This window comes from Phragmites australis, chromosome 15 (assembly GCF_958298935.1).
Source record: "Phragmites australis chromosome 15, lpPhrAust1.1, whole genome shotgun sequence".
NCBI classification, from domain to species: domain Eukaryota; kingdom Viridiplantae; phylum Streptophyta; class Magnoliopsida; order Poales; family Poaceae; genus Phragmites; species Phragmites australis.
In genome coordinates, this window is record NC_084935.1 from 2,474,120 (window position 1) to 2,537,883 (window position 63,764).

At 46.6% G+C, this 63,764-nt stretch overlaps 8 protein-coding genes across 10 annotated transcripts; 3 read left to right on the top strand and 5 right to left on the bottom strand.

Moving 5' to 3' along the window:
* Window positions 1-5,875: 5,875 nt before the first annotated feature.
* LOC133892834 (thymidylate kinase-like) lies at window positions 5,876-8,231 on the top strand. 2 transcript variants are annotated; one of them, XM_062333799.1, is made up of 7 exons: window positions 5,876-6,032; window positions 6,111-6,203; window positions 6,294-6,620; window positions 6,764-6,875; window positions 6,969-7,028; window positions 7,457-7,561; window positions 7,903-8,231. In XM_062333799.1, the coding sequence occupies exons 2-7, from the start codon at window positions 6,157-6,159 to the stop codon at window positions 8,011-8,013; spliced, it is 762 nt and encodes a 253-aa protein (XP_062189783.1). In that variant the 5' UTR covers window positions 5,876-6,032; window positions 6,111-6,156; the 3' UTR covers window positions 8,014-8,231. The 2 variants fall into 2 exon arrangements, with proteins under 2 accessions (XP_062189783.1, XP_062189784.1); XM_062333800.1 differs by lacking the exon at window positions 5,876-6,032 and having other exon boundaries at window positions 6,273-6,620.
* Window positions 8,232-8,415: 184 nt separating this feature from the next.
* LOC133892836 (eukaryotic translation initiation factor 6-2-like) lies at window positions 8,416-11,034 on the bottom strand. Its single transcript, XM_062333801.1, has 8 exons — window positions 10,847-11,034; window positions 10,664-10,726; window positions 10,324-10,420; window positions 10,148-10,233; window positions 10,011-10,055; window positions 9,131-9,261; window positions 8,924-9,034; window positions 8,416-8,826 (listed from the first exon to the last, which is right to left on the bottom strand). The coding sequence occupies exons 2-8, from the start codon at window positions 10,671-10,673 to the stop codon at window positions 8,569-8,571; spliced, it is 738 nt and encodes a 245-aa protein (XP_062189785.1). The 5' UTR covers window positions 10,674-10,726; window positions 10,847-11,034; the 3' UTR covers window positions 8,416-8,568.
* Window positions 11,035-16,081: 5,047 nt separating this feature from the next.
* Window positions 16,082-19,912, top strand: LOC133892392 (uncharacterized). 2 transcript variants are annotated; one of them, XM_062333133.1, is made up of 6 exons: window positions 16,082-16,247; window positions 17,493-17,807; window positions 18,379-18,495; window positions 18,588-18,635; window positions 19,293-19,548; window positions 19,639-19,912. In XM_062333133.1, exons 2-5 carry the CDS (start codon window positions 17,541-17,543, stop codon window positions 19,530-19,532), a joined length of 672 nt encoding a protein of 223 aa, XP_062189117.1. In that variant the 5' UTR covers window positions 16,082-16,247; window positions 17,493-17,540; the 3' UTR covers window positions 19,533-19,548; window positions 19,639-19,912. The 2 variants fall into 2 exon arrangements, with proteins under 2 accessions (XP_062189117.1, XP_062189118.1); XM_062333134.1 differs by having other exon boundaries at window positions 16,085-16,247; window positions 18,391-18,495.
* A 1,097-nt stretch (window positions 19,913-21,009) lies between these two features.
* Window positions 21,010-22,598, bottom strand: LOC133892391 (peroxidase 2-like). The gene is made up of 2 exons (XM_062333132.1): window positions 22,082-22,598; window positions 21,010-21,906 (listed from the first exon to the last, which is right to left on the bottom strand). The coding sequence occupies exons 1-2, from the start codon at window positions 22,370-22,372 to the stop codon at window positions 21,139-21,141; spliced, it is 1,059 nt and encodes a 352-aa protein (XP_062189116.1). The 5' UTR covers window positions 22,373-22,598; the 3' UTR covers window positions 21,010-21,138.
* Window positions 22,599-24,704: 2,106 nt separating this feature from the next.
* On the bottom strand, window positions 24,705-26,374 carry LOC133892389 (peroxidase 2-like). The gene is made up of 2 exons (XM_062333131.1): window positions 25,787-26,374; window positions 24,705-25,671 (listed from the first exon to the last, which is right to left on the bottom strand). Exons 1-2 carry the CDS (start codon window positions 26,312-26,314, stop codon window positions 24,910-24,912), a joined length of 1,290 nt encoding a protein of 429 aa, XP_062189115.1. The 5' UTR covers window positions 26,315-26,374; the 3' UTR covers window positions 24,705-24,909.
* A 2,408-nt stretch (window positions 26,375-28,782) lies between these two features.
* LOC133892958 (peroxidase 2-like) lies at window positions 28,783-30,331 on the bottom strand. Its single transcript, XM_062333944.1, has 2 exons — window positions 29,934-30,331; window positions 28,783-29,773 (listed from the first exon to the last, which is right to left on the bottom strand). The coding sequence occupies exons 1-2, from the start codon at window positions 30,300-30,302 to the stop codon at window positions 29,009-29,011; spliced, it is 1,134 nt and encodes a 377-aa protein (XP_062189928.1). The 5' UTR covers window positions 30,303-30,331; the 3' UTR covers window positions 28,783-29,008.
* Window positions 30,332-35,703: 5,372 nt separating this feature from the next.
* LOC133892912 (peroxidase 2-like) lies at window positions 35,704-37,035 on the bottom strand. The gene is made up of 2 exons (XM_062333903.1): window positions 36,764-37,035; window positions 35,704-36,684 (listed from the first exon to the last, which is right to left on the bottom strand). The coding sequence occupies exons 1-2, from the start codon at window positions 36,959-36,961 to the stop codon at window positions 35,920-35,922; spliced, it is 963 nt and encodes a 320-aa protein (XP_062189887.1). The 5' UTR covers window positions 36,962-37,035; the 3' UTR covers window positions 35,704-35,919.
* An 8,590-nt stretch (window positions 37,036-45,625) lies between these two features.
* On the top strand, window positions 45,626-48,608 carry LOC133891956 (proline-rich extensin-like protein EPR1). The gene is made up of 2 exons (XM_062332678.1): window positions 45,626-47,534; window positions 47,638-48,608. Exons 1-2 carry the CDS (start codon window positions 45,660-45,662, stop codon window positions 48,394-48,396), a joined length of 2,634 nt encoding a protein of 877 aa, XP_062188662.1. The 5' UTR covers window positions 45,626-45,659; the 3' UTR covers window positions 48,397-48,608.
* Window positions 48,609-63,764: the final 15,156 nt, after the last annotated feature.

Sequence of the window (63,764 nt, forward strand, 5' to 3'; positions counted from 1 at the left end):
ACTAAATGCTTCCGGGCGAGCCAAGTGGTCTGACCACATTTTCTAATGGTCTAACCACCATTCCAGGAGTCAGACCACCCTCTGGGCCAGTCCGATCGTCAGACCCCAAACTCCTCTGCACGTCGACGGTCTGACCATGTTTCCCCCTAGTCTGACCGCCACTCCCGAAGGTCTGATAGCCCATGTTGATGGTCTGACCGCGGTCAACGCAGACAAAACTGTTTCAGTGCAGTTCACTATTTGTTAAAACTTGTAAAATTCATAATAAATTCTTTGTAACTCCAAAAATTATGAAACTAATTTTGTTGGTTTCATAATAACCTACTCTACCTATTAAAAATATCCACAACCATAAAATAATTAATTAAAATTCTGAGATAAATTAATTAAATTAAGAACTCATTAATTCACCGTTAATTCTTTACGAGTCCAAAATTGGTGAAACCAATTTTGCTAGTTTTCTTTTGAATCGTTATAACTAAGAAAGTTGTTTTCAAGCATTATAAAGCATATTTTATAGCATTTCATCGTGCTTATCACAATGCATTATTTTCTTTAGCGATCATCGAACCAGAGAGTAGCGAGTTATCACGAGGAGGTTTGTCATTGATTCTGAATTGAAGAAAAGAATCAAGGCAAGCATCTAAGCATATTACACACTTTGTTCACCCCTTAGCGCAACGGTCCCCTGCTCTTGCTGCTTCCTCCGTCGTTCGTCCTGATGTTGCTCATACTCGCGGCGTTCGTAATCTTCCCTCCTTTACCGCATCTCTATGTCGACCCACTACTTTTGATGCTCATTTTTCTCCATATCTAATCATTCTATGAAGTTACAGATAGGTGGAGGAGACTGTACAAATGAAACAAGAGGGGAGAATAGTAAGACAGTTCATGAAATCATATGAAAAAGTGTTATATAAGTAATCTATATCGTTATACCGGTGGGTACTCGTACGATCCATGTCGAGGTAGGTCATACTGATAGTTAGCACACATAAAAAAGGGTAGGCTATAGGTGTAGGATATGTCCTAGAACTCGTGAAGCCTACAAGGGTCGTCACAGAAGCACATCGGCGGTTCAACCCCCTATGGGATGAAAATCCCTTAATATTTCTTGGGTGGGCTTGGTGGAGCTGAGGAAGATATTACAAGTGAGAGAGTTGTGGGAGAAATGATGTATCAATGGATTAGGGTGTGGTTATTTATGGTGGCTACGGGTTGGTCCATGGACTGAGTACATAGGCTTGACTACGGGCTGGAGCATAGGATTTTCTATAAAAGTTGAAAAAGTTGTGGCACTGATACTCTTTCGTGTGGTCACTTCATGTCTAAAGCATGATTCACAACGTGCATTAGTCAATAATGCAGTGCATTATATTGATGTGGTCACTTCATGTCTAAAGCATGATTCACAACGTGCATTAGTCAATAATGAAGTGCATTATATTGATGGAGGGGCATCGAATACTCTAGTAAGATCATTAGCGTGCGTTACTGAAAGTGCATCTAGCCCTTATATGTGGTTTTGGTAATTAATGATAATGCCTATAGACTAACAATATTGTTGAGTTTGTTAGTAAGTTATTTCATAGGTGATGTGGAGGAGACATATGCATCGAAATGAATGAGCTCTTAGTGATGCCCATAAGAAAAAAGAAAAGCGCATATAAGATTGACGATAATCGTGAATACTAAGTTACTTGTGGAGATCAGGTAATTAAAGATATGCTATTATTGTGACAGCCCAAATGGATTAAGCATGTCACAAGCATCATTAGCATCATGTTTAATTGTTTTGAGCAATTATTAACTTGCAATTTCAATTAAACATAAATTGTAAAAATTGATGTTAATTGGTGCATTGTTAAGTAACTCACAATATTGATAGATAACATAGGGTTGGAAACCATTTTATAAATTATTCCATATTAAATGAGGAATATTAGTGAATTTTTCCAAATTTTTGGGGATAATTTTGAAGGCATAAAAATTACCAAAAGTTAGAAAAGGTTGCATGTTTGAAGAATTTTAGTTTCAAATTGACTTAGGCATTATGGTTCAAACAAGTTAAAATGGGTTGCTCATGAATTATAGTTTCACACAAAATTTATTCCACAAATTTTAGACTACAGGAAGACCTCCAAATGAATTATAAAAGAGGTGGGATATTTTCTTCGGTCGGCTACTGTTCATCCACCGACCTCGCTCCTCTGTGCTCTCTGGTCTGACCCCGTTGTGGACTTTTGCAGCCATCGGCCGGCCACCCATGATGTCAGTGCAGTCTTTGTTGACCTAAGTTTGGCTACCATCCTTATCTCACCTCCCCTTGCTTTCTCTGCTCTCCTCTCTCTCGCTCGGCCGCCTAGCACAAAGCAGCAGAGCAGAGCGCACAGCAGCGCCGCCGCCCAAAATCCTCCACGCCAAGCTTGATTTCACCCCGGCCAAGCTCACCGGAGCACTAAAGGGTGGCGCTAGGACCCTCACCGAGCTCATCCACTGCTTTCCCCGGCTTTTCCCGCGCTAATCGACCTCGGCAGGTGCTTCTTCCTCGGCGCCGGTGCCCTTCCTCCCACCGTTCGTCGTCGATCCGCCGTGTTACCGCTTCTTCGGCCGAATCAATTCAGCAGTAAGTTTCCCTACGACCTATTGAATCCTTTGCACGTGTCCATTCTTGTTTGGCGCGTTGCCAGCGCACTTCTCTGCGTCAGCCGCCTGCCGCCACCACCTCGGCGCACGCTGCCGGGCGGGCCGCCGTTGGGCCCGTCAAAAACTAGCCACGCCATTGAATCCACATGCATGTGTAGATGTTGTTGGGGTGCTCGTCCGACTCGATTGCGTCGTCGTTTAGCCACCGGTGAGCCGAGCCGTGCCGCCGCCGCTCGCCGCCTTTCGGCCATCGTCATCGACGACGTGTACCCTAGTCGAGTTTACGCGCCTCCACTGATCGCACTGCTGTCCTCCCCGGCCACCGGTGTTGCGCTGTTCACCGCCAGCGAACCGCTCCAGCGCCACCTGCCATGGCTGGCCTGGGCGCGGGTCGATTTTGGCCCGTGGTCAAACTCGTCGGGCCCGCTGTCAGCCACAGTGGCTAGCCAGCCGGGTGTGCAAAAAGGATTCCGGGCTATTTTTAATTTTGATATTCCAGAAAATACGAAATTGAATTTTGGTTCAACACATAATTCGGCTGAAACTTGTAAAATACATAAAAAATTGTATATAGCTCCAAAAATCATGAAACCAATTTTGTTAGGTTTATATGATCATTATCTACATGTTAAAAATAGGAGTTATGAAATGTGTATTTAAATTGCATGGTTAATAAAATAGGTTTGAGCTTCATTAATCCATAATTAAATATTGGTAACTCCAAAATTGATGAAATCAATTTTGTAAATCTTATTAATTGATTCCCGGCTCACTAAAAATAATCACTCTCATGTTAGATATGATTAATATTCCTATTTAGGGTTAAGCTTTGTGTTAAACTTAATTAATCCAAAAAATGATTAGATGCTTAACATTAATCCAAATTAAGAAAATCTTGAGGCTTTAAAACTCATGTCATGATGCATTACATCTCCGCCTTGTTATGCACTGTGGAGCATCCGTCATTGCATGTCATTCGTGCTTATCATTGCACGCGTTCTTCATTAGTGAACGAAGAACCGGAGCGTGACGCGAGTGTGATCGAGGGTGACACCGAGGCACACCACTTCTGCGAGTTTTGTTCGAAAAGTATCGGGCAAACCCCAGAGCAGAAAGGCAAGCATCTAAGCATACTGCACCCTTTGTTCAATTTAAATGGAGTCTAAAATTGATAAATTAAGCTTTATGTATGTTTGCACTTGTTAAGTTCAGCGTCGGGCTGATATGGGTAGAACCTATGTTGATGTATTATTTCTACCTTGACTTATTGATGAATCCTTATCCTTGTAGCCTTGATGATATAGTTGTTGTCTAGCTCTAAGGTTTATTCACAATGCTTAGCAATGCTTAGGTTCTCGGTAGAAGTCGAGCGACGGTGCTGCCGTTGTTCGCGAGCCTAGGGCTTAATCATTGTTCACAGATATAAATATGAAGTTGAGATGTGAGATTGAGGTGAGATATGGGCGGTGTTAGGGGTATCTTCTGTCCAGGAGGAGTCCTCTGGGTAGTTCGGAAGAGGAGCCCGGATGCCATAGATCGCTTGCATCGTTTAAGGCCGTCCGTCGGCACAGTTGGCTCTAGCACTTACCATACTCACAACATCCTGATCTAATGGTAAGGTAAGTCGATTATCTTATACCGTGCCGACACTTGCCTTGCAGCTCTATGATGCATAAGAGAAAAAGAAAAGGAGAAGCAAGGTGGCGGGGAGCCGGAGGTGTCCGGGACACGCTTGCGGTAACCCTGGTGCCATAGGAGCATTGCAAGTGGGTGGTTCTGGGTATGAGAAAGGTTGACACGAGTACCCTCTTGTGTGTACTTTCACGAGTAGCACAAGCCGAATGGTCCTCGAGTCGTGTGGGTAAAGTTCTACCTCTGCAGGGTATAAAAACATTTCAAAATACCGCGCTCTCGGTCATGAGCATGCTATTATTTCATTTGTATTGGTCGTAGAGTTTATGAATGTGAGATAAGGTTATGGTATGATGGAATTGGTTGATGATTTGTTGAGGAGATACTATAGTTACTATACATACATATTCAAGTTGTGGTTTACAGGGTAGAAAGGTAGTTGTCTTTGAGTTAAATATAGATGCTCACGCATATGTGTCTAGATTACTTACCGCATATGTTTTACTTAACTTTGTAGCCTACTCTTACTAATAGCTCAATGCATAATCCTTAGATTCGAGCTACGTATATGTGCTCTATATGGATTAAGTCTTGCGAATACCTTCATACTCATGCATGCGTTTTCAGGTTATGCTGATGAGGGTGATGCGATGTTTAGCTACTTCGTAACCACCGATGCAGGCGTAGCTTTTGGGTGGAGCCTAAGGGCATATGGTTCCACTCTCCTTTTGTTGTTGTTAAGGTTTTAATCTTTCGATGTGTAGTTTTTTTAAAACTATTAAAAATGGTTGCATGCTTAATAACTTGTAATATATTTTTAATTACTCGCTTTTTCTTAAGCTTTATTATGATGTACATATTGGAAAAGCACGTGTTCTGATCTTGGGCATAAAACACGTGCCAGGGGTACAACTTTGAAATTGGCTCAGGCATTATAAAAATTATTTTTTTTTAATTTTATTATTCTAGCTATTATTTTTACTATTTTTAAATAAAATAATATTATTAAAAAAATTCACTACTACGTTGGCTACTTCAATCTAGGACCTTCTATGAAAGTTGGTAATGTTTAGGTTAAACGACTTTGGCAGTACAAGAACTCAGAAACTAATGCTCCGTCGACCACTCTTCGCTAGGCTACTTCAAACTTCGCTGCACTTAAATATAGTAATTACTCTCTTCATCTTAAATACATATTGTTTTAGAAGAGATTCAGTCAAAATTTTAATTCCTTGACTAATAATTATTTTTAAAATATTTAGTTTAAAAATTTTAAGATCATATAGGTAAATTTATCTTTAAAAATACTTTTATAATATCATAAATTTAATAAATTTAATAAATATATTTTTTTTAAAAACTATACATTAAAAATTATACCTTATCTAAAACGACGTGTATAACCAGAGACTATGTTTGCAGACTCCACACACAAAATTTTACCACAAGAGCCTCTGACTGTATTCCCTATTCCCTGTATTTTTAGTATTCATGAAAAAAAAACAGTGAAACTGTGAAAGGTCTCTTTTGCCCTAGTCAACTAGCATTTGACCAGACCGGACCGTGCACCTTGCTTACCTAACCTGGTGCAGCCGGACCCGATCACTCCCTGCGCCACCGCCACCCAAAGCCTTCTCCTGTGTCCTCTCGCTCCGGACCCGGCGGCGCTCGTCGTCTCCAGGCGGCGCGTGGAGTGACGGCCACATCGACGGCGGCGGCGCCACCAACAGCAGGAAGTCGCCGGCGGCGTACAGGTGAGCACTTGAGTCACATCTGATCTGGCCTACCCGCACCGAGCTAGACCTAAACCCCAACCCGATCCCATCCCCCAGTTGTGGCCGGCGGCGGCGTTCAAGGCACGCGGTACAGTAGCTGTGCATGACTACGTTGGTTCGGTTCGTCGGAAGAGAAGCTTCTTTGAGCAGGTGAAGCGTCTCTGGTCTCTCCCGCCGTCTTCGTTAACTAGAACCTATCTATAAACCCTGGGATGTCAGTGTGTTCAATCTTTGTTGAAGGAGTGGCAAAGCGGCGGCTCCGAGCGGTCTCGGTCTGTTTGCACAGCGTTGGAGAGCGTTTCAGGGTGCGAGAATGGAGAATGGGGGCGGCAAGAGTGGGCGTGGTGCTCTGGTGGTCTTGGAAGGGCTGGATCGGAGTGGGAAATCCTCGCAGTGTGCTCGACTGCTCTCCTTTTTGGAAGGCAAAGGTTGCCGTGCTGAAGGGTGTCGGTTCCCTGATAGAGGCACTAGTGTCGGGCAGATGATCTCCACATACCTCGCAAATGAGTCGCAGCTTGATGACAGAACGATTCATCTGCTCTTCAGCGCGAATCGCTGGGAGAAAAGGTTTGTTCGTTTCACATTGTTGCACAGCTGTATGTCTACCTGCTAGTGTGCTAGGTGGGAAATTTTTCTTGGGTAATACACTGTATACATTGATTCAAGATTATTATAACTGTGGAGCTATTGATCCGGTTTGTCATTGACAGATGTTTGATGGAAAGCAAGCTACTCAGTGGAACTACACTCATTGTTGACCGCTATTCTTATTCTGGAGTGGCATTTTCAGCAGCTAAGGGACTCGACATCGAGTGGTGCAAGGTGTGCTGGGTACCTTTTGGCTGTATAATGATTTGCTGTCTTTCGCATAAATAGCTGGAAGTTGAGAAGTAGTGGCAACTTTTCCTATTTCAGGCTCCAGAAGTTGGACTTATAGCTCCAGATCTTGTAATTTATCTTGATGTACAACCAGAGGTATCCTATATGCACTCATTCGGCCTATGGTGTTCCAAGATGACAGTTTTCTAGATTTTTCATTGTTTGTTATTCTTATGGCGTGCTTCATGCATTTGACTTGTTTCATACTCTACAGTTTACACGCTGTAGTGACGATGGCCACTGTTCGGCCTTAACCCGATCAAAATAACCCCATATATAGAACTCCGTGATGACAATGCATTTAAGGTGGTCCTCCATTGATTTCTGTTTTGAAATACTAAAAACAACCTGCTTCTATTGTACAGTATTATGCCTAAGACAGAAAATATGGGGGGAGAAATTTTTTTGCCTTCCCGCCAATAATGCTAAGTTGTTGTTTGATGTTATCTATCTACCTTTACTTCAATAGTTTACATGGATTATCCTCTTGCTCATTAATGGTAATTATGAATATTTTATTCCAGAAAGCGGCTGAAAGAGGAGGCTACGGGGGTGAGCGATATGAAAAGATAGAGTTCCAAAAGAGAGTTGCAGAGCATTACCATTCACTCTGTGATTCAACATGGAAGGTAACTCAGTTTCTGCAAGAATCAGTAATATAGGGTCCTTATATTTGCTTTGCCTCTTGTGTTAGTGACTGAAGGTCTTGCTATGTGTCAACTCAAGGAGCTGGAGTTGCAAGTGAAGCAATTTTAATACCTTTTTTGTTCAATTATCCATGATATTTGTGATCTATTTTGTGACTGCTTTTATTATGTGCGAAACAGAACTCCCTAACTGATAAGAAATAGTAACGTATATAAAATTTATTATTTCTTTTGACAGTGCCCCAGACCACAATACTTAGTGCTTTTGTTAACCAGTTCTTTAATGGATCTGGATAATTTACTTCACTCTTTTGTTTCTGAAGGTTGTCGACGGTTCCCTTCCCATGGAGACTGTTGAAGAACAGCTGAGAGAACTAGCTACGAGCTGCATTCGGGAGTGCCAAGGGAAGCCACTTACCAATCTGGCCTGGTAAAGTGCCACTATCGCACGAAGAAATGGAACATCACAGTCCGATACATCTGCAGATGAGAATCAGGCTTCTGGCAGCACATTCTGTAGCCCATTTCTGTATCCCGGCCTTGTGCAGCACATTTATGAATTGGTGTTTTCAGAGAGTTTATATGCTGGTGTTAAGCGTTCTGATACTTTTTAGTGTTCTTTATATATGCGTTGCGATGTTTAAAATGTGCACTTGAGACTACAGAATGAGCTGGACTGAACAAACATCCTGATAAGTCTAACTATCGCTCAAAATGAATAATACAGTGTCACTTCAATCAGATTTATGCACGGACTGTGAAACTTAAATAAGGAACATCAGGACAACCATCTTCTTATACTAACTTAACATACCATGAGCATTAGCGGAACAAAATAACGCATCAAGTCTACGATTCATTCAGAAGCCCAGGATACACCACCAAGTTTACGGTGTAGCCGTGTAGGTTTTAGTACTCATAGCACAAGTATAATTTGAAGCAGCTCTTAACACAGTTAATAGTAGAGACCCACATTTGCAGGATCTCAGTTACACGTAACTGTCTATCAGAGACTTCCTCATGTCGGCGACAATGGCGGTGGGTTGCCCTTCTCTCAGCTTGAAGACGCTTTCGATGACAGAGAGCTCGGTGGCTGTTGTGTCTGAGCCGCAAAACGCAGTCCAGTCATTCACTGTCATGCCTGCAGCAATGACTTCGCTGCCTCTGTTCACGGTTCCAGCAACGAGAGGGACTTGTAGGAGCGTGGACAGCTCATCGAGGTCTTCAATGGATGTATGAGGATGCACCTGTTTCACCGATGTATGCCACATTACTGATGGAACATTTGTGAGCAGAATAGAGCCAATGAAATTGCAAATGCAGTTATAATAATTAACTCCATACCAAGCCACCCCTGTTAGAGAATGCACAGTAACTCCCAACTAGGATATTTCCCGCAACAGTCTGCCGGAAAACCTCAACACCAAGCACATCTGCAATAAGCTCCTCAGTTGCCTGGAGAATTGATGAGGACAAAGTTCAGGATTCAGGTTGAGATAACCGAGAGAAAGCATAGGTTCAGGGAGTACCATCAGAAATACATAGGTGTACCTTGTCGAGATCAGGGTGGGTAAGCGCAACATGGTCATTGCAGGCTACACAATTGCCAAGGGCAGAAAGCCTTTCGTCAATACGCTGAACAACCACTTGATCAGGCAGGCAGTTCCTAAGATGCTGAAGCTCTAGAACAATTCCAAAGCACAGGAAAACATAAGTACAGAAAACTCGTGACGATTTGTGTATCCTATGGTATAAGGATATGAGAATATCTCAATATAGGCCAACAAAGCCACCAAGATAATAGATCCTATCCCCCACCTTCCTTTTATTTCTTAAATAGGTACAGTGAAACAAATCTAAAATTTGACATGATGAAAGTAGGAATCTAGTCATTAAAAAAATTGCAACTCAACAACAAAATCATGCAATGTTTTGCCAAACAGGAATGACTAATCTGCACTAGCGGTTAGGTACAACCTCCACAAGACCAGAAAGCCCCAGGAATAACATGACAACTTATTTCAACTGCAGGTATACACTATAAATCTGGGCCCCACGAAAAAGATGCTGCACCGGACACCATAATTGCCTAAAAGACCTGCCTCTCTAGATGTAATACCTCTCCAAGTGGTTTATATATTAGTTTCAGCAGTAACTACAATCCACATGTATTAAAATCATCTTACAAGTCAATGCTGGTAGAAAAAAAATCCTAGTACTGCATATGCAGTATCAAACAAATTGTTTATGAAAACAAAGGTGGCTAAAGAATATAACAAGAAAAGAACACGTGTATCTGAAAACAAAACCTGGACAAAAAACTTAAACATCATACAAAGTCATACTGAAAAGTGGTAAGTAAGCAATAGCATGGAGCTAGCAGAAGAAATGCACTCGTTTACAGCATAAAGCAAATACTTCAATGAAGTACCTTGGTCCGTAGTAGTGTGTGGCAAGAGAAGTCCATTCTTGTTTCCTAGGCCATCAAAGTGGGGGATAAGTTGAAGGCAGGTAAACAAGGCAAATGGACGGTAACTCAGGTTAGCGAAGCCAAGCTCAAATACCAACCAACACAGAGCCGACCGATTATTCTAGTGCCACCTATTGATGTCTTGACCACAGGAATGACATCTGCAAGCTCAGCCTCAAATGCACTGGAGAATATGTAAAAGAACAAGCTGTTAGAGTTAGATATTCCTCTACTCCCACCAAAAGTAGCCTTCAAAAGAAATATGTTCACTAACCTGTAGAAATTTTCGGACCCTCCGATTGCTACCAGACAGTAGGCATTTGTCAGCTTGGAGAAAACACCAACCTCGCAATTGTTCTCAAACTGAATACCTACATGACAGCAAGCAGATTAAAACACAAAACATAAACTTTAAGGAGCATCGAAGTCAAAATTCTCCCAACAATTCAGACTTAAATAGAACTCATATCGAAAATGATGTTGACCCATCCAATTAAATACCAATGAATACACAGCACAAGAACATTAGAGCATCGCCAACGCCATTCGCGAAGATGCCTAGCTTCCACGCACGGAGCCCGCACCGAGAAATATACTGAAAAATTGAAACTTACGGGTTGCCATGGTCGATTGGTCTTAGCCGCCGAAGCTCCTCGACTACTACTACAAGCACGTACCTGCAGATCAAACGCCGAGGCGATTCACCCTTAAAAAGCTGCTCGAAAAAAAAAAAGCCGAGGAACCCGGCAGGGAATAGCGATCTACAGGAAAGCGAACAAGCGAGCGACGAGACGAACCGGCGGAGGGGGCGGCGGTGGGCGTGAAGGTTTCGGGGGCGCAGCTCCGCGAGGGCAGCGAGGCTGAATGGAACAGGGAGGACCCGCAAAATGGCGTGGCGCCGCGGCGCATGAGCGCGCCGCCGCCCTCGCGGTCCGTACGGCGCGTCGGGCCGGCGTTGATGCTTGGGCCTGGGCTCAGCTCGACCGGGGCAACGGGTCGCTGTTGGATCAAACTTTAGCGGCCCGGATGCACCCCAACGGAGAGGCGAGGGGTGTTTTGCGAAAGGCACCCTCACACGGTTCCGGATTCCCGTTATAGTCCCCCGACATTTGGATTCCGATTAATAATCGCGGTCCGTAACACCGTTCGATCTTGTTTAAGCAGCCAAGATTCGCCCTGGTGGAGCACGTGGAGGGTAGTTTTTCGAAAGAAGCCACTTACAGAGTCAAAATTCTGTTGGAGCCCCGAGATTTGGAGCGAACGAGAGCGACCGCTGCGGAGGTGGCGATGAGAGGCTAGTCTGAACTCTGAAGGCTGCACTCCCCGTCTCGCGATTCCAAGTTCGAACTTGAAAATTCTGGAGGGACACGTAGACGTATTCGTCGGCGGAGATAAGTTACGTAACTGATGGATTGATTTTATAAATCAGAAGAGATTACACATATATTTAATTAGCTATGGCTAATAAGAATTATGATTAATGTGAATATTAGACTAACGTGAACACTAATGAGAATACATGACTAATGTGAAAACTAAGCCGGTGTGAACATAAGTTATGAACATGAGGTGTGAATACAATATCTATCTAACAGTATTACTTATCAAAATCATTTATTTATATTGGAATTCATGTTTGAAAAATAATTATAAAAATTATAAAATAGATTAAAAAAATAATAGATAGATAAGTATCATACGAAAAAGTAAACAATATATATACGCAAAGATATACGGAGCCAGTCCATATTTTCCCTTCTCTCTTCTGAGGAAAGAACTGAACTCTGGCCTTTACAAGTCCAACGTTGGCAACGTGCAAACAACTTTGCAGGCTGCACAAGACATCCACTCCGGTTGACGATTCCGCTGCCGCCATCGGATGGATGCAATGCAACGTTTCACGTTCGGATAAGACAGCGACACCAAAACAAAGGCAACTCCGCCGGAGAAACGGCTGCCGTTGGTCTGCAGCTTTTCTGTCCCGGTTTACTTCTCTGCTGCTGGGTTTCCAACGAGGATGTGGCACAGTGGCTCACAACTCCGCTGGAGTGCCTTCCAGGTGAAATCGATGATCCCAGTCTATGATGCTCCAGATCTCTAGAACAATCCATGTGCGTATGCATCTCATCAGGTCATGCAAAATATTTAGTAGTTGATTCTTGAAGCCTGGAACCCAATCCATCCATCATATACTATATCCTTGCTTCAGGTACTGCAAATTGGAAGTAAAAGCAGCAGCCTGCCTCCCTATTACTTACCTGCATCTGATTCAGGCTTAGCCGCATATATGAGTGATCTGATCCTGAAAGGATTAGTTTAATAGCGCATCCTAATATAGTGGACACTTGTTAATTTCATTGTGTGGGTATATTTTTTTTCAGAATGGGGTCTCCCCGAATTTCATTACCAGACAGTAACGAAATTACACATAGTTTTCACCGATAAAACAAAACATAGGCTGCAAGCTAAAAAAAATACACAGCTCCAAAAACTACCAACGCAACAAAACATTGTGTGGGTACATAGCTCTTGGCACCAACCATTTGCCTCTAATCTATTACCAAATGGTTTATAAAACTGGGAGGGTTGGCATTACAAACTAGTTGGAGCAAATGACGCAGCTTGAATGGTTGGCATTAGCAGGTACTACCAAAAGAATTATGGGCTCCTGCAGTGAATTTACACGAGGGTTCGATCACCTCATGACATGCACTAGTGGGGATTAAACATTCGTAAACATGATAAATTTTAAAGTTGAGATTTTACATGAGGGTTCAGTCACCTCATGGCACACACTAGTGGTTGTATGCACCGTATAGTTATACATAGACAGGGGATAAATTATTGTACGTTTGTCTTGATATAACGATAAAAAAACTCTACTTTTAAAAAAAAATACACTAGTGAGAATGCAACAGGGTAAAGGTTGATGAACTAATGGGAGAATATGATACCTACCATTGTTCACGCGATCCATTAGTAATTTTAAATGATTGAACTTTTATAAAAAATATCATTGATTAGTGGCTAACGAGTCGATAATCAGCACTTCACCGAAGAGCCAACTAAGCAAGGAATCTCCCATTTTGTGATCGTTAGAGCTACCTTTTATGACTTTTTTTTTCCTCATTTCAGAACAGAAATCTTATTACATAAGTGGTTATAGTACTACTAACTCGGTGGTCATCACTTGATGAGGACCAAACTATAAATGTCTACAGTGATAAGTGCCAAACTAAGCACAACTTTACGGGTCTTCTTGAGCTTTCCTTTTCCATTCTACCACCAAAAAGGACCATTATTTGGCTGAAAGTTAGTACCATGCCATCAGTTGTCGCGATCTTTGCACAGAAACTTTTCTTTTTTGCGAGGTGTAGTGTAACTGTAGTAGTAACTTGTTAGACAACATTTTGACCAGAATTCATTCACAAAGAAATTTTTATTCTCTTCAGCGCTCCAACAGCTTCTCTTTACGGTTCCTATTACGAATGGATTTTCAAGACCATTTCCTATAGAATGAGATTATCTTTTCTTTCACTTTACGAATCTCTTTGAAAGAAAACTGTTGAAGATGGAAGAAAATAAAAGGAATAAGAATAGAGAGGAGAATCAGAAATGGAATGAAATGAAGGAAATATGATTAGGTTTATCGTTTTGAATAAAGTAGGATATGAGCCTCTATATTACCACTCGGAATTAAGATTTTTTGCCAAATGCTTTATAATAAACTCTCTATCGCTTCCACCCTTAAGAAGAGGGGCAGGAAGGGGAGTCAGTACTGCTGCCTATGTGGTGAAATTGAGAATATCAATCATATCTTTTTTTGGGTGCGTGCTCGCACAATTTTCATGGAGTGCTCTGAGAGAAGCCTTTTGTTGGAATAGCTTTCCTACCTCGACAGCCGATTTATGGGTGAGCTAGCTTCCAAAGTTATTTAACGTCTCTCAAAATCTAGGGATTTTGAGATATCCTCCTACATGTTGATGATAAATTGAAGGTGGACGACGCTCACCTCTAGGAATGGCTGCGGGGCTTCACGTCTAATCCTAGCTCTGTTTGTGATATTAGCGAGCTGTGATAGTTGTTATTAGAATTTGATGTAATTAGACGATAACTTATGGCCTCGGTCTAGAAATGTTGGTGTATATGTACAGATCGCTAGTATCCTTAGCTCTTTTTTTTCTTGTTCTGGTGATTGTATTCCATACTTATATAGATATGAATTTGTTTATTGGCTTTCAATACAAACTGAGGTAATCTCTAATAAAAAAATGGCTAAACCTTTGGTCACAAAAACAAAGCTTGTCAAAAACGAGGAAACTTTTGGTCAAGAAAACAAAGCTTGGCACAGAGATTCATAATAGCTGTCCCTAATTGGAATTTCATAATTTGTTTGACTTGAGAATAACCATGCAGATCCTTGTATTGAAATTTTCCAGCTCTGTTCTTGCTTTCTTTAAGCAGCGGTCCTTTTTTCCGAGAACGTATTACACAACGGTTTTTGGCACTTGTGGACTTTCTTGGCTCATTTGAGAAGTTTGTTGAGAATTTTTGAAGGGCAGTTCAAAGCTATTTGATCTTTAAAATGATAAATTAAATTCTACATAACACAAATGTTAGCATTTTATCAAAGTTGTAGCCTCTCCTTTTCTTTGGGAATTGGGTCCGAGTGACTTGGCCTTCCTCAAATGTTAATTTCTTTATTTCTTCACATCTACTCTTTTCTGCACAAACTTTTAATCATTCAGAGAAAATACAATCGAGCTGCTGCAAAGATGCGTGTATCATTATACGGTTATTAATGATTTTTCATTATCAAGGACAATAGTGATCTATCTTTAGTTTATCATATTTTTAAGGGTCTGGCAATGTATTATATTTGGTTCATTCTTCGGGAATCACTCTGTAAATGTGTGGCTTCCGGTTCAGAAAGCTGGTGGATGGCAGTTCTGCATGTCCCAACGGGACCGATGGTTCAGATCAGGACGCGCAGAATCGGCGACGGATGTCGTAAGAGCTAGAACTGGAGCCGATTTTCTCAAGCTGGCAAATCTCAAACTGTAATCTTTCGATCAATTTGCTTCAGGATAGGTACACAATTGCTGCAACAATTGCAGAATGCGGCGGCTAAGCTCGTGACAGAGTTTGTGACTATGAGACTACTCTCGTGTAATTGTACAAGTTATCACAACGTTCATTTTCATGAACATATTAAAAAATTATAGAATTAGTATAAAGTAATTAAAAGACAACCTATAACTAATAAAACATGTACTTGTCCTGAGAACTTATGCAGCTAAAGCATGGATTTTTCCTTTCTTAGAATTATGTCGGAGGATGAACATATCCGAATGACGTACGTTCAATACAGGGATTTGGATCTAGGATCCGGATCCGATAGAACAGTAAATTGTGAGTAGATAAACAGTTTTCTGACATCAATTACCATAGCAAAAGTATTGTAGCAATTTTTCGGATCCTCTGCCTTCACCACGGGCGAAGTCAGTTGACTTCAAACCTGCGTAGATCAAGATGGATGGGTCAGAGGCACTGCTACAGTATAACGAGAACAGTAAAATCGACACCGAAAAGCCGTTGCTACAGTATTTTTTGCTATAGTAATTAACATCGGGAAACTATTTATCTACTCACAGTTTACTGCTTCCTTGTGACTTCATCCCCTAAAGTCAGGGGATCTGTGTCTCGAAACGCAGAACTCTCGTGGAACTTACCATTGAAATCGATGTAATAAAGGGCGGCGATGACTGATGAGCACCAACAAGGCAACAACGTCGGGCATGCTGCAGATGGCAACATGGCATCCTCATCTTTGCGCCTGCCCGCGTCAATCATCTTACCACTCATGGCGCCATCCAACAAACAGCCCACTGGACCAGATCCACCGAGCATTAGCGACGATGGTGGGACCCACCCAGCCGTCATCACAGGGCGCTGCCGCGTGGGACCCACCGCCCCTCTTGATTACTTGTGCAGTTCTAGAGTGGTATACTAGTCCCCCTGTGCGATGCGCTTTAAAGGGACAACAGACTCGCCTCGCCTGGCTCTCCCGCATCCACCTCTATCCATCTATCCATCCCCGTCTCCTGCTGTCCTGCAGCGGAGAACATTCTTGGAGTCGGGCTCCTGAGATTGAGAGGGCTCGAGTTCTTGCATCCCGCGGTCCCTCCACTCCCAAAGGTGAGATTTTGTGTGCTCAGTTGGTGGTTTTGGTGCGCGGTGGTGGCTGTGGTGGGTGCGGTTGATTCGTCTGTGGCGCAACCCCCCCCCCCCACCTCTTGGCTCCTGAGGCAGGAAGGTTTCTTGCTTGCCTGCGGAAATCGGGCTCGTTTTGATGGATTTCCGTGGGATTTGAGGGGAATTTTGAGGTGATCGGGCCCAAAGGTGGCGGCTTTTATTGGATTAGTATCTGTGACTATTGGGTTCTTGTGAATTCCGTGCTACTTTAGTTGCAATCCGTGCCTGCGTTCCTGCTTGATGCTTGATTGACATGTATTAATGGAGAATTAGGATTTGGTAGTTTGTGTGGTGTCTAGGCTGCTGGTTTTGGGTGATTGTGATGTTTATGCCACACATAGTTGACTAATAAGCACGGTAATGATTGAACGGAGTTGCCTTCCTGTTGTTTTCTGATTTTTCTCTAGGTGCAAATCGGCTCCAGTTTGTTTGTGGTTATATTCTTGTAGTGAACATTCCTTTCTATGAAGTTATAACATGATAGCTGGTGATTCTAAGTCGATTTTGTTCTTTCTGAGACTTTAATTTCGATGGTGCTGTGGCATGGTTGGATTGGAAGGTGGTTACTTTGAAGGCTGCGTGCTAGTTTCATGTCCGTAGTAACTTTGCTAGTTAGAAGATATTTGTTCTTTGTTTTTGTGGTCAGGCTTGCTTTGGTAGGGGCAGACATCAAATGTGTACTATTGCTTTCAATCTGGCACTGTGGTCAGTAGCGTGTTTTTCTTGGGAGTTACTTCGAAATTCGAATAAGGCTCATCATTTCAATCAAGAATTAGGTTCTTGTTTTACATAAAAAAAATAGGTTCTTGTCAAACTTATTTTTGCTTTATGCGATGCTATTGTTCGGTGAGTTGTTCATTTCTTAATAAAACACTGAACAATTGTTGCCTTATCATATTCGAAGAACGTGGTCGTGAATGTTTTCTATCTTGGTGACTATGATGATAAGTACGTTTCTGGTTCTTTTAGATTCACTTTCAGTTCACTCAGGTCTCAGGTGCACTGATAATTTACTGTTTCTGCATTTTGTTGTTCTGTTATGAACATTTTAGCTTAGGATTTGATAATTTCACATTGATGGTCTTGCCCCATTGCTTCTTCTTTTTAAACGGATTGCCACGTTTCTTTGTGTCTTGTAAAGTGTGTGCCTTGCTGATGTTTATCCATTTATTGATTTTTGTTGTTCAGGCTTTTGGAGTACAATTCTTTGTTGTTTGGTGATTCTCAAAGTGGTAAATGGGATCAGAAGGACCTTCAGTTGTGACCGTCCATGTTACTGGATTTAAGAAGTTTCATGGGGTTGCTGAAAACCCAACTGAGAAAATTGTGAGCAATCTTAAATCTTTCATGGAAAAGAGAGGGTTGCCAAAAAACCTTGTACTTGGAAGCTGCACTGTTCTTGAAACAGCAGGGCAGGGGGCACTTGGCACATTACAGAAAGTTCTAGAATCTGCTATTACAGACAGAGAGAATGGGTCGTCAGCTCAGGGACAAGTAATTTGGGTTAGTGCTCACCTTGTTCTTGATTTGATATTGTGTCTAGGATCATGCTAGATTAAGCAACTTTTAGTTGTGTTCTATTGTATACCATGTTTTTTTTTCGAGGAACATTACGGTAGGTGCGTAGCCGACCTGAACATTTCATTAATGAATGAGAGTGATTACATACCGACTTTGTGAATACAGGGGGTTAGAGAGAGAGGGAACCTCCCAGTTCGCAAAACAACATTCTCCATTTTCTATCATCGCTCCCTGGGCCTTTACATTTGTCACTGATTAGTAATTCAGGATCACATTTGACTGACTGCGTGGGCACCTAGTGCTGGAGCTCCAGCTGATTTCTGTGGCCAATGCTAGTTGAAATACTTTGTCTTACAGTGAAGCTCCACTTATATTCACAAGAATTATATTCGCTTATTTGATTGTGTAATAATATGGTCAGCTTACAGCATTAAAATTTGAGGAAAAAAAAGTAAGCTTCTCAAGTTTGTCTTGTGTATCGTTATGTTTTCTTCTCTGAAAATAAAACACAACTTGCTAGTTCGTATTCTGCCACTCGAATTAATTTTCGTAGAACATTTTTCAGATCCACTTTGGGGTCAACAGTGGTGCAGTGAGGTTTGCCCTTGAGAATCAAGCTGTTAATGAAGCTACCTTCCGTTGTCCCGATGAGCTAGGATGGAAACCTCAGGTTGTGTTCTTGTCCAATTGCCTATTTTTGTTATCCACTCCTACAAGTAAATCTTGTCATTGTGTTTTATCAGCTTCATTGTTCCCATGCAGAGGGTCCCTATTGTGCCATCTGATGGAAGCATCTCGCGAACAAGAGAGGTAAAGATCGGATTGTTCTATTTGACGGGTGCTTGTTGAAATATAGCTATAAATTGTGGTCTTAGTTCATAACAAAATCAATTGACAAATGTGTTTGGTGAACCTACCAAAAAGATCCTTGAGATGTAGAAGTGCCATAATTCACCCCTTCCTATTATTTCTAATTTAAATCACAATGCATCAGTCTGTGAAAAATTCTAGAAATATGATAAACACGTGCCATCACTTGATTACAGCAAGAAATCATCTTTAGGTGACCAGACCATGGTATCATCTGTTCTGCAAAAATAATAATAAATAAATAAATAAATAAATCATTTATCACTGTTTCTGTGCAAGATATTTGAATAGTGAAGATGGTAATCAGATCCTTTCCTCTCTCTCCCTGCTATAAGAAAGAGTAACTTTGTTCATCAAATATAAGGAAATAAAAGGAAGTTTGGTTGGGATGTTTCTTCTTTTGAGAGGTCGATTTGGATGTTTTACATATAAATCAAAATGTTCTTTATTGTAACAAACAGCCTGCTAGAGCTATGGATTTTACATGCACACTGTTATCTGAATACAGGTTTAATTTTTAGGGCTTTTGATATTTTGCATCTGAAGCATACTGATCTTGAGATTAATCATGTTTTCTTGAACTTTCATGCCAACCAGACTACCCTGCCAGTGAACGAATTAACCAAATCACTCCGGAAGATAGGCCATGATGTGATGCCTTCAGATGATGCTGGTCGATTCGTTTGCAACTACGTGTACTACCACTCCCTTCGGTTCGCAGAGCAACATGGCATCAAATCACTGTTTGTGCATGTGCCGCTCTTCGTGACTATCGATAAGGAGGTTCAGATGCATTTTGTTGCTTCCCTCCTTGAAGCTCTAGCTGGCTTGAACTAGCAACAGCAGTTTAAAGGTTAGTCTACTTTGGTCTCTTGGTCCATTTTATCACTGTCCGAAGAGTCCAGTTTAACTCTGTTCTGTTCGGTTGTTTTCTTGCTTGCAGGCAGCGGTTCGGTTCTGTCTCAAAGATGTAAAGTTGGAAGAAGACTGAATTAGATGATGTGGTCATTGATGATGTTGATCTTGCTCCAAATAAAATTGATCTTGTTCCAAATAGATGGTGTGGTCATTAGACTTGTGTTTAAGGGGGAAGAAGGGCTGCATAGAGTGTATCTTCCTGTGGCCAAATGCGGCTTGCATGCCATCACATGTTGTAAACATGCCTGAAAAGTGGGAACCTCGTTCCAATAAAATTGACAAATCGTTGGAGTGGATAACTGACATGCAACAGAGTTGTTAATACTGCGTTTTCAATTGTATTTTTGCATTTCTGATGTCGGTTGATGGTTGAATAATGATCGGCATATCTGATGGCAATGCCAGCTTTCGCTCTACTCTTATGATGTTACTACTTGGCACTCCCCCTTTTGCTTGTGCTTGCATCTACCATCAACCTATCTATAACCTGCAGAAGTATCTATTATCCTTTATGTTTTGTGCTGGATACAAGCAGTGAGTAAAATTCCTCTATTCTTCTGAACCTTGTGATCTCGGCCGAGCTGCTTGCAAATAATGCAGGCGTGAAATAGCTAAGCCTCTCCCTGTATGGACCTCACCCTCCAGTCCAGAGATCTTCAGATCATATGCAGAACCGTCTCATGTTCGGCTGGATGGAATCTTCAGATCATATGCAGAACCGTCTCATGTTCGGCTGGATGGAATCTGAAGGAGCCTGAAACTCATCGCGTCTCGGGCGGGCCTCTGTGCTGCGAAATTTGGCGTTCCACACGGCCTCCCTCGTTTCGGAGACGCCTGCCTGTGCCACACAGGAACAGGAGTCCTCCAAATGCTAGCCCGCGTTGGCAGTTCTGGCTTCTGAGCGGAGCGCGGCGACGCCCGGCTCACAGCTCCGCGTGGAGACGCCTGGCCGTTGGCTCCCGACTTGCCGAGCGCCGCGCCACTCCAGTGAGCGCGAGACAGAGGTGCGCCGGGCGCACCGGAGCGGAGCCGCGGCCCCTTGGGAGGAAGCTTGGGCCATGGGGTTTCGGCCGCGTCGGACGGTGACGAGCATGGCCGTGCGGGCAGAGAGCAAAAAGGCAGACAGCAGTGTTTGAGCATGAAAATCTATTCACTGCTATGCACGCAGGGTCGGAGCTACGTTGATCTAGGTTGTGCATTTCGGCTCAAGCTTCGCCCTGCATGTTAGAGACGTCGAGAACATCATCACACAGATTCAGTGTAGTTGGAAATTCGAATTTACAATTTGCAGACAAAACACAAGGCTATGCCGTGGATGGATCTTTCAAAATCGAAAGGTTGTCTGAAAAGTTTCAGTGAAATGAAATGCAACAAACGATACAATAAGCTGGCGTAGGACATTACAAGGACTGGACATCAACAGCAGAACATGCATCATGCAAAGTAGTACGGCTTGCACTCAAGCATAAGCGTGTAGAAAAGCAACCATGCAGCAGTATGGAAGATCGTCTGATACTAGATCGGACTAGTTGAGCATCCGGCAGTTCCTCCTGATCTCGCCGGCTGCGCCTGTCTTCACCTCGATGCTGGCCATCTTCACCATCGCCTTGGCGAACTTGTCCTCCCAGCGACCGGGGGTCATCGCGTTCAGCAGCACCGACACCGCCGTCTGTCCCGACTCGAGGAGCGCCGCGTCCGACGTGAACAGCACGCTGCGGTTGAGCACGTTCTTGTAGTACTGGTTGTCCAGCGTGATCGGCGTCACCACGTCCTGCACCACGGTGGGGTCATTGGTCGCGTTCGGGCTGGCCGGGCACTGCCGCCGCAGCGAGTCGGCCAGCGCCGGCTTCATGTCGGACGTTGACGAGTTCAGACGGCCGTCCGGGACGAAAGACGAGCAGTGGGACACGCCGATGGTGTGCGCGCCGGAGAGGACGACAAGGTCGTCCACGTCGAGCCCCTTAGCGGCGAAGCTGGCGGTGAGCTCGGTGAGGTTGAACGACGGCGGGGGCAGGAACCGTAGGGCCTCGCTTTCGTTGGATACGCGCCCGTCGCGGCGGCCCGCGGGCATCGTGAAGCGGACCCTGCCGTTACTGAGGACGGCGGTGGCGTCACGGGCCGCGAAGGCAACGACGTCCGCGCAGGAGACGTTGTTCGGGCAGGCAGCCTCGAGCGCCGCCTTGGCCGCGTCGATCACCTCGAAGCCGCGCAGGCTCGGGAAGTTGGGCGGGGCCTGCTTCTCCGGCTGCGTGTTCGCCGCGCTCGTGTCCAGGAGAACGGACGCGTCACACCCCTAAATAAACCACACGTTCCACGCGTAAAACCATAGTTTAGCACGTGAGTGTATATATATGAAAATCTTTTATGCAAACAAGTAAATATATGCAAATATGCAAACAACGAATGCCATCCGTCCGATCTCTATTCGAAAGCTATGCCAGATCCCTCCAACACATGAGCATACGTACCTCGACGAAGCAGTCATGGAAGAGCATCCGGATGAGCCCTGCCCCAATGCCAGGGTTCTGTTTCACCGCCTTCTCGACGACACCTCTCACGATCTCTTCGGCATTCGGGCACTTGTCGTAGAAGCCGGCGACGAGGCCGCCGGCACTAGGGCTCAGGGTTGGGCTCAGGGCCGGGCTGGGGTAACCATAGCCTGAACTCGAGCCCGAGCCCGGGCCGGGGTAACCGTAGTCTGCTTTGCATGTCACTGAACCGAGCAACAAAAGCAAGAGCAGAACGGCAAGCCTAGCCATCTCAGAACGAACAGGCAGCTACTGTGTGCGTGTGCGAACAAGAGCTAGCTCGAGAGAAGAAGTGAGTAGTGATGGACGAGAGGTGCTTCTTCGCGCGTCTATTTATAGAACGAGGAGCGACAGTACAACATCCGGTGGTTAGAAGAAGAAGAATGTTTGTGGTCTGGGCTGTTGAGTTCAGTGTCAGCAAGAACATGGGAGGCACAACTCAGCACGGTTGACTTGGGATGCGATTTAAATTGTTCCGCTGAAACGGGCAGGCGTCTCATTGGGCCTGCAATTTGCCGGGAACATGACATGTCTGCGACGAGTGCTGCGAGGATAGGTTTGTTTGCCCCTGGGGATTGAAGACTTTGTGTCAGAAAACGAACCCTGCAGCTGGGTGTACCGACAGTAGGTTGGGGATTCCTTGCCAACAATTTACATGGTTTGTGTTGAGGAACGATCGATCAAACCTTGGCACATGACAGATGATTGGCGCCGTGATTTGCGAACAGCAGGGTACACTAGGTAAGACGCCCCAGATGATCGGTGAACGTTGCGAGCGAACTAACGGTCGTTGCGCAACGAAGCGAACCTTCGTCTGGCAAGACTGTCGAGTCTCGCCTGGCCGGCCGAAACGACAAAAACATATAGGCCAGCGATGCACCGCGACGTGATCACGATCGATACGGGCCGCGTATCAGCGCGCGGCGGCGAACGATCGGGCAGAAGAAGGAGTCTCGATTTATTTTTTTTAATTTTGAGAGAATTGAAACGTAATATTTTTAAAAAAAAATACATTTGCCACCCGTTAAAAAGACGACAGGTCCTTAATGTTTTTATACGAGTGCCCATGAAGATATCTTCAATATAGAGATACAAAATTTCAAAACGGATACTATATTTATAATTTTCGGATTAAAAAATATTTACTATTTAAAAAACACATAATGGTTCCTATTCCACTCCCGGTATTTCCAACGTCTGCATTTCGCTCTACTCCCCCGCGTGGGCTCACGTCCCACGCTTGTGCTCCGCACGCTGCTGCATGCTCTTGCGTGAGCCTGTCTACTGCGCACACTCTCGCGCTCGCGTGGACCCACCTTCAGCGCCGTGCCAACTCGTGCACGGGCTTACTTCCCGCGTGCGTCCGTGCGTCCGTGTTACATGTACTAAACATATGCATGTAACTAGTATAAAACTAAAAAAAAGGTCAAGGTATCTCAGAGCGGGCGAATGGGCCCTAATCGCAACGAGGCAGGTGCTCACCGGCAGGGAGCCTGCGAGCCGCGGAGCATGGCAAATTGGCGACCTGTGTGGCCTCTCTGGTGGGGCTCGGTTCTTTCTAAGCTGACCAAGGCCCAAGGTACAGCTCAAGGCTGTTGGATTTCTTTGGGCAAGCCCACGCCAAGAAAACGAAGGTTCACCCGATTCATGTTTTTTTTTCCGCTGACAAGAAATTCCTGATAATTTGGGTTGTTTCAAGATTAGTGCTCCTCCGTCTAAAAAGTAAAAACAGATTAGTAAAGTGCCTATAAATCGGCTCCCGAGGAGGCCAGGACTCAATGAAAGCCTGATTCAACCTAATAGAGGGCATAAGGGTAATTCCAGTGACAGTCTTTGAGTATTTACGGTCATGCGCCTACCCACTAAGCCCTACAACTAGGGACCTAGCTACCACTGTAGCGCACGTCCTGGATCCTCTATGTAGCCGTCCATGCCTGCTAACATCTCAGCGTAGTCCTCTACACACATCCTGGTCGAAAGTAAATTTTATAGTATTCTATTTATAAAGATTTTTGTAAAATTTTACTTATATTATCTATGTCATTTATCTCGTCATCAAATTGTTAGATTAAAAAAAAATAGATACACATCATCACAATAAAGAATCGTTTGTAAAACAGGATTATGATTCCATACTTCCATCCTTATCTAAAAGGCATTTTGCTTCGACTCTTTGGAGGCTTTCATCGTGGCCTTCAGTGCTTCCAAACGACCGAAGGCTTCTGGTGTGTCTACCTTCGGCTCAAGGTACTGCTTTTCCCGAAGGCGCATGTCCATCTTCGGCAAGGACCCGATGGTACTACTCCAGGGTTTGCACCTTTAGGTCTTCTTTTAGGCCGTTCAGGAGGATGGCATGGGCCCATTCTCTCAACATGGTGGAATCATGGGGTGCATTCAGTGTCTTGAGTGCATGCCCATGGTGGCACGTTTATCTCTAGCTTCCGACTTGTGATACAAATGTTGTGTGTGACTAAAGGTCTAGAGTGTGTGTCTTCCTTGCAATCGAGAAAAAAAACTTCCAGTTATATCACTCAAATTGTGCGCGTTTCAATGTTTACTAGAACTACATCACGTTATGTCAAAATCTCGAAGACAATATGGTATTATTGCTTACAAAGGCAAAGAAAGAAAAAGAAAATCAATAATGGTGTAAACCAAACAACAACAGTGTGAAAATGCAAAATGAAACAGGGAAATAACACTAGCTTATTCACAGGCTGCAAGCGTAACGCTAATGCTGTTGTTCATCTTCTCACCCATGCACACCACTAGTTGACGACGCGGCAGTTCCTCCTGATCTCGCCGTTGATGTCGGTCTTCACCTCGATGCCAGCCATCTTCACCATGGCCGCTTCGAATCTCTGCTCCCACAGTCCAGGGTCGAAGGCGTTGAAGAACACCATCTGCCTCGTCTGCAACGACGTCAGGAGCGCGGCGTCGGAGTTGAACAGCGCGTTACGGTTGAGCACGTTCCGGTAGTACTGGCTGTCCATCCTGTTCGGCGTCACGACGTCCTGCACCACTGTGGGGTCGTTGCTCGAGTTCGGTTTGACGGGGCATTGCCTCCTCAGCGAGCCGGAGAGGCCCAGGTTCATGTAGGAGGTCGGCGGGGACAGGGGACCCGAGAAGGACGAGCAGTGGGAGCGGCCGATGGTGTGCGCGCCGGAGAGCACCACGAGGTCGTCGACGGTGAGGTTCTTGGCCCTGAAGTTGGCGACAAGCTGCGCGAGGTTGAAGAACGGCGGGGGCAGGAATTGGAGCGTCTCGCTGGCGAGGGAGACACGCCCATCGCGGCGGCCTGCGGGCATCATGAAGTTGACTCTGCCGTTGCTGAGGAAGTAGGATGCGTCGCGCGCGGCGAACTGGATGATGTCGGCGCACGAGACCTTGCCGGGGCAAGCCTTCTCGAGCTTGTCCTTAGCCTCGTCGATTACCTCGAAACCGCGCAGGCTCAGGAAGTTTGGTGGGCCGAGCTTCTCCGGCTGCGGGTTCGCCGGCGTCGGGTCGAGCAGGACGGACGCGTCGCAGCCCTGAGAAAAGACGGCGCGGAAATCACGCACGATTGATTAGGACTAATGATACATTTCATGATGAATAATTTTGATTGTGACGCGTGATTATAACCACTACAATTAGTTACCATACCTGGACGAAGCAGTCGTGGAAGGCCATGCGGATGAGGCCGGCGCCGATGCCGGGGTTCATGGTCGTGGCGCTCCGCACGACCTCGCTGACGATCTCCTCCGCGCGAGGACATGAGTCCTTGTAGAAGCCGACCATGAGCTGTGGACCAGCAGGGGACGGAGGAGCCTGGCTGGGCGGGCTTGGAGTGGGTGGCCTAGGCCTTGAGCTCGGCGGGCTCGGCATCGGCGCAACTCTAGGAGAACCGGGAGAGCTCGGGCTCGGGCTCGGCACCGGGGCGATGCTAGGAGAACCATGAGGGCTCGGCCGGCTTGGAGTGGGTGGCCTTGAGCTCGGCGGGCTCGGCATCGGCGCAACTCTAGGAGAACCGGGAGGGCTCGGGCTCGAGCTCGGCACCGGGGCGATGCTAGGAGAACCATGAGGGCTCGGGCTTGGCGGAGGATAGCTGCCATTAATGGACCCATGTTGAGCAGCCACCGCACCGAGCAACGCAAGCAAGCTGAACACGACAAGCCTGGCCATCTTTCGCATGCAGTTGCACACGCTGTGCGCTTCCTGCGTGATGCGAGATCGAAACGAAGGTGGCGGCGCCAGCTCCAAGTGAGGTGAAGCTGCCACTCCGGTGCGTCGGTTTTGTAGATCGGTGCCGGCCGCGCGGTGAGCCGAGGAACAACCACCGTGGAATCACTCCACCGGTGCGATTATTTTTAGCGCATGTCGTAGCGCAATGTCAACCGGGACACATGGACGGACAACTCATCGTCATCGGTTGACTTGCGCTATCAGCCGCGTGCGAAGCGTCAGATTGGTTCGAACGGATCGACCCGGATATAGCATTTCCGAGGTTTTTTTAGCATAGTTTAGTATCTCTTCCAGTGTTAGCTAGAGTCAAGTTAGTACCACTAGCTTCTGCTCGTCGAAGTTTAATACAAAGGTTCTCTAGAACAACCATGCCCTCTTGAGCATTCTCAAGTGGCACCAGCGCGCTAGATGAAGCTTCGTGCAAGTAGTGTATGGACATACGGCGCATGACTTGGTCAGAGGCTCGCCGACGGCGCGGCGTGACACGCCATGTGCGAGAACATTCGACTGGGGCTTGGCAAGATGGGCCGCGCGCTTCGGGACATGTTGGACAAACGGGGCTCGTAAACTGGACGGCGTCAAGCGAGAAGGCCTGACCAGTGAAGATCTGCTCTGTTGTCTGTGCTGCATGCACGTCTTCGAGATCGAGGCGCATGCCCCATGCAGGCATGCGTACCTCTGCAGCTTATCTCTCTTGCAGTTTCATATGCTTGCTCTCTAAAGGGTTTCTTGCTTCATGAAGGCGTGTACTGGTTGGTACTCAGTGGCCGAGGCAGGATTTTAGAGATGAGAGGCAGTATTTTAGAGATGAGTGTTGGGAGTCATCGACGATAATATAATAACAAAGTATTGTTCCATGTAAAGACTAAAGGTCTATAATAGTAATAATAAAAGTACAATTAGTTTCATGTTAAAGTAATGAGCTAGACAACGATTTTTACATCAAACATACATGCATTTTCCTCATTACTAATGTATATATTTAATATAGCTTCCTAATCGTTGTTTATTTTCTGAAATTCATGGGTGGTCAGCTGAACATCCTTGATCCAAGTAGATCCGCCCCTGCATTTACTAGAAACATTTGTTCAGTTTCTGCAAAAAAGCATGTCACAATCGGGACATTTTCCCTCTCCTGATTTGCAAGCAATGGCTATGCAGCTTACTAGAAACATTTCCCCTCTCCTGATTTGCACGAATATTAGCGTAGATCCACCGTTGTATTGCGTAAGGACAGAGAAACCGCAACCGGGAGAAACCTGAGGAGTACTCGTGGTAGACTAGCCATGGCTCCCTGCTTGAGCAGTCACTGCACCGAGTAATGCAGCCAAGCTCTGTTTTGCAGTGCGCCGAAGAAACCAGGAATGCTCACAAACTGATGACGTACGTGTAGAGGTCCTAATTTTCTTTTTAATGGCACAATCAAGGACTCACACGCGTGTCCTATACACACGTTAGGAAAAGAATTGAAGGGCCTTAGACCTCCGATATGCGGGAAACATGTGTGTGATTTCACTAAACGCATACGCATGCATACTCTAAAATTTACTAGGATTTAATCCTGAGGTAACCTACCTGAGAATAAATAACAGACGGTAGTGTGAGCACGTACGCCGGGCGGAGCTCGAACTCTCACCTGGTGTTCGTGCCAAACAAGCTACGGATTGTCCTCTCTATTGGGCCTAACTACTGATCCGCTCTGCTGTCTGGGCTGCAAGTATTTGAGATTACGGCCCATAAAGCATGTGGTTCTGGGCCGGCAGGTGTAGCCTAGGTGTAGGCTGGGTCTTCCATCTGCCGGGCTCACAAACTTCTCACTTACCTAGGATGGTCAAACTTTAGGGCCTTCTTATCTTTCCTTGGCATGTGTGTGCGCCTCTGAGTGGTGGTGTGTGTGACTTTGTGAGTCATCGTTGTACATTTGAAAAATAATCTAAGATTGGGTAATATATATTTGAAATCTATATTTAATTCATAGCGTGATACGGTGTAATTTATTTTCTTTCTTATTTTATCATGCATGATTTTTTTATTTTATCATAAGTTTTATAATAATTTTTGCTACATGTCCCGATATGAATTAGGTCTAGATCCCAAATATATGAGACCAGATATTATAGGATTATTTTCCCCCTCTCATAAAAAAAACTAGGATGTCCAAACTCTAATTCCTTGGGAAGCGTCGGTTAGCCACAAGTGTGATCGGATCTGGATCAGATTAATCAAACAAAATACGAAATAATGCTGCTTATTTATATGATTTCCGACCGAGGACTAGATGAAGTAGTCCCTGCGTGCATTATGCATTGCAGTCTTACTGGCCGGTTAGATCAAAGTCATCAATGTGCTTGACTTAAAAAAAATCCACCTATGATCACAACCTCAGAAGGGCCGGAAAAATTCATGTTGACAAAAAAGAAACTTTATTGAATCATCTGATCTCTAATCGAGTACATCTTCAGGAAACTGCAGTACAATAAACCAAACTGATCATCTGGGCGCAACGAAAGAATGAAACAACGACGCGTACGCGCCTCTGAAGAAACAAATGCAACGAACCAATAAAACGCTAGCTGCAGCACGGAAGGTTAATGACCAGGTGCAAAGTGGTGACAGTACGTCGGCGTCAAGCTGTCCAAGCTGCTAGTTGACGACCCGGCATGACTTCGTCCTGATCTCGCCGTCGGCGGCGGTCTTGACCTCGATTAGCGACATCTTCACCATGGCCTTGGCGAACTTCCTCTCCCACCTTCCGCGGATGAATGCATTCTCGACAACCTTCCTCGCCGTCTGCCTCGACGTGAGCAGCGACGCGTCGGAGTTGAAGAGCACATTGCGGTTGAGCACGTTCTTGTAGTACCGATTGTCCAGCCTGTTGGGCGTGACGATGTCCTGCACCACGGTAGGGTCGTTGGTGAAGTTGGGGTTTGCCGGGCACTGCCTCTTCAGCACGGTGGCGAGGCCCGGGTTGATGTCGGAGGGCGGTGTGGAGATGCGGTCGGAGAAGGACGAGCAGTGGGATCGTCCGATGGTGTGGGAGCCGGAGAGGACCACGAGGTCGTCCACGTTGAGCCCCTTGACCTTAAAGCTGTCGATGAGCTGCGAGAGGTTGAAGAACGGTGGGGGCAGGAAGGCGAGCGTCTCGTTTTCGAACGACACGCGGCCGTCGAAGCGGCCCCCGGCGAGCGGGTAGTTGACCCCGCCTTTGCTGAGGAAGAAGGACGCGTCGCGGGCGGCGAACTGGATGACGTCGGCGCACGAGACTTTGCCGGGGCAGGCCTCCTCGAGTGCCGCCTTGGCCGCGTCGATCACCTCGAAGCCGCGCAGGCTCGGGAAGTTTGGCGGGCCAAGCTTCTCCGGCCGCGGGTTCGCCGCCGTCGGGTCGAGCAGCACGGACCCGTCACAACCCTGAGGCATCAAGTCGTTGCGCACGTGCATGCATGATTAGTTAACATTTTCATACGCGGAGACCATGGTTAGTTAACATTAATTACGACTACGATGCATGGTGGAGTAATCACTCCAGTCTAGGTACCACTTGTTAATGTTATACTAGTAGTTACTATACCTGGACGAAGCAGTCGTGGAAAGCCATGCGGATGAGGCCGGCGCCGATGCCGGGGTTCACCCTCGTGGCATTCCTCACGGCCTCCCTGACAATGTACTCCGCGCTAGGGCACGATTTCTTGTAGAAGCCAAACCTGAGCCGTGGCGCCGGGGATGGAGGAGCCGGGCTGGGCGGGCTTGCGCTTGCTGGAGTAGAGCTCGGCGGGCACGGTACCGGGGCCACGCCCGGGTAGGTTTGAGGAGAACCCTCAGGGCTCGCCGCCGGTGGCATCGATACCGGGGCCTCACTAGGGTAGCCATTGTACCCTGCTTGAGCAGGCGCCGCGGCACCGAGCAACGCAAACAAGATCAATACCGCGAGCTTGGCCATGTTTTCCGGCGTGTGTGCTCTCTCTTCCAAGCTTCTGGCGTGGCGAAGTACTGGAACCCGCACGTCAATTTATAGGCCGGCCGCGCTGTGGTCGTTCGAACGTGGAATCAGTGGACGTCGGTGCGTTTTTCTTTTTATTGCTTATTGCAGCGCAATGTCAGCGTCCGAGAACATGGATGAACAACTCATCAGCGGGTTGACTAGAGTGAGTGCTACCTGCCGATGGTGCCGTTATGCCAAGCTCCAGGTTGGCTCAAATGGATCGGGATCGATGTATATCCTATTATGTAAGAGTGTATGTACCCGGGAGGGCGGCATCTGTCACCGGCAAAGAAGGTGTGGAAGACCGCTTTGGTGCAGCACTGATCAGTACGTGCTTTGAGTCAAGTAATCGCTTCTGTACACTGCGATGAAGTGCCGGTTTCACGAACTGGAGTTGTAATATTACTAGCCAGCAGATGCGGTTTTCTGCTGCAGATGTTTTTTTTTGACGAAAACAGGAGAGCTGCCTTTTCATTTATTAGTAGAAACAAAGTGGTATAAGATGATCAAAACAAATTACCAGGTAAAAGGCTTACTATCTAAGTATGGTGTGTTTACACTTTTCATGCACATGCCAAGACTGTAATCCTGTCTCTTAGGAGACCTTCGTTCCTATCATCACCCAAACACCGAATTCCTCCTTAATGATGGTGATGAGAGCTTGGCAGGAGGCATGCTACCCATTGAAAATACGATGGTTGCGTTCCTTTCACAGGTGCCACACCGTGAGAAGGATGACGCTATGTAGTTTCCGTCGATGTTGTTGCGATGTTGAAGTGACATAGTTGCGCCATCATGCTGAGAGAGACGGATGAAACAGGGTATTTAGCTCCATGAGGTGGGACCATGAAGCCACCATGAGCCACACTTGTGAAGAGTAGGAGCACTCCATGAATAGGTGGTTGATTGTCGCCAAGTTCCGATGACATAGGAGGCAGAAATACGAGTTTGGCCTGCCGCAAGTGATCTGATGTATACACTTGCTTTTGCAAAAAATTTGATCCAGGGTGGCACCCAGGGGTCCCAGACAAGCGATTGGTGATCAACTTTGGTGCTTCCCATGAATTGCACAGTGTACGCAGAGCGGGACGAGTATTTACTTGTGTGTGCTCCTTTCTAAATGATGGTGCCCCTTGTATATGTTAACACCACTCCCTGTAAAACCCGCCAGAGGTTGACGTAATCAGAAAGTAGGTCTGGCGTGATGGCATCTCTCACGTCGTTTATCCAAGCGTTGTCCAACTGAACCATAGCCATCTCAGTGTGAGCACGTGGCCAAATTTATCCAAGTTTAGCACGCTGTGGTCACCGAGCTCTTTCGATCAGCAAACCTTCTACTGCACATGTGTATACGATATGCAAGTAATCGATGACTTTTTTCCACTGATCAGAGGGACCGCGACCATCTGACTTCACCGGCGCAGGTGAATTGAGTCTTGATGAACAGTGGTTCACCGTCGGTGACAGCAGTATGCTTACTGTTCACCAGGTATTACAACAATGTGTCACGAGTGTACTGTTTATCAAAACTGTAGCATCATATTTAAACCGTTCATCTTTGATTAATGACTCAGATCTGCTTGAAGTCACCTAACCTCACAAATGAGTGAGATAAGATTATCTCAATTTCTATTCGGAGATCGATGGCGCAGCTGGCGTGGTTTGCGAGGAACATGGCTAGATACCGGCCGGGGAAATGGGCAATGAAAGAACCAACTACCGGTTGGTACACCGCGAGCTGAATATATTCGTTCCTGACACACACTTACCCTTTTTTTTAGCGGAAGTTCCTGACACACTCTCGTGTGGATAAACGGAGTTTAGCGCCCCTAAATTAGCCGCAGATAAGTACAGAAACGATATTGTATATATGTATGCGCTGTTGACATGGGCAAAAACTATTATCTCTATTTTTTCTTTTCTTTTCAGAATTTAGAAACTCCTGTCGATCTTTTCCAATGGGCCTGGATTCATTAGAAGTTTCAACCGATCTGTTACTTGTGCTGACTTGCTCACAGAAAGGACAGAGAATAGCCAAACCGTTTATATTTTAGCTTCATGTTACCACCAACTTATTCTAATTTGTCGTGTAGTATTTTGATGTGGGCATCCAGAAATCCTACTTGTCACACACTCGCACGATAGCAAGGCATCTCGCATGTTCCTCTTTCATGCGGCCGAGTTTGGTCCTCGATCTTGATTTCCCCATCATTCTCATTGTACATTGCCATTATGATCAAAACATGCTCTCTCTATATATATAAGTTTCCGATTAGGTTAGAAGTGCACACCAGTTGAACAAAGGACCCATCATCACAGAATTATAAACGGAGTGCAAAACTTTCATGTGGTTAGATTTTTCTGAAATTTATGCACATACCTAGAAACGTTGTACTTATGAGCATCTAGTTCATACCCCTCGCTTTCAATCCACCGCCAGTGTTATAGAAAATGTGATTACTACTAGTTTTAGAACCGATGTAATAGAGTTATCTATGTTGGTTTGTGTTTCGAACTGACAGTGATAATCAATCCTAAATTTGATATTTTGGGGACTATTTTTTTTTTTGCACTCAAGGAATAAATCCCGCTGCTTCCTACGGTTTTTCTGATTTGTGACGACCCCCACGGCTCCGGTGGTCACTCTCACTTGAATATAGCAAATTACGCGCTCATGCAATTTATAGGAGTCAAACATGGCCATAAATAATGGATATTTATCATATCTGGATACCCCAAGATGTTCCATAATCCTTGAAGCACATCTTTGTATCTGGGAAAAGGATCCCTGAAAGAAAGGAAACTACTCGCAGGTACTCAAGGTGTCCTATATTCGAGAAGGTCTATCTCCAAAAATAAGAGAGAGAGTCCAGAGGATGCATGATACCACTATATATATATATGGAACATAGGGCCCTGTGAGGGGAGGATGTATTAGTTTCATCAAATTTAATATCATATATTTTTTCAATCAAACCGAAATTTTGGTTGTAGACATAATAAGCTTTATTTTGAGAAGAATAACCAAGTAAGAAATATTTATCACATTTTTTTGGAATTTTGATAAACAAGTACCTTTCTTTAGAATATAGCATTTGCATTAAAATACCTAAAAATATAAAATATTTGATTTTCTTCCAATAAGGAGCTCATATAGAACATTCTTCAACAATCGGTGACAATATAACCTATTTGATGAATGACAAACGGTATTGATAGCTTCGGCTTAAAAATTATCCGAAACATCATATTCCAAAGCATTGATCTTGCCATATCAATAAGAGTTCGATTTTTCCTTTCAACTACTCTATTTTACTCTAGAGTGTATTTGGTCGAGAATTCATGTTTGACACCCTTTTCTTCACAAAAATTCTTAACCTTTTGTGTTCTTGCCATCATATTCCGAAATTACTCCATTTTACTTCAGAGTGTATTTGGCCGGGAATTCATGTTTGATACCCTTTGATTGGCAAAAGAAAATGCCCTATAATTATAACGTTTCCTTGAGCTAGCCATTTTCATATTTTTCACACATGCTTTTTCTAGCTTTGCAACATCTTTGTGACTAACCTTTTCATAACTCAAATAATCATGTTAGTCCACAAATTTCTTATTGTCATTAATTACCAAAACACGAAATAGGGGCCTAGATGCTTCAGTCGACCAATGTTGGGGGCTTGCTACCTCCCCACATCGCCTCCGGAGGAGGTCACGACCAGGGCCTATGAAGGCTGCAACTTGGGAACCGCTGGTGGTGCTCCAGAAAGCCTGCAGGTAAGAAAGCTCTAGCACTAAACTGTCATTACCGTAAGAAAAGGATCTACGGTGCTTGCACATATTTGGACCGGTTCTTGATAAGGGATGGATTCACCAGGACTAAGAATGACGCAGGTATTTTAAGGGTCTTCTTGAGGGCGCCTCCACTAGTTCCCAAACCCGTAGGGACTGAGGGAGCACCACCGAAAGAACTAGTAGGGACAATGGTCTTCCCATGCTCTTGGACTGAAGGCTAAGACATGCTCAAAGTCAAGAATAATTCAGCCATAAAAACCTTGAGTAAAAGCTCAACTTACCAAGGTCAGGGCCGTCGTGTGTGACGTAATCAAGCGCCCAGCTAGCAGAGCCAGCGCTGGGTCAGCAGAGGCAAGGGGGGTAGGAGCTGCTCGTGTCTGTGGCCTAGGGTCACTTGCCAATGACTTAGCTCCTGCATCGTCATCTCCCTCCGGTTCTGCTTCGCTTCCAGAGGATGGGGCTTGCGATGAGGTGTTGTCACCTCTGATCTTGCTTGGGCCCGTACTGCCCATGATGAAAACATCATCCGAGTCCATAACAGGTGCCCCTGCATTATTAGCCTCTCGATCAGGCCGCCTGCGTCTAGGAACCTAACAAGCCTGCGACGACTATTACCCCGAGTACAGCTACTTAAAACAAGTATCAAGAAGGTCTAAGGTACTTACCAACAAGATCCCTACCCGAGCTTCAGGGTCCATATCTACGATGGGAACCAAGATGTCCTTGCGACTGGAAGAAGGGATAGCATCAAAGAACACCTTAACCTTCTTATCGGTGACGACTGATGAGTACACTGCAAGAAAAAACAATAGTCAATACGGATAAATCTTTTGGATCCCTTACATATGACTACTCGAGATCGGAAAGTATCTATCTCACCTTCTTGAGCCAGATCCAATCCGGTTGGGAAAAATCAAGCCCCGATAATCATTGATTTCAGAGGACTAAGGCGGTGCTTAATGAAGTCTTTGATGACGTCATACAACGCCGTTAAATTTCTCTCCTTCAGAAGAAAGGTCTCCATGTAATACAATCAATATATATAGCTGTAATATTAACCTGATAGAATTGTACGTATCAACTACCTATATAAAATGCATAGTGGAACCCAAAATGGGATCCGACACCCTGCTGCTTCACCAGCTTTCACTAATCGCTAGAGCTAATTAATTTTTTTGCCACCGTCAAGAGGTAGTTTTTCTATCATTTGAGTCTTCCTCATTTCCAATTCTTGCTGGAGTTGGTTCCACTACCGTCGAGCGCCACACCACCTTCAATTCCTCGCATCGGATGAACCACGCAGTCCACTGCCCTACTACAGCCCGTGGGTCATGGCTGGCCACATTATCATTGCCTTGCCACACAGCCGTGCCTCCGCTGCCACAACCGCCTTACATATACTTGACACGGTGACATGAACCCTTACTAGACGACGGTGTTGGCAGATATATCACGGGCATAGATTAGTACAACGAGCCACGGGAACACGAATCATGAGGTGAAAATCCTATGAAGGAGAATTTCAGTTGCCTAAGAAATAGCATTTCCAGATTATAAATCCAGTGTATATCTGCAAAATTTATATGTGAACTTTATTAAAGTACATCTCCTGCCATTTGCAATACAACATAACAACTCGACCATGTGAGAGCAACGAAAGAATGAAACAACACATGCTTCTAAAGAAACAAACGTAACAGACCAATAAGATACTATAGCTGCAACACGAACGATTATTAATTGCAAGTGGCAACGGTATGTCGCGGTCGCTGAAGTACTTGTGCTAGTTGACGACACGGCATGACTTCGTCCTGATCTCGCCGTTGGCGGCGGTCTTGACCTCGATTAGCGACATCTTCACCATGGCCTTGGCGAACTTCCTCTCCCACCTCCCGCGGATGAAGGCATTCTCGACAACCTTCCTCGCCGTCTGCCTCGACCTGAGCAGCGACGCGTCGGAGTTGAAGAGCACCTTGTGCTTGAGCACGTTCTTGTAGTACTGGTTGTCCAGCTTGTTGGGCGTCACGATGTCCTGCACCACCGTGGGGTCGTTGTTGAAGGTTGGGTTCGCCGGGCACTGCTTCTTCAGCACGGTGGCGAGGCCCCGGTTGATGTCGGAGGGCGGCGTGGAGATGCGGTCTGAGAAGGAAGAGCAGTGGGACCGTCCGATGGTGTGGGAGCCGGAGAGGACCACGAGGTCGTCCACGTTGAGCCCCTTGACCTTGAAGCTGGTGATGAGCTGCGAGAGGTTGAAGAACGGCGGGGGCAGGAAGGCGAGCGTCTCGTTTTCGAGCGACACGCGGCCGTCAAGGCGGCCCCCGGGGAGCGGGTAGTTAACCTTGTAGCCGCTGAGGAAGAAGGAGGCGTCACGGCCGGCGTATTGGACGATATCAGCGCAGGAGACCTTGCCAGGGCAGACCCTCTCGAGCACCGCCTTGGCCTCGTCGACCACCTCGAAGCCACGCAGACTCGGGAAGTTGGGCGGGCCGAGCTTCTCCGGCCGGGGGTTCACCGGCGTCGGGTCGAGCAGGACGGACGCGTCACAGCCCTGCAACAACAACAGTAACAACAATGTTAGTACGCGCCCATGCATTCACGGTCAAACATGGTCAAATAGTAGTACGTGCCTGGACGAAGCAGTCGTGGAAGGCCATGCGGATGAGACCGGCGCCGATGCCGGGGTTCATGCGGACGGCCTTGCCGACGACGCTCTTGACGATGTACTCCGCCGGGGGGCAGCTGCGGCTGTAGTACCCGTACTTGAGCCCCTGGCACGTCGCGGCCAGGAGCAGCACGCACGAGACCCAGATCGCAACCCTGGCCATCTCTTCCTCCTAGCTACCAACGGCAAGCTTGCAGCTCTAGCTGCCTCTGATGCCGGCTAGGAGGCTTTGGAAGTGGAAGCTGCAGTGAGTTGGAGTCGCTCGACTGCGCGGCTATTTATACACCCGGAAGGCCGGAAGTCAGAGGGCAGAGGGTTCTCTAACCCAGCCCGGCCGGGATGCACGCGTTGGGAACATGCAGCCATGCAGGCGGCACAACTCGCTGCATTTTCTGAAACCAAACTCAACTCAGCATCTGATCGATCGCTCTGACTTCGTGCGCTACCAAACCATGTGGCCATCGCACTGTACGTACGAAGGATAAGCTTCTCTTCTGCCATCGCACGGTGCTTAATCTACTCTCCTGACAGGACGTCGCGCACATTCCCAACAATAATTCCGATGTTAATTAGGATCAATTCGTGCTGTGAGTCAAACGCTTTCAGTTAGTCACATGCTAAATACACATCGAATCACTGACATGTCAAAACGGTATTGCAGAGGATAGCAGCTTCTTCGTTCGAGCCCCGTAACATTGGAAGACGCGATTGGAAAACTAGGACGGCCCGGATGTTAGCTCTAGCTCCGAATTCTGTGTGCGGCACTTGGCACACGCATGCCCACAACGCAGAAGCACACTTTCTCCGGCCGCCGGTTCTTCTTCATTCCTGGAGGGACAGGAGAACATATCAAGAAAAGGAAGCTGAGTGGCGCGCCGACGTGCGTTAACAACGTAAGATCGCTAATTCCTTACGGGATCCATGCGACTTCCGCGATTAATGGTGAGGAAGTGGTATTAATCATATATCCTCTTGTTGCAAATTGCGTTGCTTACCGGCCGGTAGGTAGCTAGCTCGATGCATCGCCAATTCGCCATGCACATGTTCCTTGTTCTGTATGTAGATAGAAGGATGAGCGCAGAACGTAGCGTGGGAAGCTTCTATCGTGTAAGTAAATAAGTCATTATACAGGTGTAAAGTACATACCAGACCACTAGTACATGAGTGTCAGCTGCAGCTTAATATGTGTGATTATTATATACAGTACTAGTAGTAACTGTGGGCTAGTGCTGTGAAAGGATAGGATACTGCTGCATATATACCGCCGAGCTGGCTGCTCCATCAACCCCCTATGGTCAAAAAGTGATTGCTACGTTGTTCTGCACTGCTTTGTGGAATCTAGTTACCGGAGAGAACCTTTACCAACTTTAGTATGATATTTTTGTTAGACCATTCCAATCATATTCTCTTCCTAATTTCTTTTCCTGTTCTCATTTTTTTTATTTTCTCTTATCTCTAACAGCTTTCATTTGAGGGGAATCGCGAAGAGAAAGGAGAGAGAATCCCGTCCTGAAGAGAATGACCCTGGAAATCCCGTCATGAAGGGAACCGTGAAGAAAACTGTTGGAGCGCTGAAGGGAACGAGAATCCCTTCACGATAAGAATCTCGCCCGCGAAGGAAAGCTGTTGGGCGTGGCCTTATGGCTACGAAATGTACTTTCTATACTAATAGAATCTCATTACCACGTAACTATTAAAAGCAGACGGTATATCACAGATAATTTATTAGGACTCATTACTAATAAAATATCCTTAGACGATTGCTTAGATAGATGTGTCGGTAACAAGACAATCGTCTCGATGTGACTTAACTTACATACGATTTTTTATAAATATATCTGTTTCTATCATACATACACATACGATATTTAGAAAAACTCATTTGTATCTATACAATAGACACAGACGAATTTTTTTAAAATTATTTATACTTAAATACCCGCGAACATTTTCAAATTTGATTGTTCGTCTCCCTAGACTCTTTTGGCTTCTTACGCACAACTCGTCTCTCCAAGTTCTTTTAGCTTTTTACACATATAACCCGCTCGTCTCCCCGCAATATAAAGCGATGAGGAGTATTTTTCTTTCTCAGTCGCCATCTTCTAATGTTCGTATCTTCCATAGCACTAAGATGCGTCTATCTCACTTGCCATCCTAACATCGGAGAAGCATGATCTCGAGGCCAAATCTATTTTACTGCATTAAGGTGAATATCATATGGTTCCCATCACGGTTTAGTTAAGGTTTGTTAGATTTTAATTGCTTTGATCTATGTAACTGATGGCAATGTCTTACTTTCGTCGTAAATCTGTAATAGCGCAGTTCACGACAATCGACTTCGGCCGGGTGGACTTTGTCTTTTTTGCTGCTATGAAGGCCCCCTACGTGGACTCTATGTATGATGTGAATTGCGTTCTTCATTATGTTCTTCTAGACAAAAATTTCTCCATTACTGCTCATCACAATTGAGACATTTTTATCAACTGCAAGACAGATTTGAACACGTATTTCTTGCTAAACCATGGCTGGTGGTTTGGCAGCAATCAGGATGACTGCGAGCTGCTTATTGGAGATGATGCTTAGGTTAATATTGTGCTGAAACACAAAAGGCTAAGACAATGTCTATTATCATGTTTTTCTAAAAGATAGCGTCGATCGACCCAAGTTTGTCGATCACTTTTCATCCTTCTGGAAAATGGTGTTGACATGATGTCTATTATCTCGTCCTTTTGAAAGACAGTGTCACCAACGATATATAAGTAGGGATTATGTTTAGCTAGCTATTTTATGTGTTCTAACAATGTGTGATGTATATCTGTGTGATGTTCTTAACTCTTATGATATGTAAATGCTCGTGTTTTGTATTCTGAACAGTGTAATCATGGTCTTTTTGAAAGATAGTGTCACCAATGATATATAAGTAGGGATTATGTTTAGCTAGCTATGTTTATGTGTTCTAATAATGTGTGATGTGCATCTGTGTGATGTTTTTAACCCTTATGATATGTAAAAACCCGTGTTTTGTATTCTGAACAATGTATGATGGATGTTCTGAACAATATATGATCGATGCTCTGAACAATATATCTCTATATTGTTTAATTTGTAAATCATAAAAGTGTGTATGTTATATCATGAGGGCAGCCACCTGAAAGCAAATTTGCTTATATGGGTGACACGGTCATATAGACATTTTTTTAAAAAAAAACTCCACTATGACAATTAACACAGACGTGTTTTTTTTAAAAAAAAGCCGTCTGTGATCCTTATTGGTTTTACATAAATTTGTTTATGTATAATTCTATTATAGACGGTTCTAAAAATATCTATAATAAGATCGATATTACAGATATTTTTACAAAGATAAAATATATCACTGTTTGTGATATAATTTAAAATCCATATGTAATAACTCATAATGAGATAATATCTGATACTTATGTAGGGTCAGGCACATGACATAACCATACAGTGCCGAACAGAATAAGAAGTCGTAGAGGCCCAGGCACATAAAATTAACTCGGTAAAAACTAGACATAAAATTAACTCCGTAAAGACTAGCCGGAGTCGGCGAATAATTCTTTGAGCCTAGATGCCTCCAACTTTCTTCGCCTCTTCACAAATAACATAGGATCCCAAAGCTTGTTCAAGGCTCTCACTTCTCTGGGTGCTCCCTTCTACAGTTCTACCAACCGGTATAAGACGTCTTCTCTTGGTTGCCACATGTTCCATTCATATTATGCATCTCAAGCATAATTATATGCTAAGGCTGCCTCTCGTACCTACTTTTGCAATTGAATTGTCAAGATTTTGGAGGACCTTTGCTTTTGAACTGGAGGAGTCCAAGTTTGCTGACGAAGATATTGGCAATGTATATCTGGTGCAATCCGTGTGTGCAGCGTAATCTTCTAATCCGGTATCTGTTTGGGCATCAAGTATAACATAATAAATGGTAAATGCTTATTTCCGAGCGTGTGGATGCTTGCTCTCCCGTCCGCACGCACAGTGGATCGTCCGATTAATCGCAGAGGGCTTAGCCCAGCGTACGCGCTCGACGTGGGAGGCTCTACTTCTTCTCCCAGTGAGTCCTACTGCCCCTACGTGACCTATTCGTGTCAATTGAACGAAGGCTCTTAACCTGTGAAGCGTTGCCTTTTCCAGTCCGTTTGACCTCTGAAAAATTAGGTTAAAATATGTCTTGATTTATTTATAATGAATGATTGATATTATCATTTATTTAGTTTGATGATTTTCGATTTTGCATTAGCTTTAATGTGATTTTAATCGATTTGAGATTTAATTTGAGCATATTAATTATGAACTAATTTGAATTGGGATTAAAGATATGTATTTACTTGACTCATGGTGTGCAGGTGATGAATGCAATTTAGTGGTCGATAGCGGGATGATCGAGGCCAAATGTAGTGCTTGTTGCCAGACGATCAAGAAGGCCGGATGGAGTTAAGGATGATTCTACTTGAACACGTGAAGGTCAAGCAAAACATTGAAGATGGATGGAGATGGCGTGTTGACAAAGTCAAGCAAAGGGGATGCCGGTGCAAGTGACAAGACGACCCGAGGGATCGGGAGCGGGAGAGACTTGTCGGTGGTTAGGATCGCATAACGGAGTACACGCGTCGACATCGAAGCGCTTGCTTAAGGTGTAAGCAAGGTGGTGAGTCACGCTTTGACAAGCGTGCAGGAGGTTTCGCGGTTTGGTCTTAAAACCGTAGGAGGACAGAGGAGTATGTGGCACTATCGTGAAGCTTACGTCGAGGCGAAGCTAAGTCATGAAGGCGCCGTGACCGTCCGATGAATGGAGAAGAAAATAGACTAAAATACTCTCGGTGGTAGGTAGTAGTGTACTTCAAGAGAGGAGTATTTTAAGGAAAAGCTAGAAAACTTAGAGACCAAGTTTCCTAGGCCTACAAATAGAGGGGTAGGGATATGGAAGAGTTTAAACCAGCCACTTGAGCCCCCTTGTGCCACTCATTTGAGAGCCTTAGAGTTAGGGTTTTAGAGGAGAAAATGATGAGTACTTAGCTTATGTAATATGTGAGAGTTTTGAGAGATAAATCTTCGTAATCCGTCTAAAATAGGGCTGATCTCTTTGAGTAATGAAGTTTATGTTTTTTCATATGCTCGAATTCCCCTCCTTCTAGTTTCACTCTATTGGTTCCCTTACAAGTTTGCAAGTGTAGGATTCGCATCGAAGAATAAGTTCCTGTACGGCATAGAGCTCATCAACATATCGTAACTTGATGACTCTTCAATGCTTGAGATCTTCACTTCCCATATGCTACGATCGAGAGCATGGAGAAGTTTGATCACCCTCTCATGATCAGAGTAGGGTAAAACACCAATAGATCTAAGGTTGCTCATAATTCCATCAAAGCAAGTAAACATAGTATTTAGAGATTTACCAGGAACTTGCACGAATATTTGATATTCTTAGTTCTATGTGCTTTAGCGTTTATCCTTAATCTGATTAGTCCCTTCATGAAAGACACTTAGAGTAGTTCAGATCTCTCGGGCAGTACGAAGGTGCTAGACACTGTTAAACTCATTCTGACTCAGACTTGTGAACAAAATATTTCCAGCCTTGTTATTGGCCTCATATTGTTTGATTTGAACTTAAGTCATACGAGTAGCAGGTAGTTGGAATCAACTATTTCCCATATTGCACTTCCTTAGCTTATAAGCCTCTATGCGCACCTTCCAGTACGAAAATTCCCGACCATCGAACAAATGAATCTTTCCACTTCTCTTCATATCGCCTACAAATCACAAAGCCAGTTAGAGTCAATAAGTGATCAAACTAACTCTGATACCAATTATAGGAATGAGATAGACGGGTAGAGATAGGTGAATAGGTACCTTACATAGTGTTTGATATCCTTTATTATATTCTATATGTCAGGCAAATCAAACTTAACTATTCGAATAAGCAAAAATTCGTAATCTGATAAGCACACATTTCAATGTTTGAAATCTTTTTATATATATTCATGCAAATCTAGTGATCCAATCAGGTAACTTAACTATTTAAAGAAGTAAAAATTTGTAAACTGATAAGCACAAATTTTAGTATTTTTAAGGATAACTTACTGCCAGTATTGATTCATTTTTATGCTCACTGGCAAGCACAAATTAGGGTGGAGGTTCGTGGTATGTTTGTCCAACTTCGTAGCAAATTATCAGGCAACATTATGAAAATACTGTAAAATTCATGTGATGTTCTTATCTATGATGCATGGTAGTAGAGATGAGAAATCTTTCTACATTTCTTCTTAATAATTGAAATGATTTTTCTCATGTTCATCTGTGATAGGTAAAATTAAAACAAGCATGATTTCTTAGTTGTTACAAATTTGCTTGTAAATTAAACAATTTTTCTAAATATGTGTTATAGATTTGATTTTTGCAAATTGAGGCAATTTTCCTCTTTGAATCATAGGGAATAGCTAACTGGCAATGCCTTGTATAGTTGATGGAGGCATTAAGAAGGATGAACATGTAAAATGCAGGGACGATGCTTATCAGATTATCAGAATACAAATTTTTGCTTCTTCGAATAGTTAAGTTGCCCGATTATCAGATTACGATGCAATTGACATACTTTGGCAGAAAAACAAATATTAAAATTTGACCAAAACTTATTCAAATCCAAACAGTATTGCCCAGTAAAAGACCCATAACGGGCGTCATTAAGGCCACTAACCGTTGGTACGGCTGACGCTATTTTCACTGGTCTCTAGAGATGGTTATGGAAACCTTCAGAATTTCAACATCAAACTGAAAACGTTTTAGAAGGAAGTTCTAAAAGGGTAGTTTTTGCTCCAAAGAGTGACGTTTATCTTCTCATTTTCTTTCTACATAGAGTGAACTTTTCTTCATTCTTCTCGAATGTTGATTTGTGCCAATTGGAGCCAGCATATTGCAGGATTACACCGTAAAGGTGACTGTACATGATATTTTCCATCTTCAATATGTTCAAACCTCAGCATAAATATGAATGTGTGCAATCTGTAACAGTGTAACTACTAATTAAAAACAGAAAATTTGGAGATTTTCATCCATAATTCTGACGCTAGCTCGTGAAATGCGTAACTTCGTCTCGAAATACAACAATTACGCTATTTTGGTCTATGGGTGTTGGGCGCTGCTGGTAGAAGAAATCAAATGGGCTCAGGCAAAACCTTTAACAGAAGGTTGATATCATCGGAGTGGACACCTAGGGTTTTTATGTTGAGGAGTTTTACAGTGAATCATTCACTCAAATCGCATGTTGTACTGAACTCCCAACCTCCTGTACACAGGCATGGGCTGAAGAACACGGGCCCATTGTCAACTGGGCTGAGTGTCACGGAGAATAATGGCAAGATCACATGTCGACGAGTTGGAGGCTTGGAGCTGGATTCACATGCTTGGTACTTCGCTAGTGGACGGGATACGACCGGCTTGCGTATAGCTGTGGACATTTCGTGCAGCAATGCATCCACCAACCGGTGGTTCGGCCTGGCTGCCAAAGCTTTGCCCTGTGTTTTTCTTTGCTAGACTTTTTTTTCATAATGGAATAAATAATATCTCAGTATCTAAATCTGTGAATGTATGTGATCGATAATTATTACATAGTTGTGACCAATGGATAAACGAAATAGGCTGACAAAATAGCCAAGTTCACCTAAGTAATCATGTTGCTAAACTTCCATCCATATTTGACAAAGATATTCGTTGTGATTGACTTTAGATGAAGGCATATAACGAAAATCAGACCCCACTCCTCTTCCTTGTAGCAAAGTCCATAATATGAACTAATAATGTGTTCTCCTGAAAAGTAACCTGTATAAAAGAGTTTATTTTGATATCAAATACCACATCATTCCGGCTAAACCATATTTCCTAACACATTGCACTCGTCCCAACCAAAATTTGCTTTCTAAGCTTTTTACCTCCATCCCATTTAGCCAAGAACCAAACATACAGGGGACACTTCAGGGTGGTTGTAAGCCAAGATGATTTGAACCGTTATCTAAATAAACTAAAAAATACATTAAAAAATAAATATCGAATAGTTCCATTACTACTCTGTAACATTTTTCATTCACTTGCCAATTTCATCGGACTATATGCAAGGACCGTAGTTTTTTTTTTATACTTTAAGTGGTACTTTAAGGTTCCACGAGTAACGGTTGGTTATAATGATTTTAGAATTTAGCACCGGGCTGGGAGACTCTGCGCTAGTGGACTTGTGCAAGCAAACATGCATGCAGCGTTAAGTGTATCTGGCCGCAAATGCGCTGGACAGAGGCTCCAATGATGCAGAGAGTAAGCCTGCAGCAATCGCCGAGGAACAGCCCGTACTTGACCACAGCCTAACCACTCACCGTGTTGTTCCACGTTCTAACTGAAATAGGGGTATATTACTGAGCTATTTGCATGTCATGTGGTTGTGGTGCATAAGATTAGCTGTGTTCAGCATGCCTGCATTAGTTGTTTGAGAACTTAACGCGGCCCCAAAATAGAAAAGCTTACCCCTGCCGCAATTTCAGAACCTCTGCGACCAATCAGACGCATGATCAGTGCGTGCCGCCCAGCTTAACAGGGCAAACTAGTATCAGAGCCTCTAACAGGGCAGATAAACAGCGCGCGCGGGTCAACCGTTTGAGCTGTGCGCGCCGCGGCCCCCATGTTCCCGTGTTTGAATTTCACGCCCACCGCAACGTGCGCCCCCGGAACGCGCGGGAGCATTATTCCTGACGCGTTCTCTCGACGATCGAGCTATAAATCGAACGTGCGCGCGTAATCTCGAGCCAAAACACACGATTTGGTGTGAGAAACCATCAGCCGATCGAGCAGCCATGGCAAAGCTTGCCGTTCCAATGGCCTTGCTCGCGTTCCTGGGGTCCGTGGCTTGCCAAGGCTACATCGGTTACCCTCCGAGCGCAAGCCCGCCTGCTACTCCTCCTAGCCTAAGCCCGCTGAGCCCGAACACGGTCACTCATCCTCCAAGCCCAAGCTCGAGTCCATCAATGTATCCTCCCGGCCAAAGCCCATTGAGCTCAAGTACACCTAGTTATACTCCAAACCAAAGCCCACCCACTAGCCCTCCGACTAGCCCGAGCCCAATCGCTTATCCACCAAGCCAAATTCCATCGGGCTCAAGCCCACCAACCAATCCTCCCAACCCAATCCCACCCATTTATCCTCCTAGTCCAAGTTCATTGGGCTTAGCTTCACCTACTTATCCTCCCAACCCAATCCCACCTACTTATCCTACTGCAAGTCCGTCAAGCTTGATCCTACCTACTTATCCTCCTAGCGCAAGTTCACCTTCACTGACTTATCCTCCAAGTGCAAACCCACCTGCATATCCTTCACCACGCCAAAGTCCATTGAGCTCAAGCCCACCTGCTAATCCTCCCAATCCAAGTCCACCCATTTATCCTCCTAGTCCAAGTCCATTAACCTTAGCTTCACCTACTTATCCTCCTACCCTAATCTCACCTGCTTATCCTCCTAGTGCAAGTCCACTAAGTTTGATCCCACCTACCCATCCTCCTAGTGCAAGTTCATCAATGCCAACCCCACAAGCTTATCCTCCTATTACAAGCCCGAGCCCGAGCCCGAGCCCGAGCCCATCCACCTATCCTCCAAGCACAAGCCCTAGCTCGCATTCACCGACTTATCCTCCAAATGCAAACCCACCCGCATATCCTTCACCACGCCAAAGTCCATTGAGCTCAAGCCCACCTACTAATGCTCGCAATCCAAGCCCATCTATTTATCCTCCTAGTCCAAGTCCATTAAGCTCAGCTTCACCTACTTATCCTCCTAACTCAACCCCACCTGCTTATCCTCCTAGTGCAACCCCGCCGAGCTTGATCCCACCTACTTATCCTCCTAGTGCAAGTTCATCGATGCCAACTCCACCAGTTTATCCTCCTATTGCAAGCCCGAGCCCGAGCCCATCCACCTATCCTCTAAGCACAGGCCCTAGCTCGCCTCCACTGACTTATCCTCCGAGTGCAAACCCACCTACATATCCTTCACCACGCCAAAGTCCATTGAGCTCAAGCCCACCTGCTAATCCTCCCAATCCAAGCCCACCCATTTATCCTCCTAGTCTAAGTCCATTAAGCTCAGCTTCACCTACTTATCCTCCTAACCCAATCCCACCTACTTATCCTCCCAATCCAAGCCCACCCATTTATCCTCCTAGTCTAAGTCCATTAAGCTCAGCTTCACCTACTTATCCTCCTAACCCAATCCCACCTACTTATCCCCCTAGCAGCTTGATCTCACCTACTTATCCTCCTAACACAAGTCCCTCGATGCCAACCCCACCAGCTTATCCTCCTATCGCAAGCCCAGGCTCGAGCCCATCCACCTATCCTCCAAGCATAAGCCCTAGCTTGCCTTCACCGACTTATCCTCCGAGTACAAACCCACATGCATATTCTTCACCAAGTCCAAGCCCATCGATTTCAAGTCCACCCACTTATCCTAGTCCTAGCCCCAGCCCAAGTCCATTTTTTTCTATCTCAAACCCACCCACTTATCCTCCTAGCCTAAGCCCAAGTTATGTTCCCTCGGTGCCACGTGTCGGCTACTACGACTATTCGTGCCCTAATGCAGAAGACATTGTGAGGGAGGCCGTGAAGAATGCCGCAGACAAGGACCGTGGCACGGGCGCAGGGCTCATTCGTTTGTTCTTCCACGATTGCTTCGTTCAGGTACAATTTACCTCCTCTAGTATGATTTCAAACTAAAATTTGTACGTGGCGTGTTCCAAATATGTGATTTTGCGTGCTGTGAGCCTGTGACGACGTGGTTCAGGGATGCGATGCTTCCGTCCTCCTGAACACGACCGGCTCCACCAACCCGACGGAGAGGGCCAGCTTGCCCAACCTAAGCCTGCGCGGCTTCGAGGTGATCGACGCAGCTAAGGCGGCGCTCGAGGCAGCGTGCCCCGGCGTCGTCTCGTGCGCGGACATCGTCGCCTTCGCCGGCCGCGACGCCACCTTCTTCCTCAGTGACAACGCGGTCGATTTCGACATGCCGGCCGGCCGCTACGACGGGCGTGTGTCCCTGGACAGCGAGGCCCTCGCCAACCTGCCCCCGCCGTTCGGCAGCCTCCAGCAGCTCAAGGACATGTTCGCCGCCAAGGGGCTTGACACCGACGACATGGTGACACTTTCCGGCGCGCACACCGTCGGCCGCTCCCAATGCTCGTCCTTCTCCGACCGCCTCCCACCCAGCCACACCACGGACATGAACTCCACGCTGGCCACTCCGCTGAGCCAGCAGTGCAGAAGCAGCGGCAATCCCACGGTGATGCAGGACTTCATGACCCCCGACGACCTGGACAGCCAGTACTACAGGAACGTGCTCAACCACGAGGTGCTCTTCGCGTCGGACGCTGCGCTGCTGGCGTCGAACCAGACGGCGGCAATGGTGTTCGCCAACGCCTTCACGCCGGGGCTGTGGGAGACCAAGTTCAAAGCGGCGATGGTGAAGATGGGCCGCGTCGGAATCAAGACCAGCGCCGACGGCGAGATCAGAAAAACATGCTGGAGAGTCAACAACCTTAGCTAGTCTGGTGGTTGGTCACGTAATCATGCACTGCCACATGACATGATAGATATCATGAACTGATCCATGCATGCCACGTTATAGTGTCTGCATGTGTTTAAAATATATACATATATACATAGTGTATACAATTATTGGTTTTTAGAATACAACAGCATATATGTTCATTCTTACAACACATACATGTATATTATAATGAAATATACTCAATTTTACTGAATACTTGGAATTTTGTTATGAAAATTTTACCTGGTTGCCCCCAAGCAGAAAAGGAGCAAAATAATCCCTCAAGGACGAACTTACATCACTGGGGTGGACGAAACCTTATTACCTCTGTTTCTCTGACTTAGGCTTTCAGTGTAAGTCGGAGTTGAGCCCTTTTGCCTAGCTAAAAGAGTTGCGTCGTTTCTACAGGCTCTTTTGGTTTTCATAGACACAACCTTTCGTCTTCCCTTAATATAAAACGACGAGGAGTATTCTTTTTCTCGCTTGTTATATCCAAGTGTCCTACTGCACTGAGAAGCGAGGAGTATTTTGTGCCCTCACTCACCATCATTGTCGGAGAAGCGAGATTTTGATGGGGGCTAAATCCTTTTCACTGCACCGAGGTGAGTATCGTATTGTTCCCTTTATACTTTAGTTAGAGTTTGTTAAGTTTTCATTGCTTCGATCTATGCAATCGATGGCACAACCTTGTTTCCTTCATAGATTTACAATGGTGTAATTCACGGCAATCAGGAGGTGGCATGATGAGGTTGTCCCTATGATGGCTTCAACAACGCAGATGCTTGGCGTTTACTTGGCCTGGTGGACTTTGTCTTCTTCTTTGTTGTGAATGCCCTTTCCGTCGACCCTGTGTATGACATAAACCACTTTCTCCATTGATGTTTATCAGAATGTCTCCATTGTTATTTGTAATAATAGAGATATTTTCGTCAACTGGCAACAACACAGTCTGGTTCTGACTGATGCGTTAGATAGTCAAGGTGCATCTAGATCCGGATGATTGCGAGCTGCTAATTGAAGATTATGCTTAGATTGTTATTGTGTTGAAATGCAGAAGGCTGAGATAATGTCTATCATCTCATCTTTTTGAAAGACGACGTCGATCGATCCAACTTTATTGATCACTTTTCGTCTTTATAGAAGACGGTATCACTATGATGTCAATCATTTCATTCTTTTGGAGTACAACATCGATCACCCGATAATGTATAGCTAGTTAGGTTTATGTGCTCTAAACAATGTGTGATTTGCATCTGTGTTATATTCTTAACTTTTGTTATATGTAAATACATGTGTTTTATGTTCTAAACAATGCGTGATCAATGTTATGAACAATGTGTGATTAATGTTCTGAATAATGTGCCAATATGTTTAATTTGAGAATCATAAAATGTGTATATGTGTGACCCTTCTCCCCTATAAGCAAATTTGCTTCCTGACATAGGGGGAAAAGGAGACACGAATAATTTTTTTTAAAAAAATCTATCTGTGACAATTAACATAGACGTGTTCAAACAAACCCATCTATGACTCTTAGTAATCACAGATGGATTTAAGCAAAGATCGCCTGTGACTCTTACTACGAACAGACGATTATCTAGAAAATTCGTCTGTGTGTAAGTGTATTGTAGATGGTTTGAAACCTTCTATAACAAGCTCGATATCACAGACACTTTTGTAGAGACGGAACATATAACTGTCTGTGATATGATAGTGTATGTATATAGCCTTTTCAATGGTCTCTACATCAGCGTGGGCAATTATCCATCCAATCTATGTACATAGCCTTGATTAATGATAGTGCCTTTCCTTCTAATCACTATATTTGGAAACTCAAACTCCCCCTAAATATTAAAGTTCAGTTCTTTCATAATGGAGTTACTCTAACTCAAAGATAATTTAGTAAAACGACAATGGCAAGGTTCTTCTAAATGATGTTTTTTTTAACATGGATGAAATAATACAACATTTATTCTTTTATTGTTATTTTGCTAAATTTATATGACGAGTGTTACATGTTACATTTGGCATTAATCCTCCAAAAAGTGTTTCAAATATATTTGGAAAATGGCTTAACGGGATTGATAAAAAACTTAAGCTCCAAATTTTGGTTGGAGCAAGTGCTCTTTGTTGGGCTATTTGGTGAAGTCACAATGATGTGGTATTTAACAAGGCACAAATTCACTCTTCTATGCAAGTACTTTTAAAAGGCACACATTAGATTCGTTTCTTTCCCTTGCTTCAGAAGGAGGTATAGCGCACCCATATAAGGGAGGGATGTCGCCGTATGGAGACCACTGTGATGGAAATCTTCGCCATACATGAATGACGATTCAATAATAGAATTAGCATTTGAATCTTTGTTAGCCATGATCAGGTGTTTGAGATCTCTTTTATTCCTACCCAGGGTGTCGGGGGATTGTGAGCACCATTGTATTAATGAATAGCTATATTCATCTCATGATGCAGATGCTATGATAATCTATATTCTTTCGTCTAAAAAACAAAACATGAGACAACAGAGACTTTGTGGGATATGAATTTTCCCTTGAAAGTTACATTAATCTTTCCCTTTGAAATGGATCACATGAAGCCGATAGATGTAAATGTGCCTCAAAATTACTTTCATGATTGAATAGCATTCATATACTTTATAGAATATATATAATAATATTATATTATATTAAAAAATGGCCAAAGATATATTTTTGGACCTCCTTGATATATGGATCTACAATATTTGAACTAGAAGGAGCAAGAAACACACGAGGTGGATCCAATGGCAGTCATGTGCAACCCATTTAGTACACCTCAAGATCATTTTGGTGAGCTTATATATTAGTCGAATGCTTAAAAGACAGTTATATGGAAGTTACGTAAAGTATGTTTGGCCATGGCCGTCTAATTGCCACAAGGCCCCACAACTAGGCCCACGTATCCAACAAAAAAGTTCTATCCAAAACAGAGTAGCTATTCTGACGACAATATGGCCCATTTCAGCCTTGTAGGGTCCAGACAAATTCTCCACATAATTTGCCACCACTAGGCCCACAAAGGAAATTTCATGATGCAGGCTTTCACAATGACCCAAATGAAGTGACTCTCTCTCTCTCTCTCTCTCTCTCTCTCTCTCTCTCTCTCTCTCTCTCTCTCTCTCTCTCTCTCTCTCTCTCTCTCTCTCTCTCTCTCTCTCTCTCTTTCTCTCTCTCTCATTTTGGACCAGAGGAGATAAAGAGTTTAGGTTTCCTGAAATCCAATCGACAGGTAGTTAGAGCACTGAAGAATTGGTTATTTCAGGATACGAAGATGATCACACACACAGTACATAGACAAAGGCTAGAAGTTGATCGACACGGCTGCGTATCACGGACTTGATACGAATACCCGGAATCGTGGAAATGCCATCTCGTAATAAAATGTACTGACCAGTAGTTCTCGATCATCTCGATCGACCAGGCCAGGCCAGTTGATATTGTTTTCCGAGTCACACCCTTAATTTATTTTCCACGCCAGGCCAGTTGATATATAATGTCGCAACTTAAGTAAATTTCGTGTAATTTGTATATTTGTGCACTAAAAATAATTCTCCGAAATTCATATTTGAAGAATACAATGGAAATTGATGTTCACCTGCAAAATTTCGTGTAAAAGTATTATCATCTGTTGGAAGAAGACATCTTCATTCTACAGCTCACATATGATCATATTTTTGCACAATATATTTGGCTGTCCCAGTTGAGCGCGGTTGAACTCACGCGCTTGACGCTCTTGTCAGCCGGGGATAGCAGAGGCTAGAAAAAAGGAGCCAGCTAGTTCCACAATGCCTCGTTCCTCCAGTTGCCACTTGCCTTGCAGGCGATCATCATTCGGATCATGCATTTATCTTTACATGTTGCAAATTTAGATCATCTTCAACAGTTATCTTAAATTTTCATCCTCAAAATACTATTATAGTATCCCCTATCACTATTATAACATCCTCTATCCTTAACACTGTATCACTGGATAGAGGATCGGTTGGAGATGAATTTCCAGTGCTACAGTAGACCGTAAATTACTGTAGCACTAGAATCTCCAAATTTGGAGACTCCGTTAGAGATGACCTTAGTTGTTATCAATTTAATGAACCTTTCCTTTTCGAACAAGACTTGAATATTATAATACGGAGTAGGAGCACGTTATTCTGTATACCATTTGAATAACCTTTCCAACCGATGAAAACTTGAAGTAGTTTTTTTTTTTAAAAAAAAGGGAAACTGACAGGAGAATGGTCTGAATCATGTTAATAAGAAGGAGAACCTAGATAGACTAAAAGACAAGAGTTCCGAGCTGATACAAACAAAAAGAAGAAAATGTCACACTTGATTTTAATGGATAAAATCAAACGCGACTTATATATACCCATGATATTTAACATATATAAGGGTATCACAGGTGAAGTAACAAAAACAATATTTTTATAAAATAAATATTTAACTCTTATAGTAATTGATATATATTATCTTCTGTGAAGATGTCTGTAGCAGAACAGAAGCGTTGGTGTGCCCAATAATACCACAGACAACTGACTGGGAGATACGTGACTAGAACGTCATATCCTTATCTTGATAATCTTTAACATCTTCACTCACTGAGCACCACACATATTGTATGGTATAGTAAAAATAGCAAGTGTAAGCACATAACACGCTTAGAAAGTGTACATGAAAAATAATTATATGCGTGCCTATAAAAATGATAGGCTAACACAAGAATTTATTTGCATAAATATGAGTAAAGTAAACAATTGAACATTAAAAATATTGAGCAATTATTAAGTGAATGTAACCAAATTAAACAAACCATAAATCAACACACAAGGTTGACTATCCTGTATACCATAACCACCTTGTACCACTAATATCACAGTAACCATAACTATAACTATAACCATAACCATAACCATAACCATAACCCAAACCATTTAATTATGTGATTAGATCTCTCATGACCACGAGCATGATTGATATATCAGATTTTATACTCTGCAGATGTTGTCCAGCTTTCCTCACGAGTCGTGATTTCATCACTGCAAGCAAGTGACTAAAGTCTCCATTCTGCCAGCGCTAATCAGGCAAATATTACATTACCTAAGGTGTGTAGCCAGGAGATCAATACAAGGCTATTACAAAGTTTCTTCCAGTATGTGTATGCCCGCTGAGGTTAGCACACACAAACTGGAATCCACTAATTAATAAGCTAGACCCCCATAAGGGCTCATGGTTGGTACGTTACTTCTTGAATTGTCACTCCATGAACCAGTCCTTAATTATGTCACTTGAGCAAATACTAAAATAACAATATAACCATGACAAACCATAAACACCCCTTTGCTCAAAGGCTAAGGTTCCATATTGCTAAACCATTAACAAATTAACTATAATTGTTGCTTATGTTCATTAGTCAAGTATAAAACACTTTACATCATCCCGACAGCATGACTAAGCACTTCTACTCAAAAGACTCATATCAACTAACTCTTAGGCTTCAGGGTATGTGAAAAGAATAACTTGGCTAAAACCTAACATGGGTGACTACCAATCAAGTTGACATTGCATGCAATTTTGTAAAACAAAACATTTAAAATATATGTTCAAGATGATCAAGAATTACACTTGCCTTTTACCCAATGCTGCTCAGTGTTGTCAAAATCTTGGTCTTGGAATCCCTCGAACAGATCCAAAGCGTTATCGACTAATCGCGGATTCTATCGACAAACAAAAGCAACATTAAATAAACACCAAATAAATTGCAAAACAAGAGAAACAAAAGATGGACTAAGATCTTGGTTGCGCTAGACAAGGAGAACGGAATTGACTGAAGTTCTTACAAGGAAGGATGAAGCGATAGGAACTAAGGTTCCATATGAAATGATAGGAAAGACTAGATAAAGTATTAACATGTGTGACCTACAAATTAATATATTATTTTAATATTAAAAACTTATGTTTGCGATACAATGATATGTAGTTCATGACCTATACGTCATCGTGACGATCTAGATATTAATGAGAGATAACTACTATAAAGATGTGAGAGTTGATATCTAAAATTGGCAAGGTTGGATAGATCATATTTTTAGAAAAAATTGAGTGCAAGAATCACTCAAATCAGAGCTAAAACAAAAAAGATATGAGACTTTAAAGTTTTAGGGACCTAACTGCAAAATAGCTAGGGATAAAATCTAATTTATTAAAGTTCAGGGAGTTTTCTGCAAAAAAACATGACCTAAAATTAATATTTAAAAAGTACAAGGGGCTTTCTCATAAAAATAGAGGGACCTATTTGTAAATCTAGTGCTGCATGGGCTCGTTTGGATTGCGTGGGGGCACACGTGGCTGACACGTGGGTTGACAAGTCAGTAAATGCTTGGGGTTAAGATTGAGTAGGCTTTAGAGTGTTTGTGCTGGCCCATTTTGGATACCTCTTAGGACAATATCTCCCAAAATGCCCTTTTTCCCCGCAATAGTAACATCCCTTGCCTGAGGAGGGAGTAATTGGGTTGTTCTTGGCTTGAGGAGTGGCTAGTGGAGCTGAACGAGGTGTTTGATAGCTAGGGCATTGAACCGGTGTTTGAGATTGAGTCCTATACTAATTGTTGGAAGGGAACATGGGTCCTTACTGAGGTGTTTGAGTGGCCACATGGGGACATGCATTGCTTCCTTGTTCCTGTAATGACATCTTCCTCTTTTTCTCGTCCAGCTGATAGCGCTTGTGTTCAACCACTAGGGCTTTGTCCACCATAGCCTGAAAATTGGTGAACTCTTAAAGAAGTAGGGCATACTCAATGACATCATTCAGACATTCTAGAAAACGTTCTTGCTTCTTCTCATTTGTGTCCACTCTGCCTGGTGCATACTTGGATAACTAAGTGAACTTGGTCACATACTCCCTTACTATCATAGATCCTTGCTTTAGGTTGTTGGGGAATAGGTTGGCTACGCTAACTTAAAACAAAAAAATTCTACAGCATCATCTAGAAAATTATGCAAGTAGGAGATCATAGATTGTTACCACTTGACGTGCAGTGCAGCGGAAGAAGAGTTTGAGTAGACGATCCAAAATCGTGCGTGTTAAACTCCTCAAACAGCTTCTCAATTAGGTCCGTGACTAGACCCGTGTAGGTGATCACACTCCACCAACTCCAAGCAGGTGGTCGTGGTCCACAACTAGTTCCGAGCAGGTGGTCGTGCTCCTCGACCAGTTCCTTGACCAACCACCGAGCAGATCTATTGTGTCCTTGACCAGCTCTGAGTGGTCATGTCACACTCCACGACCAGCGCCGAGCAAGAATATCGACCAGCCGAGTAGGTCCTTGACCAGCCGAGCAGCGTTAAGATCTACACGCTGAGGAGATTAGCACCGTAATAGCAGCATCGCCTCTACGGTGTCCACCCATACTGGACAGAATCGCCGAGCGCCAATGTGCTAGCACTGCACACGTGGCTATGGTTTAGGAGATCATGTGGAGGGTTGTGGCTAGGGTTTAGGAGTGGCTCCCCCTTCCCCCACCTCACTCCCCTCCTTATATAGAGCTCACTAATGGGCTCCCACGTTGGAAGCCTGTCGGAGAGTGAACTCCTGTCGCAGGGATCCCGAGAGACCCCTTTTTAGAGATTCGGCCGGGGGGATGATCCTGAAAAAGCTTGTGTGGGAAATAAGCGGGAACGGAAATAAATGCGATGGCTAGTGGGAGACGATCACCCTAATGCAAGAAAAAGTGGGTACGCCGGGTTTTAGACAGGTTCGGGCCGCACGGAGGCGTAACACCCTACTCCTATATGAGCGCTATATTTATCCTTGAAGGGGATTCTTCAAGGAGGTATCTGGTTCTAAGGGGAGAACTGTTTACAAAGAGCTTGAGGCTCTTATGTTCTAGCTTAACTTGAGCTGGTTCGAGTGTCTGTCGATCTATCTTTGGCCTGGTTTGCCGGAGATTGTTGGTTGTCTGGTCTCTTGGTCGTCTTGTGGTCGGGGGCTGTTGCTCTTTTTTTTAGTGTTCTCCATCCTTTCCTTTTATAGGCACGTCGACCTCAACATATCCTGAATGGGAAAGAGGGGACGCGAATGCCAAGGTGCCACGGAGAAAAAGGCGTAATCATTTTATCTTGGCGAAGTGACAGGGGCGGTGGAGAAATGCGGCGCGCATTCGACCACCAGCCGCTGCGGAAGCCTCTGGGCGCCATAAAAGGGGCCCACCGGGCAGCCTCAGAGGTGCCCGGTGCGCCCACCCCGTCTTGTCCTTCTGATAGGGCGGGGTGGCTGACGGAGCGCTTTGATCCTGGCAACGTTATCCCGAGGCACCCGGATAAAACGGGACGGGACCCGTGCATTTAATGGACCCACGCCTCCCCCCCTGCCAGTACATGGTAGGGTCTGACACTGGGGCGTGGGCAGCTGAGAATGTCAGGATGTCAGGCCGCGCGTGCCTATTAAATGCGGCATTGGGCCTTTGACTGGATGACACCCTGACGACGGGACCCTTCGGGTCGTCGAATGATCTTGCGCGAACCTTCGGGGCACCGAGTCCTCGGGGGCCGCCACGTGCAGCCCCGAGCACTCTCTCCCGAGCACTTCGGTGGGACCTTCGGGGCACCGAGTCCTCGGGGGCCGCCACGTGCAGCCCCGAGCACTCTCTCCCGAGCACTTCGGTGGGACCTTCGGGGAACCGAGTCCTCGGGGGCTGCCACGTGCAGCCCCGAGCACTCTCTCCCGAGCACTTCGGTGGGACCTTCGGGGAACCGAGTCCTCGGGGGCTGCCACGTGCAGCCCCGAGCACTCTCTCCCGAGCACTTCGGTGGGACCTTCGGGGAACCGAGTCCTCGGGGGCTGGCGCGTGCAGCCCCGAGCACTCTCTCCCGAGCACTTCGGTGTGACCTTCGGGGAACCGAGTCCTCGGGGGCTGCCACGTGCAGCCCCGAGCACTCTCTCCCGAGCACTTCGGTGGGACCTTCGGGGAACCGAGTCCTCGGGGGCTGGCGCGTGCAGCCTCGAGCACTCTCTCCCGAGCATCTGCGGATCATCGGGGAACTAGGGTGCTCGGGAACCAGAGGCGGCGGCCCCAAACACCTTCTCCCGGGACTTAGCGTCTTCCTACCTTGCAGGGTGGTGACATGTGGCGGATGGCCGGCCGGGTCTCGGGACTTAGGGACCCCTGGTTCTGAATACACCGACAGTAGCCCCCGGGCCCGTTGGTAGCCGACGGGATGGAGACTACGAATGGGCCCTTCGTCGCGACCGAGGCTGAGGCTGGTGCGGACGCCATGTGGCAAACTCTTGAGAGATGGCCCTTGCGGAAAAAATGAGTAGACGCGTGTCCTCACAACTTCCGAAGGGTATGATGACCATATGGGCGGCACGCGCGGTTGCCGCGCAGATCGAGGAAAATACGCCTGGCAGCCGCTGACATCGCGCGATCGGCGGGGGATTCGCCTGGCAGTTGCGTCGATCGAGGCGACGCTTCGCCGAGCGAACCGTCTTGGGCGGCAGTTTTTGAATTTTGAGCTATAAAAAGGGGGAATGGATCGGACCGTTCCCCTTTTTTACGCTCTCTCGCACTTGCGCTCCTGCCTTCTTTGTGCTCCGAAGCCCTCAGGAAACTCCCAGGCGACCGGAGCATTCTCCCTTCTCTCTCTTTTCACCACCAAAAAACATCCCTCATCTTGCCGAGATGACGAGGGTTGGAGGAGGACGCCGGGACAAGACTTCGGACAGCATCTTGCCGGAGTCTCGTCTGAGGAACGAGGAGGCGGCGGATAAGATTAGGAAGCTGCTGGTACCGGAGGGTCAGGAAGGAGCTGCGGTGGTGAGGCCGGCGACTCTGACGCCGGCAACGACCGTCCCTGGGCGGACCGTCCTGTTCACTTCTTTCGTGGCGGCGGGGTTGGTGCCGCCGTTCTCCGCCTTCTTCCTGCAAGTGCTGGAGACGTACGGCATTCAACTGGTGCACCTAAGCCCCAATTCTGTCGTGGCGTTGGCGGTCTTCGCGCATCTCTGCGAAATGTTCGTGGGGGTGATGCCGTCGGCGACGCTGCTTCGCCATTTCTTCGTTCTCCGGTCGGTGGGGAAGAAGAGGGGGCACTCCACGGCGGACGTCGCGGGGTGCTGCAACCTTCGGCTCCGGGAAGGCCTGGGGGATCATTACATTCCCCAGGTGCTGCGCAGCAAATGGGAGGAGTGGCAGCGGGACTGGTTCTTCGTCGACATCGACCCCCACAAGCGCATCGAATTGCCAGAGAGGGCGGCGGAACCTCGGCGATCGACGTGGGAGGCGCCGCCGCCAGAAGACGCGAGGCTGAAGCCGGTGCTGGAGCGCATCTTGGAGCTGCGCGAGTCCGGGCTGACCTCCGTCATGGTGGTCGTGGATTTTCTGCGCCGTCGGTTGGCGCCCTTGCGAGAGCGGGCCCGACCAAGCTGGTTCTACACCGGGCCAGAGGACATCACCAGGACCCAGATTGGCGCGAGCTGGGATCTGGGGCAGGCGGAGCTGCGAGGGATGACCCGAGTGATCACCGGGACGGAGGACATGAGCCGGGCGGAGCTCCCGTGGCCGGAGATGGCGCTCTGCGCCAATCCCAACCGGGTGGCCATCATGAGGCGGCTGCCGGAGTTTGACGCCCAGGGGCCCGTGGACCGGCTAAGAAGCCGGAGTCCTGAGGCCTCCGAACTCCCCGGGCTGGAGGAACTGCTTGGCGAGGAGGTCGCTGGTGGCTCGGCACGGGCCAGTGAAGGGGTCGCCGCTGGCGGCAGCTGCCGTGCCAGAGAGGAGGGCGCCACTGAAGTCGTTGAGGAGTTGGCGCCAGGAGACCGGGGAAAGCGTCCTCGGGCCTTGATCCTAGTGCCGGACTCTCCGCCGTCGCCGACGGCAGCGGCGGCATTTCCGGTGCTGGAGCCGCGCCTGGTGCGGATGGGGCCTGCATCGGCGCCCACGACCCGCACGGCGGAGACCGAGACCCGTGCGGCGGCACCCGAGGCCCGCACGATGGCGCCCGTACCCCGCGCAGCGGCTCAGCCGAGCCCCCAACGGAAGAGGCGGCGGGAGGAGTCAGGACCGACAGCGCCGGATCCGGACATCAGGCTCCCAGCGGCCAAATGGCGGTATCGGTGAGTCTTCTTGGTTGCTTTTCCATGGGCATTTCCGGCCCGAACTAAGTTTTGACAACTTTCACTTGTCTCCCGTAGGCCGGCTGCAGGCGCTGCTGTGACGGAGAGAGAGCAGGCGCCGGGGCCAGAGCCGAGCCTGCCCGCTGCGACGGCGGAGGCCGGCATAGGAACGGCGGAGGTGCCAATTGACGTGGCGGCCCCTGGGAGAGAGGCGGAGGCGGCGGCCGAGAGAAGGGCGCCGGCGGAACCTACCCCGGGCGCGGAGAGCCCGGGGCGGATAATGGTGGAGGTGGATGTTCTGCCGGGGCCGGCGGACAGGGCGGCCGATGCGGGAATGCGGCCGCCGTCCGAGACCTTGACTCCGGCGGAGACTACCCCGGGGAGGCAGAGCCCGGGGTGGATGGCGGCGCAAGGCCCGGCGGAGAGCTCGGCCCCCCTGGAGGCATCCCGCGGAGAAGCCTGGGCCCCCCCAGTGCCCGGCCGACCTGCCGATCCCTTCCTGGCCGCCATTAAAGGCGTCCAAGTAGCAGTCGGGCAGCTGGGCGCAGTGGTGAAGGCCAAGGAGGGGGAGCTCGAAGCCGAGCGCGCCCGCCTGGTACTGGAGAAGGCGCAGCTGGCGGGCGCCCAGGAGGAGGCCCGTGCGGCAGCCGCGCGGGAGCAGAAGCTCCTAGAAGACATCCGCGCGGAAGCCGCGCGGGAACGAGAAACTCTGAAGACCGCGCGGGCAGAAGCCGCGCGGGAACGAGAAGACGCCGCCCGCTTGGCTGAGGCGTCGAGGCAGCAAGCTACCGAGGCCCTTGCCAGGATGGGGCAGGCGCATGAGAGGGAGGTGGCGGTCGCAGCCCGGGAGCAGGCCACGGAGGAGCGGCAAGCCGAGCTGGCCCGCCGGGAGGGCGCGGCCGAGAAGACGCGCGCCGACCTCCAGCGCTGGGAAGACGATCTCCAGAAGATCAGAGAAGAATTCAAGCGCTGGGAGGAGGACGTCTCCATCCGGGAAGTGGACAACGAGCTATCGGCGTCGGGTCTTGGTGCCCGGGAGGATTCGGTGGCCCAGCAGGAGGATGTGCTGGCCTGGCGGGAGAATGAGCTGAGTCGCCGAGAAGGCGAATTGAGTCGCCGAGAGGGCAAAGCCGCTGCCGCAGCGGTCGCCGCGGCCACCAGGGCGGAGGAGAATGCGAGGCATGAGGCGGAACTGGCCGCCCGTGAACGCGCCTTGTCCGAGATGGTGGCCACGGCGAAGCAGGCTGCCGCCCTTGCCGCAGCTGGCGGTTCTTCCGGTCCGACCGGGGACCAGGGACTCGAGGCACAGCTGCGGGCCGCCAAGGAGAAAATCGAGACTGCCTTTGTCTCGCGGGTCAACCTTGAGCATATGCTGGAGGACATACTCCGGCGGATGCGACGGGCCGTGGAGAAGGGTGGTCTCGGACGGCTTGTCGACGACAAGAAGGGAGACGGCCCCGCACGACAAGTGTTGGGGCTGCAGCAGGTCTGCGAGCGCCTCGAGACCCTGCCCTGGGCAGTCCAGGAACTTGCTGCCCGGGAGGGGCGTGGCTTGGCACATGCCGTGGCCGAGCACGTCCTGGCCTGCTACCGAAGCAGGGACCCGAACTTCCCATTGGAGCCGGCGCGGGAGGGAGTGGTCGAGGCTGAGGAGGAGGCCGCCCGGGCAGCGGTCCGGAGTATCGCCTCCGTGGTGGCGGCCGGCTTCAGGCAAGAGGTGCCGCCGCCGCCAGCCCCCGGGGACGACTCGGAGGATTCAGCCGACGCCTCTGCCGCCGTCTAGGCCTTCTGTGCCCTCTTTTCTTTTGCCGTCTCAATGGATGTAAATATTAGGAGTGAACCCTTAGAAAACGCCTTGTATATGTCTTGTGAATATAATGACAGCTTTTCCTTGGGCTCGCAACTCCAATTTCTCTGTGTGTTTGATGTTTCTTCTGGTGCTCTGCCTGGAAGTCCCGGGGAGTACTCAGTCGGGCCGTTCCCGACCTTCCCATCCCCGAGAAATGAAGTTGTTCCGATCGCTGACGTTGGCACAGCCAGCCCTCAAGCTCTCGCGAGTCCGCACTGCCTAGGTTAAGAAACGAAGACACAGACTCCCTTGCCCGGGAGATAGATCGATCCTGCTCGGAACACGCCGTGCCTAATGAACACTTTTTCACTTTGCGACCACTCAGTTAGTAGAAGGGAGACGTGTGCGGGCGAGAATGTGACCAAGAGTCCTCGCGGTCCGGTGGTGCCCGGGCTTGAAACGGGCCGGACCGAGCATTGACAGCCTGCCCCCGAGACCTGAGCTCCGGACTACCCGAGTGGCTCGAGCGATAGGATTACCCAGGGTACCCGAGGACTCGGTAGTGCTCGGGGTCCTTAAAAGCGGACCGAACACCACGACCACCACGAAGGGCTTCGGTCAGACATTATCGCAAGCGCGCTACTCTTTTCTGCAAACCGCTCTGTCGTTCTGGGAAAAAGTAGACACGCGGCAGGGTTTTTTGCGTGCGAGGAGACCACCTCACCGGACAGATTAAGGCGCGAGAGCCCCCGAGAATGACTCGGGAAAATAAATTTACTGAAAGTAGATTTGTTTGAATATAACCACTCACCGGACAGCTGTCGGCCTTCCGGCCCACCGCTCCAGGAGAGATGTGCTTCCGAGCTCGGGTGCCTGGGAACCCGATTCTTTCAACGGAGCGCCTGAGCGCCCAGAGGCCTACGAGGCTCCTAAGGTCGGGTGATCTCGACCACCCAAGCCTAAGCGGTAGGACCACCCGAGGACCCTTGGGGCTGACCAGAGACCGGGGCATTGAAGCCCTCGCGGCCGAGCTGCTCGTGATCGCCAGCCTGTGAATTAAGAGAAAAAATAGGATTTCTTTGCCTGGTGCGCTCTGCCAGTGCGGTACTTGTTATAGACTACTCTTGCTTTCGACCCGAGACCTCTCGAACACCCAAATCGGCTGACAAGAGCGGGCAGAGGCATAACCCAGAGGTCCTATGGTTTGGTGGCGCCCGGGTATGACAGACCTGACCGAGCACCGACAGCCCGCCCCGGGGGCCCGAGCTCCGGACTACTCGAGCAGCTCGAGCGATGGGATTACCCGGAGCACCCCGAAACTCGGTAGTGCCCGGGAGCCTATCACGACACCGAACACCACAGCCTACCATGGCGGACGTAAGTCAGCGGCGACTGCTCGCATGCATACCGATCGGGATTCTTTTGTCAGCGGGGAAAGAGAGAGAGCGAACTTTTTCTCGCACAACCGAGCTCCTCACCAGACAGATTAAACATACGGAATCCAGAAAAAGTATTTTGACATAGCGATTGCTTATTGAAATACTTAATGTGCAATATTTACAAGGTTGGGCGACAGCGACTTACCCCATGGGGCGAAGCCTTCAGACTGCTCGGGCGGGGAGAAGCCCCCGGCCTTGCTAACCTGAACCGCGAGCACGACCATCTACGGGTAGAAGCGTCGAAGATGCTCGATGTTCCACGGATTCGGGAGTGGCTGTCCTTCCTCCGTCGCCAACCTGAAAGAACCTGCCCGGGGGACCGCGATCACGGTGAAGGGACCTTCCCACACAGGGGACAACTTATTCATTCCTTCGCGCGACTGGATGCGTCGGAGAACTAGGTCCCCCACCTCGAGAGACCGGGCCCGGACATGGCGCAGATGATAACGCCGCAGACTCTGCTGGTACCGAGCCGCCCGGACAGCAGCACGCCGCCGGCGCTCTTCCAGGTAGTCCACGTCGTCGCGCCTTTGATGCTCCTGCTCACCCTCAGAGTATGCATGCACTCGAGGGGGGCCCAGAGTGAGCTCGGAGGGGAGGACTGCTTCGGCGCCGTAGACGAGGAAGAAAGGAGTCTCCCCGGTGGCGCGGCTTGGCGTAGTCCGATTGGCCCACAGCACGGCTGGCAGCTCGTCTACCCATCCCTTCCCGTGCTTAGCGAGCACGTTATAGGTCCGGGTTTTGAGGCCCTTCAGAATTTCCGCGTTGACGCGCTCGACCTGCCCGTTACTCCGAGGATGAGCGACGGAAGCGAAGCAAAGCTTGATGCCGAGATCTTCGCAAAAGTCCCCGAATAAGGTACTAGTGAACTGGGTGCCGTTGTCGGTGATGATCCGATTGGGGACACCAAAGCGGCTAGTGATGCCGCGGATAAACTGGAGCGCCGTGTTTTTGGTCACCTTGATGACTGGGACCGCCTCCGGCCACTTAGTGAA

Coding starts and splice junctions, on each gene's coding strand:
- LOC133892834 (XM_062333799.1), top strand. CDS start 6,157: ATGACTACGTTGGTTCGGTTCGTCGGAAGAGAAGCTTCTTTGAGCAG. Junction 6,876..6,968: donor TCGACATCGAGTGGTGCAAG/GTGTGCTGGGTA, acceptor TTCCTATTTCAG/GCTCCAGAAGTTGGACTTAT. Junction 7,029..7,456: donor ATCTTGATGTACAACCAGAG/GTATCCTATATG, acceptor ATTTTATTCCAG/AAAGCGGCTGAAAGAGGAGG.
- LOC133892836 (XM_062333801.1), bottom strand. Junction 10,234..10,323: donor GGGTCCGAAAATTTCTACAG/GTTAGTGAACAT, acceptor CATATTCTCCAG/TGCATTTGAGGCTGAGCTTG. Junction 10,056..10,147: donor AATCGGTCGGCTCTGTGTTG/GTTGGTATTTGA, acceptor TTGATGGCCTAG/GAAACAAGAATGGACTTCTC.
- LOC133892392 (XM_062333133.1), top strand. CDS start 17,541: ATGGGATCAGAAGGACCTTCAGTTGTGACCGTCCATGTTACTGGATTT. Junction 17,808..18,378: donor CTCAGGGACAAGTAATTTGG/GTTAGTGCTCAC, acceptor TAATTTTCGTAG/AACATTTTTCAGATCCACTT. Junction 18,636..19,292: donor GCATCTCGCGAACAAGAGAG/GTAAAGATCGGA, acceptor CATGCCAACCAG/ACTACCCTGCCAGTGAACGA.
- LOC133892391 (XM_062333132.1), bottom strand. CDS start 22,372: ATGGCTAGGCTTGCCGTTCTGCTCTTGCTTTTGTTGCTCGGTTCAGTG. Junction 21,907..22,081: donor TCCATGACTGCTTCGTCGAG/GTACGTATGCTC, acceptor TGGTTTATTTAG/GGGTGTGACGCGTCCGTTCT.
- LOC133892389 (XM_062333131.1), bottom strand. CDS start 26,314: ATGCGAAAGATGGCCAGGCTTGTCGTGTTCAGCTTGCTTGCGTTGCTC. Junction 25,672..25,786: donor TCCACGACTGCTTCGTCCAG/GTATGGTAACTA, acceptor GTCTTTTCTCAG/GGCTGCGACGCGTCCGTCCT.
- LOC133892958 (XM_062333944.1), bottom strand. CDS start 30,302: ATGGCCAAGCTCGCGGTATTGATCTTGTTTGCGTTGCTCGGTGCCGCG. Junction 29,774..29,933: donor TCCACGACTGCTTCGTCCAG/GTATAGTAACTA, acceptor TTGATGCCTCAG/GGTTGTGACGGGTCCGTGCT.
- LOC133892912 (XM_062333903.1), bottom strand. CDS start 36,961: ATGGCCAGGGTTGCGATCTGGGTCTCGTGCGTGCTGCTCCTGGCCGCG. Junction 36,685..36,763: donor TCCACGACTGCTTCGTCCAG/GCACGTACTACT, acceptor TTGTTGTTGCAG/GGCTGTGACGCGTCCGTCCT.
- LOC133891956 (XM_062332678.1), top strand. CDS start 45,660: ATGGCAAAGCTTGCCGTTCCAATGGCCTTGCTCGCGTTCCTGGGGTCC. Junction 47,535..47,637: donor TCCACGATTGCTTCGTTCAG/GTACAATTTACC, acceptor GACGTGGTTCAG/GGATGCGATGCTTCCGTCCT.